This window comes from Ranitomeya imitator, chromosome 1, assembly GCF_032444005.1.
Source record: "Ranitomeya imitator isolate aRanImi1 chromosome 1, aRanImi1.pri, whole genome shotgun sequence".
NCBI lineage: Eukaryota > Metazoa > Chordata > Amphibia > Anura > Dendrobatidae > Ranitomeya > Ranitomeya imitator.
In genome coordinates, this window is record NC_091282.1 from 857,242,731 (window position 1) to 857,314,819 (window position 72,089).

The window sequence follows — 72,089 nt, forward strand, 5'->3', positions numbered from 1 at the left end:
CTTCTAGCTGACTCTCAGTCTCTCCGGACGGTTGAGGATTTTTTCAGGTGCTTTTTCATATATATGAACTGCATCTCTCTGGTCGAGTCCACATTACATAGGCTTCAGCAGGCAGACCAGCCAGCAGGGGAGTATTGCTCTGAGATTCAGAGGAGGTCCACAGATCCAAAATGAAATGACCCCGCACTCAGTAGAAAGCTCTGTCAAAGGCTATCTGTCAGGGTGGTCATGTCTCTGGCTATCCAGGTGGATCATCATCTTTGTCAGAGACATATATAGACACTCCAAATTGAGGTGTCTGGGGTCAAGGGAAACTTTGTCTGAGTCAACTAAGAAACCCATGCAGTTGGGCGGGGCAACTCATTTTATTGGTCCAGCTGTGGTTCGGCATAAAGGGGAGTGTGTTTTTACTGTGGTGGAACAGGTTATTTTGTGGATGCTTGTCTTTCCCTACCACACCACAAACAACTGTTGGAAAACTAAGGAGCCTGGGTTGCGGGGAAGTTAGCAACCTGGAGTACATATCTCCACCCTGAGTAAATGACAATTTTTACTACCAGTTGAGATCCATCTGGACAAAAATAAGGTGGATATCTCTGGACACTGGATTGGATTTAACTTGATTGACACTATGTTCATCCAGGTCCAGAGTCTCAAACCATATACACTGTCTAGTGTAACAACCCTGCATGGCCTCCCATCCCTCACCTGCCTTACACACCAACTTACTAACTATCCTGGGCCATGCTGTGAGTTCTGTCTTCTGCCGGCTCCATGCTGAGTGCCTCTTGTCTCCTGCCTGCTCTCTGCATACTTCCTGGCTGTGGGGGGGGGGCAGCGCCGGCACTCCCTGGCTCTTATTGAGTCAGTGTGCATCTCCCTAAGGTATCCCCAGCCAATTGTCAAGAGGTCTCAGGTACTTAAGGCATCCCCGCCCATAGGAGGATGCCTGAGCATCTTACTCCCTCAGTTAGTGTCTTGCTGCTGAGGTGCCAGGTCCTGTCTTGCTATTTCTCTTGTGTCAGTCACCCAGAGGGGCATCGTACCCTGGCCTGTACCTGTGTCTCTTGTTTCTGCCACCCAGTGGGGCTTCATGCCCTGGTCTGAGTCCTTGTTTCTGTGCCTTGACCCGTTCCTTACCCTGTCTGAGCCTAGTCCTATACCTGTGTTCGTTTGTATCCCTGTCTGTAGCCTTTCCTATTGTGCTGTGTGTTTCCTTATGTTCGCTCCTTCTCTTTGCTCTGCTTCCTTCGGCTCTGCTATTTTGCTCCGCCTCCTTTGGTTCTGCTCTTTGCTCCGCCTCCTGTGGCTCTGGTCTTTGCTCCGCCTCCTGCGGTTCTGGTCTTTGCTCCACCTCTTGCGGTTCTGCCTTGCTCTGCTCCTTGCGGTTTTGCTTTGCTCTGATCCTTGCAGTTCTGCCTTGCTCCGCTCCTTGCAGTTCAGCTCACTGAACTGCAACCAGTGTCCCTGTTATGCTTTCCGCTCCGCAACCTTGCGGTCCTGCTCTACTTCTGTTCTGCAACCTGCGGGTCAGGTCCCCATCTATTCCCATATACCTCCCAGTCTGAACAGGTCCCTACCTGTTCCCATATACCCTCCAGTCTGTACAGGCCCCTACCTGTACCCATATACCATCCAGTCTGAACAGGCCCTTACCTAAGTCAGTACCTGTCCCGCCAGAGTACCAGCCGTGCCTGCCTTTCCTGCTAGTGTCTCAGCTGTGCCTGCCTGCCAGTGTCTCAGCCGTGCCCACCTGCCGGTGTCTCAGCCGTGCCCACCTGCCAGTGTCTCAACCGTGTCTGCCAGTCGAGCCCATTACCTGCTCCTGTCCTAGCACTCCGTCCCCCAGTGGGATCAGCAGCCACAGCCAGACACCACCCTGGAGTGGTACCTGGCAGATACCTGCCTCACAAGCCTGACCTCACCATCAGAGGCTCCAGTGAACACCAAGGTAGCTGATTAGTCACACCCCGTCCAGGGTAATCTGGTTTGTGGCACAGTGGGGCCACAGCCTCCACGCTCGAGCCAACATGTCAGGGTGCGAGCGTAACATTTAGACACACACCCATTCGAATAAGAAGGGAGGAGGGAGAGGGACAAAGGAGCTTACCACGCTAGAAGTATGCCGATAAGGATTGATCAAGAGTTCTCCATTGACTCCGCACCCCTTGAGCCAGGGGTATATTACTCAAGTCATTTGAGGGATACATCTACAGGTAGGGGCCTTGTACTCTGAATGTATTGACTGTTTTGTGCTAGAGGGTCTACCGTCTCCTGTGCTTCTTGGACTACCTTGGCTTACACCGCATAACCATGTGGTAGATTGGCAGACTCCGGAGGTGGTAAAGTGGAGCAAGTATTGTTAGGGACACTATTTGGGCCCCAGGCTAGACCGGGTGGATATGCAATCTGTGGCTGAAAACCTGTCTGACTTTGCGGATGTGTTTTTGGAGCAGGAATGCCTTGAACTTCCTCCCCATCGTCTTTATGATTGCGCCGTTAATCTAGTTTCTGGGCCAAGCTGCCAAAGAGTAGGCTATATAATATCTCTGGTCAATAGAGGCAGGCCATGAAGGACTACAATGCAAATTCTCTGGCAAAGGGTCATAGCAGATCATCTTCATCCCCAGTTGATGGGGGTTTTTTTCTTTGCAAGAAACAAAAATGGGGGATTAGGCCCCTGGCTAGATTTCCATTAACTCAATCAGATCACGGTCTGGGATTTGTATCCTCCCCCTCTCATCCCCGACCACATTATACAGGTCATAGTTGCAAAATAGTTTTCTAAGCTGGATCTCGGGGGCGTATAATCTCATTTGTATTAAGGATAGCGATGAGCAGAAAACAGCCTTCAATACACCTGAGGGACACTATTGAAACCTTGATTGCTGCCATTTGGGTTGATTAATGCTCCCGTTGTCTTCCAGCACTTTGTAAATTACATTTTTAGTCACCTGGTAGGTAGATTCATTGTGATCTATCTTGATGACATATTATTTATTCACATGACCTTGAGTCACATCAGGTACATGTCATGCAGGTCTTACAGATACTCAGAGACAATAAATTGTTTGTCAAACCAGAGAAAATATGTTCTTTGTTGAGGAGATCCATATTCTAGGTTATGTCTTATCGTCCTCAGGTTTTTGGATGTATCCAGCAAAAGTCCAGGCATTACTGGATTCAGATCATCCTGAGGACCTAAAGGCGTTACAAAGGTTCTTGGGTATCACCAACTACTGTTGTAACTTCATCAAAATCTTTTCAGTGGTGGCCAAACCTCTGACGGCTATGACCAGGAAAGGGACAGACTTTTTCAAATGGTACAGCCTGGTCAGGGAGGCATTTGATACCTTGAAAGATTGTTATGCATCTGCGCTGATTCTCATACAGCCTGATGTCACTCAGCCATTTATTGTAGACGTTGACGCATCTGAAGTAGATGTGGGGGCTGTATTGTCGCATTGTGCTCCTGGTAAATGGCGTCCAAGTACATTTTTTTTTTTTTTAAAAACTGTCATCCGCTAAGAAAAACTATGATATTAGCAATAGAACTGTGTTCCATATGACACCTGATCACGGAGGAGTAGAGGGGGATAATTGCACCAAATTTATACATAGGGTACATACAGCAAAATACAGGTGCTTCTCACAAAATTAGAATATCATCAAAAAGTTAATTTATTTCAGTTCTTCAATACAAAAAGTGAAACTCATATATTAGAGTCATTACAAACAGAGTGATCTATTTCAAGTGTTTATTTCTGTTAATCGTCCATGCAAACGAAAAAGAAAAATGGTGGCACTCACCATTCCTTACAATCCTGTCTTTATTAACAAATGTTAAAACAGCTTTGGCAAGGGGGTGAGAACAAGTGGAATGAACAGACGACGGCCGTTTTGCGCTCCTGCGTTTCCACGGCCGTCGACCTTTCATTCCACTTGTTCTCACCCCCCTGCCGAAGCTGTTTTAACATTTGTTAATAAAGACTGTATTTTATGGAACGGTGAGTGCCACCATTTTTCTTTTTCGTTTGCATGGACGATTGACACTATTTTCATTGGATGGGCACCCGAGAGTTCCGGTATATGTGCCTGCAGCAAGGTCGTCCCTGAGGATGGACTTTCAGGGTCTGGTTTAACAGTGGTGCGGATTCTTTTCCTATTGTTTTGATTTTATTTCTGTTAATGTTGATGATTATGGCTTACAGCCATTGAAAACACAAAAGTCATTCTAATTTTGTGAGAAGCACCTGTATATATGGTGTAATTTATAGGATATCGAACTATCCATTACATCGCTGTTTAACATGTATGCCAAAAATAGGTGATAGTCAATAATAAATAAAGAATTAGCATTGTGACTTGGGACATTAGCATACAAATTTGCTGCATCTTTATTTCAGATCTTCAATTATGTGTCTTAGATCATGAATACACAGGCAGTCCCAAAAATTACAAGTATTCAACTTACAACTGACCCCTTGTTATTAACATTGGATGTTCAAAAAAAATTTGTACTGTATGGTCCTCTTCTTTACGCCATCACATGCCGCATCTACGGCCTATTTACTATAGGCCAGGACTTCTACACGCATTCAGACCAAAGCTCACTGCGCGTTATAAGGATGCGTCTTCAAGCCCGAAGATAGAAAGAAGAGGACTGAATGGCAAGCAACGTGGCATCCAGAAAGCTAAGTTTTGACTTTGCGACCTTATGACTCACATTAACCCAAGGTCTGGATGCAGCCTGAAGTCCTGGTCGATAGTGAAGAGGCCAGAGATAAGGCACGCAACGGTGGAAAGAAGGAGACCGGATGGCAGGTGAAAAGCAGTGGGGCGACCTAAACAGTGATGAGGTGAATTTAAAGAGATTATCCACTACCCTAACTGATTTTTTTTCAATAACAATGCTCTTATGTACCTCTAATTACATCTATAATCTTATTTTAGCAGTATTTGCCTTTTATCACGCTTTTCCTCTTTGCTGGCTGCAGTTTTGAGGCACACATACATAACTTCCTTTTCCTCAACTTCCTGTGATCTATTACTACAAGTTCCATCATGCATTGCACTGGTCTGTAAGCCAGCACCTATCACACCCACTCAAAACCCAACCCAAACCGTTCCATCCTCTTATCTACAATCTGAATCTGCAGCTTAATATTACCAGTGACACATATAAGTAATTACTATTGATGAGGAGAGATCACATGAATGTCACCAGAACCAAGCAATGCACACAGTCATGGTATTAAAGCTTGTAATCTGGTCCCCTTACTTACAAAGTACAGTATATACTAACTGTGTATAGTGAAATATGTCATACAGTATGTGAATTAGATCATATTATCAATGAAGGTAATACACTGCTCAAAAAAATAAAGGGAACACTAAAATCACACATCCTAGATATCACTGAATGAAATATTCCAGTTGTAAATCTTTATTCATTATATAATGGAATGCGCTGAGAACAGTAAAATCTAAAAATGATCAATGTAAATCACAACTAATATCCCATGGAGGTCTGGAGTTGGAATGATGCTCAAAATCAAAGTGGAAAATCAAATTGCAGGCTGATCCAACTACAGTGGAAATGCATCAAGACAAGGAAATGATGCTCAGTAGTGTGTGTGGCCTCCACGTGCCTGTATGACCTCCCTACAATGCTAGGACATGCTCCTGATGAGGTGGCGGATGGTCTCCTGAGGTATCTCCTCCCAGACCTGCACTAAAGCATCTGCCAACTCCTGGACAGTCTGTGGTGCAACATCACGTTGGTGGATGGAGTGAGACATGATGTCCCAGATGTGTTCAATCGGATTCAGGTCTGGGGAATGGGCAGACCAGTCCATAGCTTCAATGCCTTCATCTTGCAGGAACTGCTGACACACTCCAGCCACATGAGATCTGGCATTGTCCTGCATTAGGAGGAACCCAGGGCCAATCGCACCAGCATATGGTCTAACAAAGGGGTCTGAGGATCTCATCTCGGTACCTAATGGCAGTTACACTACCTCTGGTGAGCACATGGAGGGCTGTGCGGCCCTCCAAAGAAATGCCACCCCACACCATTACTGACCCACTGCCAAACTGGTCATGCTGAAGGATGTTTCAGGCAGCAGATCGCTCTCCACTGCGTCTCCAAACTCTATCACATCTGTCACATGTGCTCAGTGTGAACCTGCTTTCATCTGTGAAGAGCACAATGCGCCAGTGGCAAATTTGCCAATCCTGGTGTTCTGGGGCAAATGCCAAGCATCCTGCACGATCTTGGCCTGTGAGCACAACCCCCATCTGTGGACATCGGGCAGTCAGACCATCCTCATGGAGTCAGTTTCTAACAGTTTGTGCAGACACATTCACATTTGTGGCCTGCTGGAGGTAATTTTGCAGGGGTCTGGCAGTGCTCCTCCTGTTCCTCCTTGCACAAACGCTGAGGTAGTGGTCCTGCTACTGGGTTGTTGCCCTCCTACAGCCCCCTCCACATTTCCTAGTGTACTGGCCTGTCTCCTGGTAGCGCCACCAGCCTCTGAACACTACGCTGACAGACACAGCAAACCTTCTCGTATTGATGTGCCATCCTTTATGAGCTGCACTACCTGAGCCACTTGTGTGGGTTGTAGAGCCCGTCCCATGCTACCACGAGTGTGAAAACACAACGAACATTCAAAAGTGACCAAAACATCAGCCAGAAAGCATTGGTACTGAGATGTGGTCTGTGGTCCCCACTTGCAGAACCACTCCTTTATTGAGTGTGTCTTGATAATTGCCAATAATTTCCATCTGTTGTCTATTCCATTTGCACAACAGCATTTGAAATTGATTGTCACAAGCGGAACACAGACTGGGAGACAGGAAGCAAGGAGTGACGACCTAAGAAAAAACAGACTAACATCCAAAGGCTGGTAACGGAGGAGGTACTCTCAGAAGGGACTGAAGAAGCTGAAAGATAAACATGCAGACTGGGATGAACGGCACTAGGAGAGAACACAGTGAGTACACAAGGAAGGATGGCCCGGGATGCAAGACAGAGTACTAGGCAGGTCAGATAGACCAAAAGACAGAAGAGCTCAGGGTAGAGTGGAGCCTGGATCAAGCGTGGAACACAATTGACTCTTCAGATGTTGTCTTATTCTATGCCTGATGAAGAAACCTTGGTACTTTTAAAAGATTGCAATTTGTTACCATCTTTTCAGTTAGCTATTAAAAGGTATTAAGTGCTGAGAAGTCTCGAATTGTAATATTTTTCTATCTACTGGCTAACACAGTACAAAGATTGGTAGTTTGATGAGCGCAATCATCAGTGGAAGGAGGAAGACGTTCACTGAACATCTCCACAGCGATACTCCTGGATGATAAGGGGCGGTGACATTTAGGTCACATGGCCTCAGTCAGAGGTAGTCTGGGTAAAGTTACGTCAACATCCAGTGCCCGAAACAAGGCTCGACTTGACGTGACATCACAGGAAGTGAGAGCAATCTCAGTCCAGCATCAGATGACGGGGAAAGCTATCACCCCTCAGAGGATCTTTTATGGACTCTACATGCATGGTTCCCACCGTGAAGCATGGAGGAGGAGGTGTGATGGTGTGAGGGTGCTTTGATGGTGACACTGTTGGGGATTTATTCAAAATTGAAGGCATACTGAACCAGCATGGCCACAACAATATCTTGCAGCGGCATGCTATTCCATCCGGTTTGCGTTTAGTTGGACCATCATTTATTTTTCAACAGGACAATGACCCCAAACACACCTCCAGGCTGTGTAAGGGCTATTTGACCAAGAAGGAGAGTGATGGGCTGCTATGACAGATGACCTCGACCTGAACCCATTCGAGATGGTTTGGGGTGAGCTGGACCGCAGAGTGAAGGCAAAAGGGCCAATAAGTGATAAGCATCTCTGGGCACTCCTTCAAGATTGTTGGAAGACCATTCCCGGTGACTACCTCTTGAAGCTCATCAAGAGAATGCCAAGAGTGTGCAAAACAGTCATCAAAGCAAAAGGTGGCTACTTTGAAGAACCTAGAATATAAGACATATTTTCAGTTGTTTCACACTTTTTTGTTAAGTATATAATTCCACATGTGATAATTCATAGTTTTGATGCCTTCAGTTTTAATTATACAATTTTCATAAGTCATGAAAATACAGAAAAATCTTTAAATGAGAAGGTGTGTCCAATCTTTTGGTCTGTACTGCATATACGTCTTGATTTGGCCTCCCATCGAATATAATAGCGTTTGTGTACGTTCGTCGAATATGTTCATCAAATGTGAAATCAAACCGATCCGAACCTTGAAAGGTTCGCTCATCTTTAGTGCTGAGGTAAGAAGAGGTTGCTAATACAGATCGGCCACTCTTTGTTTCTAAGGCTACGTTCACACTAGCGTTATGCTAGTTTGCGTCGGGTTTGCGTCGGGCAATATTTAACATGGGGGATGCATGCGTTTTTGTTTGTTGCGTTGTGCGACGCATGCGTCTTTTTTGCCGCAAGCGTCGGACCAAGAAAACGCAACAAGTTGCATTTTTCTTGCGTCCAAATTTCGGCAAAAAACGACGCATGCGTCGCAAAACGCAGCGTTTTTGCGTGCGTTTTGGCGCGTTTTTGCGTGCATTGTGCGTTGCGTCGCCGACGCAGCGGCGCACAACGCTAATGTGAACGTAGCCTAAATGACAGTACATGAAATAGGTGAACTCCAGGTCACAGTAGTGGAGCTTCTTACTGCAAATGCTCTCAGGCACCAGTTTTAACATTCGAAGTTTCTCTCAGTTTAACAAGGTGGCATTCATTATAAATCTAAAGTGATTACCTCTCAAGACAATTGTGATTTGCTAATTAAAAGAATTTAGGAATTTATTTATAATGACATTTACTTTTATTGTATTCTATTCCTGGGAAAACCCCTATAGCTGATACCTTGCTGTATCGATCTTAGTTGGATTTGGAACCCATCAGGGTCAATTAACCCCTTAAATACTGCTGACAATTACAACAGAGGTGTCTAAGTGGTTAAAAAGGGGTTAAAAGAGCCCCTATGGCACGATCGACCAGTGTTTGTAATCTCGGGTGTTGATCATTATTATGACCACAGAGTATGGTGGCCTGTGAGATCCAACTATAAGCAGGTTCTTAAAGGCTGTGTCAGCAAGTCACTGACAGGTCTCAGGCACTGCAATACATGAGAATTTCAGCGTATGAGATCAACAATCAAAGCAAAAATGATACATGTTCCACAATGATACTTAGTGAAAAGAGAAAAAGTAAAATAAAATGTGTAAAAAAAACACAAAAAAGTGCACAAAAATCTGTTTTGCCACCAAAACGCAGCACCAAGACCACTAATAATAATAATAATAATAATCTTTATTTATATAGCGCCAACATATTCCGCAGCGCTTTACAGTTTAACAGTTTCAAACACAAAAGTCATAAGTAACAACGTTAACAATACAATAATTAAAGCAAAATAAGACGACCCTGCTCGTGAGAGCTTACAATCTACAATGAGGTGGGGGAGATACAAAGTACAGGTGTGTATTTACAATGATGTATTTACAATCATGGTCCAGCCATCTTCAGGGGTTGGGGAATAGATGGGGATAGTGAATGGGCTACACACAAACATAACATAACTTTGATTAGTGAACGTGATAGGCCGCTCTGAACAAATGTGTTTTGAGCGAGCGCCTAAAACTATGCAAATTATGGATGGTCCTAATATCTTGGGGTAGAGCATTCCAGAGGATTGGCGCAGCACGGGAGAAGTCTTGGAGTCGGGAGTGGGAGGTACGGATTAGTGCAGAGGTTAGCCGAAAGTCATTTGCAGAGCGCAGTGGTCTGTTAGGCTGATAGACAGAAATGAGGGAGGAGATGTAAGGGGGTGCCGCACTGTGGAGAGCTTTGTGGGTGAGAACAAGTACTTTGAATTGTATCCTGTAATGAATGGGCAGCCAGTGTAACGACTGGCGAAGAGCGGACGCGTCCGAGTAACGATTAGCCAGATGGACGACCCTGGCTGCTGCATTAAGGATGGACTGGAGAGGGGAAAGTCGAGTGAGGGGGAGGCCAATTAATAGAGCGTTACAGTAATCCAGGCGGGAGTGGATCAGGGCGACCGTGAGGGTTTTAGCTGTCTCCATGGTGAGAAAAGGGCGGATTCTAGAGATGTTCTTTAGGTGTAAGCGGCACGAGCGGGCAAGAGATTGTATATGGGAGGTGAAGGAGAGATCGGAGTCAAACATAACACCCAGACAGCGCGCCTGCTGCCGGGGTGTTATTATGGTGCCACCCACGGAGAGGGAAATGTCAGATTTAGGGAGGTTAGTAGATGGTGGGAGCAGAAGAAGTTCAGTTTTGGAGAGGTTGAGTTTCAGATAGAGAGCGGACATGATGTTGGAGACTGCGGACAGACAGTCAGTGGCATTCTGTAGTACAGCGGGGGTAAGGTCAGGGGATGACGTATATAGTTGTGTGTCGTCGGCATAAAGATGGTACTGAAAGCCAAATCTGCTGATGGTCTGTCCAATTGGGGCCGTGTAGAGAGAGAACAGAAGGGGGCCAAGGACTGAGCCCTGAGGTACCCCAACAGTGAGAGGAAGAGGAGATGAAGTGGAGCCAGAGAACAGAACACTGAAGGAGCGGTCGGAAAGATAGGAGGAGAACCAGGAGAGAGCAGTGTCCTTAATGCCTAGTGACTGGAGCCTAGAGAGCAGGAGAGGGTGGTTAACAGTGTCAAAAGCTGCAGAAAGGTCGAGAAGAATGAGCAGAGAGTGGTCACCATTACGTTTTGCTGTCAGAAGGTCATTGGTCACTTTGATGAGTGCAGTTTCTGTCGAATGTAGGGGGCGGAAACCGGACTGTGAAGGGTCTAGGAGGGAGTGAGTGGAGAGGTAACGGGTAAGGCGGGAGTATATCAGGCGCTCCAAGAGTTTAGAGATGAAGGGGAGATTGGAGACCGGTCTGTAGTTGTTTGTGCAGGATGGGTCGAGGGTGGGTTTCTTTAGTAATGGAGTAATGATAGAGTGTTTGAAGGAGGAGGGGAAAATGCCAGAGGAGAGGGAGAGATTAAAGATTGTAGTTAGGTGACTTGTGACAACAATACATGCATGCACTGCCAGAACCCCGTCAGTATATGAATGCAGTGGCAGAGCCACCATCAGTACATGAATAAATCACCAATCTTAGCCCCAAGTACAATTGTATCGCATGAACCTACAACTCCCTGTATCTCTTTAACAATGGGAAAGAGATACTGGGAGTTGTTAAATGTCATCATCAGACTGCGGACCATACATGAACCACAAAACTGATGAGACGCAGTATCACAAATAAACTTTTCCATCCAGATACCTTATAGGTGACATCTTCTCTAATTTGTCGTTCCCTTCCCTTTTGTCTCCATGAAGTATAGCCACCATGATGAGATTTCACACTTTATTTCTCCATCTTCAGCAGCACTTCCTGACATGGAGCCTTTAAAAATAAAAGCATCATTATGCTGCCCCATAAATAGAAATATGTCCCATGCTGCACCCAGAATACATAATTGCTGAGCTTCCTTCATAAAATATCCCCACACACGCACTGACCTTCTTCAAAATATCCCCCATACTGCCCCTCTGCAAAATATCCCCCCACACTGCCCTTCTCTTTAAGTTTTCCCCTACACTGCCCCTCTCCATATTTCTCCTATGCTGCGTCTCTCCATAATGTCCTCTATTCTGCCCCTCTGAGAAATATCCCCTCACACCCTTTCGCTAATATTCCCCCACGCTGCCCCTCTCCATAATGTTCCTACAATTGTGCCTCTATTATGTCCCCCCACTGCCCTTCTCCATAATATTCCCTCCATACTGCCCCTCTGCAAAATATTGTCCCACAATGCCCCTCTCCAAAATATCCCCTTCACACTGCACCTCTAAATAAAGTACCCCCGTGCCCCCTTTCACAATTGTTCCCCCATTATATGCCCTAACCTCCTTACCCACTCATCCACATTTATAAAATATTTAATCTTCATCTCTTTGATGGAGAGCTTACAGGTGCCCGATGTGCCTCTGTGGTGCCAACAGCATTGTGATGATGTCAGCAATGTGCTGACTTCATCACCATGCTGCATGTCGAGGGCAGGGCTGACTAGCTCTCAACTTCACCTGTCCCAGTGCCACACTGTTCAAAGATGGGAATACATTTGATTATAGGAAGGATCGAGCAGCATCTCCTGGACATCTCTGCGGGCACGATATAGAGGCTCGATCTATCGTCATCTCCATTCTCTCTTCAGCTGCATGCACACCAGGGAGGATTAGCTTGCTTTGCACACACGATCGCGATGCACAACTGAAATCAGCAGGGCCAAGGTGTGGCACAGAACAGCACAGTGTGCCGCCCCCTGATTCTGCTGGTTTCAGTTGTGCAAGGCATGCATGCTCCTGACGAGAAAGTGTAGGTGATCAAGTGGCCCACTACAGGGAAGTGACACTGGTCATATTTAAAATTTTGGCTTGGTCATTAAGGCTAAAATTGGCTCGGTCACTAAGGGATTAAACTCACCATATCATGGAACATAAACAGGCAGCAACATACTGAAGAAAAAAAACACCCCCCCCACAATAGCTTAGAGCAGATTTCTCAGTGTGAAACGTGTAATGAAGGACAGTCTGCTCTACTTATTGGTCTCACTGTAGAGTGGTATGTTATTACAAGTGCCAAGTGTAGAGCAGAGACGAGTGTGATTGCATACACCTATTAGCTTTCATCTCAGGACAGTCAATGTGGTGGGAGGGGTAGTACAGCAGAGCTGAGCTTTGCCTTATTACAAACTTGTCTGCAGTTGCAGCTCTCCTCTCACAGTGTTGTCAGCTCTCTTGTATTCTCCTTCACTTGACTGTGGTGAGATAAAAGCTGAAAGGTATTACTTATCTCTGCTTTACTCCTGGCACTTGTCTCATACTGACAAACCCACTCTAAGCTATTATGGGCACGTGTTCTTTTTTCCTTGTATGTTGCTGTCCTCTTATGATTGGTCAACCTTATGCCAGGTAAGGCTAAGTACACACTTGCATTTGGCAGGTCTGCGTATGGCTACTCTGCCTACTTCCGCATGTGTCCTGCGTCATCCTGCGTACCTATCTTTAACATTGGGTTGCGTTCCCGTGCGGTCGGTGGGCACATGAAAATGCCGCATGCAGACGCATCCGCATACAACACGTGTCCCTGCATACCCAATGTTAAAGATAGGTACACAGGACAACGCAGGACGCATGCGGAAGTAGGCGGAGCTTAACGGAGGATGTACGTAGCCATACGCAGACCAGCCAAACGCAAGTGTGAAACCAGCCTAAGTGCATGCTCTTAGATAACAAATTCAGCTACTGCCACTTGGACTTAAATATATTATAACCTAAATTCTAGCAGCTAATATCTCTGCATTGGAGAGGAGAAATTTAAAAAAAAAACTGCATTTTACTAATTTCAGGAGCCACAATACTCCATCATGTGGCTATGTTAACATGCTAAAACTGGTGAAAAGTCCTCTTTATCAATTCCACCTGCAGTATTTGTAGTACACTCAATTTCTAAGAACTGAACAAATAAAGAAACATTAGACGCTAAATGTACTTTTTTTATTGACATATCCTTCTCCCAAAATTTACATTTTAGTTTGACTATTAAAATATTCACATATTGCATCCCTTATGCTTGCAGCTTGAAGATCGGTAGGACATGATTGACAAAGAAAATTAGGCAAAACAGGCACGTCCATAGTTTGTACTCCTTCTAACCAACGAGAATCAAATCTCTGTTCCAGTGTTTCACACATGTTATGGAGCACACAACAGGCTAAGGCTACGGTGGGCACTATCTTACAGCCAGAAGGTGCTAGTAAGCACTGCCATCGTGCACGCAACCGCAAGAGAGCAATTTCTGCCACACTTAGCGCACGCTCAAGGTGAAGATTATACTGTTTCTCTCGCTGACTCAGTTTAGCCATTTTTGTGTATGGAGTTAGTAGCCAGCTCTGTAATGGATAGTTAGAATTAGCTAACAAAAAGTAATTATGAGCTTTGCCTAAGAAATAATCTTTTGGTGAAGTTTGGAGCCTTCTTTCCTGAGCTAGTTCCCAGAGAGCAGAATTTTCTAAGATTGCAGCACTGCTCATATTTTCTGGATAGCAGGCACAAGCTTCCCAAAGTAACCCTTGTCCATCTACTACTGCATGCAAAACCAAAGCATGAGTGCCATCCTTTGTTGAATTGGAAGACAGAGGAATAGGAAAAGAGCCTAGTGCGCCAACACAATGTGGGAATCCCCAGCGAGCATTAAAAATTCGAGCTGTGTCCTTTAGGGACTGGTAGTCTGGTGGATGAAGATATATGGGCTTCAGAATGGTTATAATGGCTTGACATACCTTAAGAGAAAACATAAATACATGTAACTTAATATTTAAAAGAAACATTGATTAATAACACAGTACAAAAATGATGCAAAGAGTATTGAATAAGATGAGCCACATCAGCTTACCTCCTTTAAACACCTGTTTACAACATTTCGACCCACTCTAAACTTTTGGTGCAATAATGGGCATCGTTTTTTGCTTGATAGCCTCCATAATGCTATGCCCACTTTATCCTCCGGAGAGAGACCAGGACGATTAAGATTGTTTCTTAGGTGGTCACACAAATAAATAAAAGTATTTTTGGACATTCGGAATCTTTCCAGCCAATCACACAACTCAAATTTTCTCACAAAAGTAGAATGGCTGGAATGGATGTTTTTTTGTCCGTATTGTCTCATGCATCTTTCTCTCAGCAACAAGAGCTAGAATAACAAAAGAGGAGAAGTCATTCTACATAATGGGGAAAATATACATTTACACATACATGAATAGTTAGACCATCATCCTGAGGTAAGAAAGGAGCTGCCTGGCAGACCTTCTTCGGAGCACAGCACTTAAAGGATAATTAGGACATCCTTGAGGGTTTTCTGTAAAAGCTGATATTGTTTTTGCAGACTTCAGTCACACGTTCTGTATTTCTGGTTTGCAAAATGTATGGTCTATCATTGAATAGGCCATTAATATCAGATCAGTGGGGAGTGAGAGGGTCAACTCTCTGCATCCCCGCCAATCAGCTATTTATACGGGCAACAGCTGACACCTCTTTACATTGTACTGTCTATCTTAATACTGTCAGGCTAGTAGTGGGAATGAAGGGTATTCAAGCATTATCCCAATTAAGTGAATGGCTTAATATCAGTTGTTGACAACAAGGGTGTGATGTAATGAGGCGACAGTTTTAAGGTAACGTCATACTCAGCAACTTTGCAACGAGAACGACAACGATCCGTGACGTTGCAGCGTCCTGGATAGCGATCTCGTTGTGTTTGACACGCAGCAGCGATCTGGATACCACTGTGCCATCGCTGGTCGGAGCGAGAAGTTCAGAACTTTATTTGGTCGTCAGGTCGGCGTGTATCGTCATGTTTGACATCAAAAGCAACGATGCCAGCAAAGTTTTACATGAAGCTAACAACCAGCGAGAACGATAAGTGAGTCGCCGTTACGTCACTGGATCGCTCCTGCATCGTTCTGGAGTTGCTGTGTTTGACGTCTCTACGGCGACCGAAACAGCGACGCTCCAGCGATCGGCTCGTTGTCTATATCGCTGCAGCGTCGCTGAGTGTGACGGTACCTTTAGTGTGGCTTTAAAACATCTGACTTGCATCATTAAATGACCACCGATCAGCTACTTGTTTCCTAATTGTCAGTCACTTAATAGCCTATTTAGTCTGACAGACTGCATTTACTATGTGCACAGAATGATCAGTAATATATCAGTAATAGATTTTTCTGTGCGAATAAGCTGCTATTGCTCTCGCCAGTACATGTCCCTTTACATAGAACAATGCTGAGAATCTTGGCCATGACCTACAAATGTGCTCACATTTCTGAGACCGGCAGGACCGGCTCCAGGTTTTCATGGGCCCTGGGCGAAAGAGTCCCGGTGGGCCCCTTTAACACATACCACAATTCATAATGCACGGATACGGCAGAGAAGTATAGGTATCGTACAATGCCAAAGTTTTCACATACTTCTTACATTACGTGAGTGATATCTATTGTGCATTCTACATTAGCTCAGAAACCGGACAGTATAGTCCTCTATGCAGAATAATGAGCCCCATATATTGCTCCAAACAGAATAATGAGCCCCATATATTGCCCCATACAATATAATGGCCCCATATAGTGCTCCATACAGTATAATTGGCACCACACAGTCCTCTATACAGAATAATTGTCAGCTCTTTTGGAACTCCTAAAGTGAACCCGCAGAACCACGACAACGAACCTTCCAAGGGCGAGCTGGCCAGGTGGACCACCCCCAATACAGGGAGTGTTAGGGGTAGGCTCAAGGGAGACTATTGCCGCAGAAGCTGATACCCGGGGACAGGAAGTAGGAGCGGAAAAGAAGCAGAACTGGCTATAACGGAGACACAGGACTGACTGGCAATGACTGAGACTAAGAATAGGTGGGATATGGCGGATGGCCAGGACAGACTGGATATGTGGGAACACAGGAAAGGCTGGGTGTGGCAGAAACACAAGACAGGCAGGTTATGGCGGAAACACATGACCGCGTATAGCCAATAAAGGATCCTTTCCGTAAAGCATCCCCCACCCCCAACTACCTTGCCCCTCTTAACCCCTCCATCTATTACCCAAGAAAACACACCACCACGTTAATTTCTTTTTTGGATAATTTGGCCACAGCGGCCATTTTATTAACAAACAAATACATAAATAACAACATGTAAACAGTAAATATAAAACCTCGAGGGGGGGGCTCTTGGAGCTAAAAAATCTGGCTCATAATAGGCAGAGAGCCTACCCAAAATTTTGACCAAAAAACACGTATTTACCCTCAGCCGTAACCACCAGCTCGAGGGCACCATGTAACCCATTTCGGGCAAACCAACCACAAAGCTCCCGAGGTAAACACCCCGTCCAGAGCCCGTACCAAAAGCCAGATCAACCCTATCAGCATCATCACCAACTCCAAGAACCCCACCCCCCGCCAACGCCACTGTGACAATAATACAAAATTCTTGCCTTCAATAAATCAAACAGAAAAGAAAATATTTTTAAAGACCCCCTCTTATTTTTTTTTTTTTTTTTTTTTACATTAAGAATTGACGAACGCGCCGATCTTGACTAAAATTACGTTGCCTCATAGTACCCCTAAAAACAGGGAGGGTGGGAGGGACTCACTTCGCCCGTCTAAGGTGACTGATCTCCCTTTTCCCGCACTTTCCCAAGCCCCCACCTCCCTTTTTGCATAAATCCCCACCCCCAATCCTACTCTTCCAATCCCCGGGCCCCTTTTCTCATAACTTCTTTATTTTTAAAAACCTACTGCACTGCTCCCATGGCAACGTAGTCATGTGGGGGCCTCCTTTTAGCTGCGCCCCATACAGCCCCCCCTCTGGACAGGCAGGGTATGGTGAAAACATAGGACAGGCAGGGTATGGCGGAAACTCAGCACAGGCAGGGTATGACGGACGCACAGGACAGAGCAAGGAATGGCGAATGCACAGGACAGAGCAAGGTATGGTGAACGCACAGGACAGAGCAAGGTACAGAGGGACCTGGGTCAAATGAGGACAAATGACAATCAGGCATGGAGCAGAGGAAGGAGTTACCTTAAATAGGAGAGACGCAGAAGGACTTCCGACGGGGTCCTCCAGGGTCAAAGAAAGAAGGAAGGGAGTGCACGTGCGCAGAAGGAGATGGAGAGAGGAGTGCGCACACACACACCATGGGAGCCAGGGACCGTCGGCGAGACTGGAGGAGAAAAGACCGGAAGGCGCGCGCATATCGCAGGAGCGCGCTGGGTCGGGTAAGTATGCCGGCGAACAGGGGGCAGAGCGGCAGGCAGGGCAGCAGGAGCGGCGGCGCTGAGTGGCGAATAATGAGCCTCATATATTGCTCCATACAGTATAATGGGCACCACAGAGTGCTCCATACAGAATGAGCCGCATATATTGCTCCATATTGAATTGACCCCATATAATGCTCCATACAGTATAGTGAGCCACATATAATTCTCCATACGGTATATGATGGGCCCCATCTATTGGTCCATATATAATGGGCCTCATATACAGTAATGCTCCATACAGTATATAATAATAATAATAATAATCTTTATTTTTATATAGCGCTAACATATTCCGCAGCGCTTTACATTTTTTCACACATTATCATCACTGTCCCCGATGGGGCTCACAATCTAAATTCCCTATCAGTATGTCTTTGGAATGTGGGAGGAAACCGGAGTGCCCGGAGGAAACCCACGCAAACACGGAGAGAACATACAAACTCTTTGCAGATGTTGTCCTTGGTGGGATACGAACCCAGGACTCCAGCGCTGCAAGGCTGCAGTGCTAACCACTAAGCCACCGTGCCGCCCTATATGATCGGCCCCATACAGTATACCGAGTCCCATATATTGCTCCATACAGAATGGGCCCATATAATGCTCCAAAAATAATTGGCCCCATTAGATGCTCCATGTATAATGGGTCACATATAATGCTCCATATATAATTGGCCATATAAAATTCTCCATATATAATTAGTCCCATAAGATGCTTCATATATTATTGGCCCCATATACTGCTCCATATGTAATTGGCCCCATATACTGCTCCATATTGAATTTGCCCCATAAGCTGCTCCATATTAAATTGGCCCCATATAATGCTCCCTATAGAATTGGCTTCATAAGATGCTCCCTATATTATTGGCCCCATAAGATACTCCATATAGAATTAGCCCCATATAATGCTCCATATATGGGCCCCTTCTGATGATCCCCATATATTGCTCCAAATATAAAAAAAAAAAAGAAAAATTAAATACTCACCTCTCGTTGCTTGACGCTGCTCTGCTCTGGACTCCTCACCGTCGACGTCTTCCTGCTCTGTGCTGCGACTGCTCAGGCAGAGGGCGCGCACTGGTGACGTCATCGCGCTCTCTGACCTGAACGTCACAGTCAGAGGATGGAAGACGCTGCAGTGCTGGAACCGGGAGAGGTAAGTATCGCAAGTGTCGGGGCCCGAAGCAGGCGGGGGGTCTACTCGTGGGGGCCAGCACTATAGCGCGCCAGTGTCCCCGATGGCAGGTGAGCCCCCTGCCTGCTCAGGGCCACGGTACTTGCCCGGGTGCGCCGGGTGCTGACGCCGGCCCTGCAGACAGGCACAAATTTTGTTTCTCACAAAGTTTGATGCTTCAGTGGTTTTAGACCTATTAGTCAGATGTCATGCAATGCCTTGGGACTGTGGGCGCTAACGAGGTTCTCAGAACTAGGAGCGCCCTAGTCTATCCCTGTTCCCTGGATTACTCCTGAAGGTGGAGATGTGTCTTGCTATGCTCCTATATCAACCCTTATCTGTCCTCTCCCCCAGCCAGGGTGGTGAGAAGCCGAAGTGTAGAGGAATACACTAACCAATTAATCAAGGGAAGACGGACAGGGGAAATTAAAATAACAATCATACAAAATATACGTATCAAACAACAGAGTGGAACACAGGAGAGTTAAAGGAGAGAAAAACCAAATCGGAGAGGATGAGGATGTGCATGCAAACAAAACTCCAAGCAACAATTTCCTGAACAAATCTCCTAACGCCAACTCCAACCACGAATTCCAACTCCAAACCAAGCAGTAAAAACTAACACTGGCAAATTATAAGTGCCAGTGGTGAACACATATAGCAGAGGGGGAGTGGACAATACTGAACACTTCAGAAAATCCAAGCAGGAAAGCTCCAGGAACTTTAACTGAACAGATTAACCATAAAGAAAAAACCTACACTGTTTGATAAGATGGTGAAGTACTTCTAACCAGTGCAAGAGTTGTGAAACCAGATACCACAAACTTCTGGCCCCTCTCTGTCGCAGTATCCTCATGACACATTTCATAAGTTTCTACAATTTTATAGACAAATACATCAAGTTTATGAAAAGACCCACATTTTTTAGTTTAGAGCCTTATTTTTCAAGATTTTTGCATTTCGTCCAGACATGCTGGATATCGGCTTTGTGGACAAATGCTGATTGATGACAAACCATTCTTTTCTAATCAATACTTGGAATTGATCACAATTTTTGTGTTTTGGTTTTTCCACCCACTTTTTGAGGATTAGCCACAGGTTCTCAATGTGAGTTTCCTGGCCAGGCACCCAAAATGTCAATGTTTTGTTCAGTGAGCTAATGCCTTGTGACATGCTCCATCATCCTGGGAAAAAGTACTAAATTGCTCCTGGATCGTTGCGGAAAGTTGCTCTTGGAGGATGTTTAGACACCAAACGGAGAGACTTGGGAGAGACGGAACACTATTTTCCTCCTGGAGTGCAGATTTTTCTAGAATAGTTTGCGGATTCCATATACAGAGCCTCTACGTGATAGAAAAGCAGAATCCCCCCTCAAGTGACCCCATTTTGGAAATTATACCCCTTTGGGAATCTGTCTGTAGTGACGATTTTGACTCCATGGGTGTTTTCCAGAAACAAGCAGCAGTGGATGTTGCTGAGTGGAAATTGCAAACTGCCGCTGTAGTGACCAGTACATTATGCCTAGCCCATGCTTCTGGAGACATGCACCTGTAAACTAGGCGGACTCTCATCACTACAGAAATGGAAAACATGTGGGCGCTAAATGTGCTTTAGGGACCATGGGTCTCAGAAGGGAGGGAGGCATTAGGATTTGAGAGCGAAGAATTTGCTGAATTTCTTTTGGGGAGCCATTTCGCTTTTCCAGTGCCTTTGGGCTACCAGTAATGTGGAAGCCCCTATAATTCCATTAACAGATGACGAACCTGAGTGAGGGCTTGCTTTTTTGTGGATTGAGTTAAAGCTTTATTGGGAACACTTTACATAACATTTATGATCACATTTATCCGCAAATTGCCTCTTCAGAGAATAAAAAGGACTTGAACTCTATAGCACTACCTGTTGGAAGTGGCGATCCTACAAGTCACAATCAACCCTTTAATGAGTTTTGCAATATGACTTAGGATAAAAGCCAAATCAGTATCTCAATTCGCAGACACAGTGTTTCGGGCTGTTGGCCCTCGTCAGTGCGAAGCATGAGAACTGATTTGGCTAGGTGAGAGGCTCTGGACTGGGTTCTAAGGGGTAAGGTTTCTCCTTGTGGAGAGTGACATACCAGATCAGGCTTGTCAGGGTAAGGAGGCGTGCAATGCTCCTCTGGGAAAATTAACCCCTTTCTGACATTAGAAGTACTATCCCGTCGGGGTGGTATGGGCCCATATGACCACCGACGGGATAGTACGTATAATGCGATCAGCCACGCTCACGGGGGGAGAGCAGCCGATCGCGGCCAGGTGTCAGCTGACTATAGCAGCTGACATCCGGCACTATGTGCCAGGAGCAGTCACGGACCGCTCCTGGCACATTAACCCCCGGAACACTGCGATCAAAGATGATCGCAGCGTTCAGGCGGGATAGGGAAGCATCGTGCAGGGAGGGGGCTCCCTGTGTGCTTCCTTGAGACCCTCGGAGCAACGCGATGTGATCACGTTGCTCCGAGGGTCTCCTACATCCTCCTCCCTGCAGGCCCCGGATCCAAAATGGCCACGGGGCTCCTTCCGAGTCCTGCAGGGAGGTGGCTTTCAAGCGCCTGCTCAGAGCAGGCGCCGGGAAGCCTCCCCGCACTGCCTGTCAGATCTCTGACCTGGCACAGTGCATTGCAAAGTGTCAGATCAGCGATCTGTCACTATACTGTGATGTCCCCACCTGGGGCAATGTAAAAACATAATATTTGCATGTGTAAAAAAATCCTAAATAAAAAAAAATATATATATTGTTTCAATAAATACATTTCTTTACTAAATTAAAAAAAAAATAAAAGTACACATATTTAGTATCGCCGCGTTCGGAACGACCCGACCTATAAAACTGTCCCACTAGTTAACCCCTTCAGTGAACACCGTAGGAAAAAAAACGAGGCCCCACATATGGGGTATCGGCGTACTCGGGACAAATTGGACAACAACTTTTGGGGTCCAATTTCTCCTGTTATCCTTGGGAAAATACAAAACTGGGGGCTAAAAAATAATTTGTGTGAAAAAAATTTTTTTTTATTTTCACGGCTCTGCATTATAAACTGTAGTGAAACACTTGGGGGTTCAAAGTTCTCACAACACATCTACATAAGTCCCTAGGGGGTCTTCTTTCCAAAATGGTGTCAATGTTGAGGCACATCAGGGCTCTGCAAACGTGACATGGTGTCCTATCTCAATTCCAGTCAATTTTGCATTGAAAAGTCAAACGGCGCTCCTTCCCTTCCGAGCTCTGCCATGCGCCCAAACAGTAGCTTACCCCCACGTATGGGGTATCAGCGTACTCAGGAAAAAATTGCACAACAACTTTTGGGGTCCAATCTTGTCTGTTACCCTTGGGAAAATAAAAAATTGGGGGCAAAAAGATCATTTTTGTGAAAAAATATGATTTTTTATTTTTACGGCTCTACATTATAAACTTCTGCGAAGCACTTGGTGGGTCAAAGTGCTCACCACACAGCTAGATAAGTTCCTTAGGGGGTCTACTTTCCAAAATGGTGTCACTTGTGGGGGGTTTCAATGTTTAGGCACATCAGGGGCTCTCCAAACTCGACATGGCATCCTATCTCAATTCCAGTAAATTTTGCATTGAAAACTTAAATGGCGCTCCTTCCCTTCCGAGCTCTGCCATGCGCCCAAACAGTGGTTTACCCCCACATATGGGGTATCAGCGTACTCAGGACAAATTTTGCAATAACTTTAGGGGTCCAATTTCTCCTGTTACCCTTGGTAAAAAAAAAAAACAAATTGGAGTTGAAGTAAATTTTTTGTGAAAAAAAAGTTAAATGTTCATTTTTTTTAAACATTTCAAAAATTCCTGTGAAACACCTGAAGGGTTAATAAACTTCTTGAATGTGTTTATGAGCACCTTGGGATGTGCAGTTTTTAGAATGGTGTCACACTTGGGTTTTTTCTCTCCTATAGACACCTCAAAGTGACTTCACATGTGATGTGGTCCCTAAAAAAAATGGTGTTGTAAAAATGAGAAATTGCTGATCAACTTTAACCCTTATAACTCCCTAACAAAACAAAAATTTTGATTCCAAAATTGAGCTGACGTAAAGTAGACATGTTGGAAATGTTACCTATTACGGTAAGTATTTTGTGCAATATATCTCTGATTTAAGGGCAAAAAAATTGCAAAATTTTCAAAATTTTCGCCAAATTTCCATTTTTTCACAAATAAAAGCAGGTAATATCAAAGAAATTTTACCATTACCATGAAGTACAATATATCATGAGAAAACAGTCTTAGAATCATCAAGATCCATTGAAGCGTTCCAGAGTTATAACTTTATAAAGGGACAGTGGTCAGAATTGTAAAAATTTGCCCGGTCATTAATGTGCAAACCACCCTTGGGATAAAGGGATTAATATGCAAATTGCCTCTTCAGAGAAAAAGAGGACTTGAACTCTATAGTGCCACCTGTTGGAAGTAGCAATCCTACAAGTCACAATCACATTTATCCGCCACGCTACGCTGAGCACTTACATCAGGGTTTCCATCTAAATCTCTGAGTGAAGTGACAGATGAAACCCCTGATGTATTATGTATAATAAGGCAGCAGAGTTACTCTGGACTCCGTCTGGCCTCTGCTCAGTGGTGTCCTTCTTTTCAGAAGTGCAAAAAACCGTGGCCGACGGCACTTTGATGCAATCCTAAGAATACTGACCCCGCCAGATCACAAGTCCTATGGCGTCCACAGTGCCTCCATCAGCCTAGTTATAGGGAATCTTCCGCCTGAATCACATATTTAAGAGATTTACATGGAAACCCTGGTGTAAGTGCTCAGCACAGAGCACAGGATAAATGTGCGCGGATTTATAATTGGATTTTTATGTTTGACTGCTGTGACACACTAAAAGACGCATTTGATTGCGAAAACTAGTTTTTGCATCACATTTTGAGAGCTATAATTTTTCCATATTTTGGCCGACAGAGTCATGTTATGGCTTGTTTTTTTTGCGGGATGAGCTGACATTTTTATTGGACCATTTTCGGGCACATGACATTTTTTGATCGCTTTCTATTCCGATTTTTGGGAGACAGAATGAACAAAAAACAGCAATTCAGGAATTGCTTTTTGTTTTTTTTTGTTTTTTTACACCGTTCTGCGTGTGGTAAAATTGGTAGGGAAGCTTTATTCTTCGGGTTGGTATGATTACCAAGATACCCAATTTATATAGTTTTTTTATGTTTTGGCACTTTTACACAATTAAAACTGTTTTATAGAAAAAAGAATTATTTTTGCATTGCTCTATTCTGAGAGCTATAACTTTTTTATTTTTCTGCTGATGGAGCTGTGTGATGGCTTGTTTTTTGCGTCACAAGATAACGTTTTCAGCGGTACTGTTTTATTTACATTCGTCTTTTTTATCACGTTTATTGCACTTTTTGTTTGGCGGTATGATGATAAAGAATTGTTTTTTGCCTCGTTTTTTATTATTTTTTACGGTGTTCACTGAAGGGGTTAACTAGTGGGACAGTTTTATAGAGCGAGTTGTTATGGATGCAGTGATACCAAATATGTGTACCTTTATTGTTTTGTTTTTTTACATAAATAAATGTATTTATTGGACAAATATTTGATTCTTTTTTTTTTCTTTGGGGATTTAAAAAAAATAGTTTTATGCTTTTTAATATTTTTTTTTATTTTTTCCTTTGTCCCACCCTGGGAAATCACTGCATGGTGTAAGATCGCTCCTATATAAACTGGAATCTGGCAATCCGGCATTGCCAGTGCTAGCTTCATTGCTGTTTTTTGTGTTGTGTAGCATTTCGCCTACTACGTGTCTTGGGGGACACTCGCTTGGCATGGGATTCAAGCACTTAGGCACGGTTTCCTCATATAAATCAGTCTCTTAGTTTTATCAATCATCATAAACCACATAGCGCAAAGTTCATTTCAATACATCTACGAACATGTCATGACCCCCAGTGTGTTCATCTAGCAGATAAACTTCTCTTAAGGTACCGTCACACTAGACGATATAGTTAGCGATCCGTGACGTTGCAGCGTCCTGGCTAGCGATATCGTCCAGTGTGACAGGCAGCAGCGATCAGGCCCCTGCTGTGATATCGCTGGTCGGGGAAGAAAGTCCAGAACTTTGTTTCGTCGCTGGATCTCCCGCTGACATCGCTGAATCGGCGTGTGTGACACCGATTCAGCGATGTCTTCGCTGGTAACCAGGGTAAACATCGGGTTACTAAGCGCAGGGCCGCGCTTAGTAACCCGATGTTTACCCTGTTTACCATCGTTAAAGTGAAAAAAACAACCACTACATACTTACCTACCGCTGTCTGTCCCCGGTGCTGTGCTTCTCTGCTCTGGCTGTGAGCACAGCGGCCGGAAAGCAGAGCGGTGACGTCACCGCTGTGCTTTCCGGCTGCCCGGCGCTCACAGCCAGAGCAGAGAAGCACAGCGCCGGGGACAGACAGCGGTAGGTAAGTATGTTGTAGTTGTTTTTTTTTTTTACTTTAACGATGGTAACCAGGGTAAACATTGGGTTACTAAGCGCGGCCCTGCGCTTAGTAACCCGATGTTTACCCTGGTTACCGGCATCGTTGGTCGCTGGAGAGCGGTCTGTGTGACAGCTCTCCAGCGACCAAACAGCCACGCTGCAGCGATCCGGATCGTTGTCGGTATCGCTGCAGCGTCGCTAAGTGTGACGGTACCTTTAGATATATCACAATCTCCTTGTCCAGGGTTACCTTCCAGGAGCTCCTGCTCCACAGGCTGACTCCTCGTCAGTCCAAGGTCCTCAACACAGGTGACCTGTCCGGGTGTCATTCAGGACGTGCGTCCCCGGCTGGGGCCGTCCAACACCCAGGCCACCAGTACCAGAGTCCCACCATGTGCTCTTCAGGCAGACAGCACTCCCAACACCTAGGCTTCCAGGACCTTCCAGTACAGAACCATTCAGGTCCACACTCAGAGACCATGTGACCCATACCCTGGTCACATTACATACTTGTAAACACATCTGTTTGGAACGTCCTATAACGTTCCCTAATTGAAGTCCTTTTATATATAGTCCATTCACTATTTCTCTGAACATAACTCTCCATCAAACTGAACCACATCCAAAAGCACTACAAATACTGAATGGTGACTAGCTCACGCAGCCTTTATCTATCTCCCATTTCTTCAAGACGGCTGGATTATCATCTATATATATAACTAGATTGTGGCCCGATTCTAACGCATCGGGTATTCTAGAATATGCATGTCCCCGTAGTATATGGACAATGATGATTCCAGAATTCGCGGCAGACTGTGCCCGTCGCTGATTGGTCGAGGCAACCTTTATGACATCATCGTCGCCATGGCAACCATTATGACATCATCGTCGCTGTGCCCGTTGCTGATTGGTCGAGGCCTGGCGGCCTCGACCAATCAGAGACGCGGGATGTCTACGTCCTTTATGACATCATCGTCGCTGTGCCCATTGCTGATTGGTCGAGGCCTGGCGGCCTCGACCAATCAGAGACGCGGGATTTCTACGTCGATGCTGTGCCAGTCTCTGATTGGTCGAGGCCTGGTGGCCTCGACCAATCAGAGACGCGGGATTTCCAGGACAGACAGACAGACAGACAGAAAGACAGACAGACAGACAGACGGAAAAACCCTTAGACAATTATATATATAGATTGCCTAAGGGTTTTTCCGTCTGTCTGTCTTTCTGTCTGTCTGTCTGTCCTGGAAATCCCGCGTCTCTGATTGGGCGGCCTCGACCAATCAGCGACGAGCACAGCGACGATGATGTCATAAAGGACGTAGATATCCCGCGTCTCTGATTCAGCGACGGGCACAGTATCGATGTAGATGTCATAATGGTTGCCATGGTGACGATGATGTCATAAAGGTTGCCTCGACCAATCAGCGACGGGCACAGTCTGCCGCGAATTCTGGAATCATCATTGTCCATATACTACGGGGACATGCATATTCTAGAATACCCGATGCGTTAGAATCGGGCCACAATCTAGTTGTTAATAAGCACCTGTGCTTTGTGTTACCCCCACCTCATTGTAGATTGTAAACTCTTACGATCAGGGTCGTCATTATTTTGCTTTTATTATTGTATTATCTTTAACGTTGTTACCTATGACTGTTGTATATGAACTATTGAATTGTAAAGCGATGCTGAATAAGTTGGCACTATATAAACAAAGATTATTATTATCACAAAGGAGGAAACATAGCGTTGGGTGATGTTCATGGCTTCCACCCCTCAAGCAGTCATTGCCTGCATATTATTTTCTACCAAGTATTGAAAATGAACATTTTATGGGGGGTTTGGCTGGAAGTCAAGAGAGCCAGACGTGCCTAGATGATCTCTGAAAAAATCCTTACTAATCTAGGGATATAAAGAATAATTTCCTGCCCAGATCTCCTCTCTTCACCTCTGGTCACTACTGTGCCCCCTTTGTGCCCACTCAAGCCTGCTTTAGTTGCTCCGTAGCACCGCTGTATGCTGAGGCCCACCAGAGGGCCTAAAGCTCCAGCCTTTCCTGCTTACCCCAATCCAGTGGCTACCTCCGCCGCTTGCAAAGGGACTGTGATCAGCGGTCCGAGGCATCGGAGGTGAAAGAACCCCTGGTTTTCCTGTCAGAGGATTCCCTCACAGCTTGGCAACTCCGCGAGGTGGGTTCAGGTGCAGTGTGTGGCCTGTCAGATCCCTAGCCACGTGTCTCCCACAGTCACCCACCTCCAGCCTCTCAACATCAGGAGGCCCAACAGCTCAACAACCCTGCAGCTTTCCAGGAAGGTCCCCTCTGGTGGGAGGACCTAGGAGCTCTTCAGTCTCTTTTTGCAAGCCAGACTGCTCCTCATTAAAATTGTTATGAGGTGGGACCATATGGCACTGTAAGTGTATGTTTCCATGTTCAGGAAACCTTGCAGCCACACTACACCGCATCAATCACTGCAGGTAATGGCCGTATACTCGTCATGACAATCCATGCATGAGGTTTTTTGTTTTTTTTTTCCCTCTGGGCGTGGGGCAGGACATAGCTTCGTCTTAAAGCTGCACTACACCGCTTCAATCACTGCAGGTAATGGCCGTATGTTAGTCATGACAATCCATGCATGGGTTTTTTGTTTCCCTTTATCATTATGTGCTGATGGTAATTAATGTGTTGAGGACATGTTAGTAGGGCTATCTTTCATATTGTCCATGGGCTTCTAATCTGGGACAAGTGGGCTCTTTAATTTTGCACTACTTTTTGGCATATATGAATATCTCTTTTTTTTAGGTCTTTTACTTGAAATCCAGTTAGTTAAATTTCCATGTGCTTTATAAGTCCTTCCGGTGCTTACTTGTTTATATGATTATTTACACACTGCTTTTCATGCTCCTCTAATACTTATAACATCATTACCTAGTGCAGGTATTTGTGACTTTCAGTTATTTCCTCCCCACCATTTTTTGGAGGTATTCGCCTTTTTTCCCCTGTCTTTTTAGCATTACCTTTTATCGTTGTAATAAATAAAGATATTGTTTTAATTTACTTATTTTCTGGTCACTTCTTACTGTTATGTGTTATGATCTGGTGGCCTAGGAGCAGCATGTGACGTACTCTGGAGAAGGTGGTACCTGTACTGACCGCAGACCCTGAACTTAGCAGCGCAACTAGAAATAGCCGTGGGATGTACCTAACACTCCCTAGACACCTCGACACAGCCTAAGGACTAACTTCCCCTAAAGATAGAAACGGAAAACTATCTTGCCTCAGAGAAAATCCGCAAAGGATAGACAGCCCCCCACAAATATTGACTGTGAGAGGAGAGGGAAATGACAAACGCAGACTGAAATCAGGATTAGCAAAGGAGGCCTTACTAGCTAAAAAGAAAGAATAGGACAGAGAACTATGCGGTCAGTATTAAAACACTAGAAAATATCCACCACAGAAAATACAAAACTCCACATCTGACTAAAGACATGGAGGGTATATCTGCATCTCCAGAGATACCGCTTGGCTGCAAAAAATCCTTTCACAGACAAGCTGGACAAGACAAAACATGAAAATGCACTGAACTATAAGGCCCACAGCATGAGGACAGCAGAAACAAAGCCAAGACTTATCTTTGTTGAAAAGCACAGCAAACAGGAGAGACCAGAAAGGGATGTGAATCCTCCAAAAACAATGGGCAACTGGCACTGACTAAAGGATCAAGCAGGACTAAATAGCTGAGTCCAAATTGCAAAAAGTGAACACACCTGATAAATGCTGCGATCCACAGACAGCAGCACTACCACTCATAACCACCGGAGGGAGCCCAAGAGCAGAATTCCCAACAGTAACCCCCCCCCCTTGAGGAGGGGTCACCGAACCCTCACCAGAGCCCCCAGGCCGATCAGGATGAGCCAAATGAAAGGCACGAACCAAATCGTCAGCATGAACATCGGAGGCAACAACCCAAGAATTATCCTCCTGGCCATAACCCTTCCATTTGACCAGATACTGAAGCTTCCGCCTCGAAAAACGAGAATCCAAAATCTTCTCAACCACATACTCCAACTCCCCATCAATCAACACCGGAGCCGGAGGATCAACAGAGGGAACAACGGGCACCACATACTTCCGCAACAAAGATCTATGGAAAACATTATGGATGGAAAAAGAGGCTGGAAGGGCCAAACGAAAAGACACTGGATTGATAATCTCAGAAATCCTATAAGGACCAATAAACCGAGGCTTGAACTTAGGGGAAGAAACCTTCATAGGAACATGACGGGAAGACAACCAGACCAAATCCCCAACCCGAAGCCGGGAACCAACACACCGACGACGGTTAGCAAAACGCTGAGCCTCCTCCTGAGACAACACCAAATTGTCCACCACATGAGCCCAAATCTGCTGCAGCCTGTCAACCACAGAATCCACACCAGGACAATCAGAAGGCTCAACCTGCCCTGAAGAAAAACGAGGATGAAAACCAAAATTACAAAAAAAAGGCGAAACCAAGGTAGCAGAACTAGCCTGATTATTAAGGGCAAACTCGGCCAATGGCAAGAAAGCCACCCAATCATCCTGATCAGCAGACACAAAGCATCTCAAATAAGTTTCCAAAGTCTGATTAGTTCGCTCGGTTTGGCCATTTGTCTGAGGATGAAATGCGGAAGAAAAAGACAAATCAATGCCCAGCCTAGCACAAAAGGCCCGCCAAAACCTAGAAACAAACTGGGAACCTCTATCGGACACAATATTCTCCGGAATGCCATGCAAACGAACCACATGCTGAAAAAACAACGGAACCAAATCAGAAGAGGAAGGCAATTTAGGCAAAGGTACCAAATGAACCATCTTAGAAAACCGGTCACAAACCACCCAGATAACAGACATCCTCTGGGAAACCGGAAGCTCTGAAATAAAATCCATAGAAATATGCGTCCAAGGTCTCTCAGGGACCGGCAAAGGCAGAAGCAACCCACTAGCACGGGAACAGCAAGGCTTAGCCCGCGCACAAATCCCACAGGACTGCACAAAAGAACGCACATCCCGCGACAAAGAAGGCCACCAAAAGGACCTACCAACCAAATCTCTGGTACCAAAAATCCCAGGATGGCCAGCCAACACAGAACAATGAACCTCAGAAATCATCTATCAGGAACAAACAGTTTCCCCACTGGACAGCGGTCAGGTTTATTAGCCTGAAATTCCTGAAGAACCCGTCGTAAATCAGGGGAGATGGCAGAAATAATCACCCCTTTCTTCAGAATTCCGACCGGCTCAAGAACCCCAGGGGAATCAGGAAAAAAACTCCTAGAGAGGGCATCCGCCTTAACATTCTTAGTACCAGGAATGAACGAGACCACAAAATCAAAACTGGAGAAAAACAGGGACCATCGAGCCTATCTAGGATTCAGCCGTTTGACAGACTCGAGGTAAATCAGATTCTTATGATCGGTCAGGACCACAATACGGTGCTTGGCCCCCTCAAGCCAATGTCGCCACTCCTCAAATGCCCACTTCATAGCCAAAAACTCCCGATTGCCGACATCATAATTGCGTTCCGCAGGCGAAAACTTCCGAGAAAAGAAGGCACACGGTTTCATCAAGGAACCATCAGAATTCCTCTGAGACAAAACGGCCCCTGCCCCAATCTCAGACGCGTCAACCTCAACCTGAAATGGAAGAGAAACATCCGGCTGACGCAACACAGGGGCAGAAGTAAATCGGCGTTTAAGCTCCTGAAAGGCAGAAACAGCCGCGGAGGACCAATTCGTCACATCAGCGCCTTTGTTCGTCAAATCGGTCAGAGGTTTAACCACACTGGAGAAGTTGGCAATGAAACGGCGATAAAAATTAGCAAAGCCCAAGAATTTCTGTAGGCTCTTCACAGATGTGGGCTGAATCCAATCATGAATGGCCTGAACCTTAACCAGATCCATTTCTGTAGATGAGGGAGAAAAAATGAAGCCCAAAAAATAAACTTTCTGCACTCCAAAGAGGCACTTTGACCCCTTCACAAATAAAGCATTATTACGGAGGATCTGAAATACCATCCTGACCTGTTTCACATGAGACTCCCAATCATCGGAAAAAATCAAAACATCATCCAAATATACAACCATGAATTTATCAAGATAACTCCGAAAGATATCATGCATGAAGGATTGGAACACAGATGGGGCATTAGAGAGTCCGAATGGCATCACAAGGTATTCAAAATGGCCTTTGGGCGTATTAAATGCAGTTTTCCATTCGTCACCCTGCTTAATACGAATAAGATTATATGCCCCTCGAAGGTCAATCTTAGTAAACCAGCTAGCCCCCGTAATCCTAGCAAACAAATCAGTAAGCAAAGGCAAAGGGTATTGAAATTTGACCGTGATCTTATTCAAGAGGCGATAATCAATACAGGGTCTCAAGGAGCCATCCTTCTTGGCAACAAAAAAAAACCTGCTCCCAATGGTGAAGAAGATGGCCGAATATGCCCCTTCTCCAAAGACTCCTTAATATAGCTCCGCATAGCAGCATGTTCTGGCAAAGACAGGTTGAAAAGTCGGCCCTTGGGGAACTTACAACCTGGAATCAAGACAATAGCACAATCAAAGTCCCTATGCGGTGAAAGGGAACTGGATTTCGGCTCATCGAATACATCTAGGAAATCTGACAAAAACTCAGGAATTTCAGAAGAGAGGGAAGAGGAAATTGACATCAAAGGAACGTGACCATGAACCCCCTGACAACCCCAACTAGTCACAGACATAGATCTCCAATCTAACACCGGATTATGTACCTGTAACCATGGAAAACCCAGCACAATATCATCTTATGCAACACCAGAAAACAACAATCTTCCTGATGGGCTGGCGCCATGCGCATGGTCAGCTGTGTCCAAAACTGAGGTTTATTTATAGCCAACGGTGTAGCATCAATGCCCCTTAAAGGAATAGGGTTCTGCAAAGGTTGCAAGGGGAAACCACAACGTCTGGCAAATTCTAGGTCCATTAAGTTCAGAGCGGCGCCTGAATCCACAAATGCCATGACAGAAAATGACGATAATGAGCAGATCAAGGTCACAGATAATAGAAATTTAGGTTGTACAGTACTGATGGTAACAGAACTAGCGATTCTCTTTGTATGCTTAGGGCAATCAGAAATAACATGAGCAGAATCGCCGCAGTAAAAACACAACCTATTCTGACGCCTGAATCCTTGACGTTCAGCTCTAGACAAAATCCTATCACACTGCATAGGCTCAGGGCTCCGCTCAGAGGACAACGCCACAGTGTGCACAACTCTGCGCTCGCACAAGCGCCGATCAATCTGAATGGCCAGAGACATAGAATCACTCAGACCAGCAGGCGTGGGGAACCCCACCATAACATCTTTAACAGATTCAGAAAGACCCTTTCTGAAAATTGCCGCCAAGGCATCCTCATTCCATTTAGTCAGTACAGACCATTTTCTAAATTTCTGGCAATACGATTCTGCCGCTTCTTGACCCTGACACAGGGCCAACAAGATCTTCTCAGCTTGATCCACAGAATTAGGCTCATCATACAATAACCCCAATGCTTGAAAGAAAGAATCAACATTAAGCAAAGCTGGATTGCCAGTTTCCAGGGAAAATGCCCAATCCTGTGGGTCACCACGCAGCAGGGATATGATGATTTTTAACCTGCTGAATGGGATCACCAGAGGACCGGGGTCTCAATGCAAAAAAACTGTTTACAGTTATTTTTGAAACTCAAAAATTTGGATCTGTCATCAAAGAATAAATCAGGAGTGTGAATCTTAGGTTCTAAGGCAGAAGTCTGAACAATATAATCTGAAATACCCTGTACCCTAGCAGCAAGCTGATCCACATGAGAAACTAACTCCTGAACATTCATGTTATTACTAGGTTCCGCAGCCACCCAGAGATTAAGAGGGAGGAAAAGACAAAACAGGCTAAGGAAAAAAAATGGCTCAAAACCTTTCCTCCCTTCTTTTGAGATGCAATTAACTCATTGTTGGCCAGTTGTACTGTTATGATCTGGTGGCCTAGGAGCAGCATGTGACGTACTCTGGAGAAGGTGGTACCTGTACTGACCGCAGACCCTGAACTTAGCAGCGCAACTAGAAATAGCCGTGGGATGTACCTAACACTCCCTAGACACCTCGACACAGCCTAAGGACTAACTTCCCCTAAAGATAGAAACGGAAAACTATCTTGCCTCAGAGAAAATCCCCAAAGGATAGACAGCCCCCCACAAATATTGACTGTGAGAGGAGAGGGAAATGACAAACGCAGACTGAAATCAGGATTAGCAAAGGAGGCCTTACTAGCTAAAAAGAAAGAATAGGACAGAGAACTATGCGGTCAGTATTAAAACACTAGAAAATATCCACCACAGAAAATACAAAACTCCACATCTGACTAAAGACATGGAGGGTATATCTGCATCTCCAGAGATACCGCTTGGCTGCAAAAAATCCTTTCACAGACAAGCTGGACAAGACAAAACATGAAAATGCACTGAACTATAAGGCCCACAGCATGAGGACAGCAGAAACAAAGCCAAGATTTATCTTTGTTGAAAAGCACAGCAAACAGGAGAGACCAGAAAGGGATGTGAATCCTCCAAAAACAATGGACAACTGGCACTGACTAAAGGATCAAGCAGGACTAAATAGCTGAGTCCAAATTGCAAAAAGTGAACACACCTGATAAATGCTGCGATCCACAGACAGCAGCACTACCGAGTGGAGCCCAAGAGCAGAATTCACAACAGTTATGGTACTTTCATATCAGTATGGTATATATCAAGTATGTTGAAGTTCTTTCAGCCAGTTTACAACTAAGGACCATGGGATTTATTAAAGCCACACACCTGTCTATATAAGACCTTACAGCTCACAGTGCATTTTAGACCAAATGAGAATCATGAGGTCAAAGGAACTGGCCAAAGAGCTCAGAGACAGAATTGTGGCAAGGCACAGATCTGGCCATGGTTACAACAGAATTTCTGGAGTACTCAAGGTTCCTAACAGCACAGTGGCCTCCATAATCCTTAAATGGAAGAAGTTTGGGACCACCAGAAGTCTTCCCAGACCTGGCAGTCAAGCCAAACTGAGCAATCGTGGGAGAAGATCACTGTGGCTGAGCTCCAGAGATGCAGTAGGGAGATGGGAGAAAGTTCCACAAAGTCTACTATCACTGCAGCCCTCCACCAGTCGGGCCTTTGTGGCAGATTGGCCTCTCCTCAGTGCAAGACATATGAAAGCCCGCATAGAGTTTTCTAAAAAACACATGAAGGACTCCCAGACTATGAGAAATAAGATTCTCTGGTCTGGTGAGCCGAATATAGACCTTTTTGGTGGATAAAACAAGGCACTGCTCATAACCTGCCCAATACAATCCCAACAGTGAAACTTGGTGGCAGCATTATGCTATGGGGTGTTTTACAGCTGCAGGGATGGGACGACTGGTTGCAATTGAAGGAAACATGAATGCGGCCAAGTACAGATATCCTACATGAAAACCTCTTCCAGAGTGCTCTGGTCCTCAGACTTGGCCGAAGGTTCACCTTCCAACAAGACATTGACCCTAAGCACACAGCTAAAATAACAAAGGAGTGGCCTCAGAACAACTGTGTGACCATTCTTGACTGGCCCAGCCAGAGCCCTGACCTAAACCCAAATGAGCATCTCTGAAGCGATCTGAAAATGGCTGTCCACCAACGTTCACTATCCAACCTGACAGAACTGGAGAGGATCTGCAAGGAAGAATGGCAGGGGATCCCCAAATCCAAGTGTGAAAAACTTGTTGCATCATTCCCAAGAAGACTCATGGCTGTACTAGCTCACAAGGGTGCTTCAACTCAATACTGAGCAAAGGGTCTGAATACTTATGACCATGTGATATTTCAGTTTTTCTTTATTAATAAATTTGCAAAAATTACTACATTTCTGTTTTTTTCTGTCAAGATGGGGTGCAGAGTCTACATTAATGAGGAAAAAATTAACTTTTTTGAATTTACCAAATGGCTGCAATGAAACAAAGAGTGAAAAATTTAATTTAAAGGGTTCTGAATACTTTCCATACTCACTGAATGTACTCATATTGCAATAATGCATTATATGGAGTATTATAATATACAGTAGTAACTGTAGACTTGTGTTTAATATATTTCCTTTATCTATACACGGTTTCATCTCAGTTAGTTGTTTGTTCATATATTATATAGCAAAGGAACCATAGAACATTAAGGTGTGAGGTATTAGCCGAATATTGGTTATTGATAGTCAAGCCTGACATTAATAAGTAATATATGGAATACCTCCTGTAACACAGATCATAATATTAAAAAGAACCCCTGGAGAACCCTGCTCAACAGCCAAATTCCTAACATCCCCACACACTCATACACCGTTATTTCATTTATTTTCTTAGCAAATAAATAACCTATAGCCTCAACATGGAAAAAATCAGGTCTAGATCTTGTTGAAGGCAAAATACATCTTTTTTGGTATATGATAAATGAAAAGTTTCAGATATACTCACAGACAAAGTGAATAGATTTGAAAAAGAAATTGGCTACCCTGGGTGGAATACACCAATGTATTAATGAAAACAATGAATAAACAATGTCCCCTTTGCCACACTTCCACTACTACTGCCCCCAATTCTACATGAAGTACTTTCATCTAGCATAATCATTTTGCTTCTCAGACCCCACTCAATTCCACTCCCACTTTCCTCATCTTACCATGCATTTGTCCCCCCCTACAGTTCTTTCTATTATTTGTTTGCATAATCACATTTCGTTATGTACTATGTTTGTAATGTACTTACAACTTTCAATAAAAATGTATTGTTTAAGAAAAAAATAACATTTTATTTATGGTAAAGTTAACTTGTCCAATTACTTTTGAGCCCCCGAAATGAGGAGGCTTTGCTGAAAAATGATTGCAATTCCTAAACTTTTCATAGGATATTTTTGTTCAATCCCATTAATTAAACCTGTTGTCACGGTTCCACCCCTCAGTGTGTCTGGGATGCAGTTACTGACAGCTCAGTCATCCAGTCTGTTGCAGGGACGTACTGAGCTGTCAGTGTGTTGAGTAACAGCTCGGCCGTCCAACCTGAGACTGGGAGGCACTGGCTGTCTCAGTTGTTCATTGTCCCAAGTGACATTAAAAACGCATTTTTCCGCTCATCACCCTTCCGGATGCGTATAAAATTGTAAACCCCTATAAGATCAAGTTTAGAAAACACCCTGGCCCCCAGAAGCTGATTATACACAGTAGGCCGGGGTGAGTGGAAGTGGGCAACTATTTTTAACCGTGATCTTGTTTAGTTCTCGGAAATCGAGGCAAAGACAGAGACGTCCAAGACAGAGACGTCCATCGTTCTTTTTTACAAAGAAAAATCCAGCAGCTAGGTGGCTCTGTGGTTGGGCAGCACGGTGGCTCAGTGGTTAGCACTGCAGCCTTGCAGCGCTGGAATCCTGGGTTCAAATCCCACCAAGGACAAGATCTGCAAGGAGTTTGTATGTTCTCCGTGGGTTTCCTCCGGGTTCTCCGGTTTCCTCCCACATTCCAAAAAAACATACTGATAGGGAATTTAGATTGTGAGTCCCATCGGGGACAGCGATGATAGTGTGTGCAACCTGTAAAGTGCTGCGGAATATGTTAGCGCTATATAAAGATTATTATTATTACAGGGGAGGAGGAAGGGCGGATATCACCCTTCCATAAACTTTTGTTAAGATATTCTTTCATGGCAGTCCGTTCAGGCCCAGACAATTTGCAAAGGTGAGCTTTGGGCAATTTGGTGATTGAATAAGATCAATAGCACAATCATAGGGACGATGGAGAGGTAGTGTCTCCATCTCTTTTTCTGAGAACACATCTCCAAAGTTCTCCAGGTACCCCGACAGAGCCTTCATACTAGCGGAGCATATTTGTACAGTTTTTAGACATTTCATGCAACAATTGGGGCTGCATTTAAAGGGAACCTGTCACCCCCAAAATGGAAGTTGAGCTAAGTCCACCGGCATCAGGGGCTTATCTAAAGCATTCTGGAATGCTTTAGATAAGCCCCTGATGTAACTTGAAAGATGAGAAAAAGAGGTTAGATTATACTCACCTGGGTGGGCGGTCCGATCCGATGGGCGTCGCGGTCCGGTCCGTAGCCTCCCATCTTCTTACGATCACGTCCTCTTCTTGTCTTCACACCGCAGCTTTGGCGCAGGCGTACTTTATCTGCCCTGTTGAGGGTAGAGCAAAGTACTGCAGTGCGCAGGCGCCGGGAAAGGTCAGAGAGGCCCAGCACCTGCGTATTGCAGTACTTTGCTCTGGCCTCAACAGGGCAGACAAAGTACGCCTGCGCCGGAGCCGCAGCGTGAAGACAAGAAGAGGACATCATCGTAAGAAGATTGGAGGCCCCGAACCGGACTGCGACGCCCATCGGACCGAACCGCAGCGGGACCGCCCCTGGGTAATCTAACCTCTTTTTCTCATCTTTCAGGATACATCGGGGGCTTATCTACAGCATTACAGAATGCTGTAGATAAGCCTCTGATGCCGGTGGGCTTAGCTCAGCTTCCATTTCCATTTTGGGGGTGACAAGTTCCCTTTAAAAATCTCCTTCTGTCACTAATACATAACAGGATTGTGAATCTGCAACCATGGAAACCGTGAGAAGTGACTCAGCATCACACCTGAAAGCCTACACTTCAATTGCACCTCAGTTGTTTCCTTTTAAACAAAAACTAGTGGAAGCAGAGCCCAAATCACGAAGATTCGGTCACTTTGCAAATATTTTAGGACTTAACTGTAGGAACACCAGTGGCCTCTGAGTTTTTATGTCATTGACTTGATTTATGATGAGCTCACAGATCTGGCAATGCAGCAGAAACACTCATTCCTGTGGTAAAACAAGCAGGGAAATGTGTTACTTCACACAAAGTAGCAGCTGGGAGTCCCTACTGTAGGGTCTGTATACACACTTATCATAAGTGACTTTTACTTATCCACCTGGCCACGTGCTGTGGTATGTGCCTCTCTTGAACTAGAGCATCTCTGCATGATAAGACACGGCCATTACACAGTACATAGCAGTGGCACATTTATATAATTATCTCAGCACCGGAATATTTTTTAACACATCCAGTTATGGAACTTATTTCATTTCAAGGTCTATTAATTAAAATGTACTTTGTTTGTGGGACAAACCTATAATCATTTACTCTCAAACCTAATGCTCCTTGTTTTTTGTAATGTCATCTTATTACACCATGTCTCTGCTCTTGTTGTGTGTGTGTATATACGGTATATTGTAAGCAAGCAGCTGGACAAGTCCAGAACGGAGTGTATGTATCCCGAAGGTGTTACAAAACATAGAAAGAAGGCCTCCAGCACTGAGGTTTGCTAAATGGAGCAGCATGGGTCTAGATTTTAGGAATGGCTGGTAAGAGATGGGCAGGACAGGTCATTCCCATCGTCCAATCAGGTGCAGCTGGGTTAAAGTGGCAGCTGACCATACAAGTGTGGTAACATCTCTGGTGTGTGGGTCTATGAATGGGAGGTGATTGACCTCTTCGACCTGGTCTCCTTGATGAGAGTAAGGAGACTGCTGGACATTTAAATGTGTTTGTTCTCCTTTTGTTTTGTGGCTGAAGAACAGCTTAGCTCGGCTATGTCTGAGTGTCCACCTCCAGCAGGCATACACGCCCTAAAACGATGCACAGCAGAGTGCACTTAACATTTGCGGTGGCGTTCGGACGTAAGACCCAACGGGACCAACAAACGTGAAGATAAGTGCAATGTGAAAGCGCCCTTATGGTTAATTGCCGATGATATCCCAATAGAAAACGTCAGTCATCTTTATAGTAAGTTAGAAGGGGTACCGAGCTTAAATAAAGGAGAATTGAGGATTCCGTATCTAATGTAATTAGAGCACATGATGCATTTATGGTGCAGATTTCCATTTAGAAAGAAAACACATTGTGTGCCTTTATGCCTATCTTACCTGTACACCTAGTAAAGCTGATAAATTCAGCAGTATTTGCCCAGACGTCTCCTGCTCTGGCTGCGTTTACACATTGAAGTAACATTGCCCTTTTTTTGGGCAGCAACTGCGGTAGAGATGCAAAATATTTTTGGAAAAAAAGCTATAAAAAAAACAAACAAAAAATCGCGGCGGCAACATGTGAACGCAGCCAGTTAGTTTGGAGCAAGAAGCATGTACTCTTGCTCGTACTCCAAGAAGTGGATTGAAGCAATGTGGCTAATCATTGTCGGTGAGTGCCATGACATGCTGGGTATTGTAGTTGTATAAAGTGGCAATTGTTAGAAACAGCCATTCCATTCTCCACATAGATGTGACGCCTCAGTGCGATTTATAGTACGAGACTGCGGTACTCACATTAGGAGTGATAATGGGTCTGGTAATGACAGATTACAGTTGCTGTGGATTTTTTACACTCTACAGGTAGAGATAGGACTTCTTGGCCAATGTAAAGCATGCACACAGTATCGGAGGTGACATGCTCATTGTTGTATAGTTACCATCATGATTTGCTGCTGGCTGTGTAGCTGGTGTGTCCGGAGCCTATGCCTTCTTCTCCTGCGACTCTCAGATTTGATTTGCTCCATAGCATTTTGCAGCCCTTTCCTCCGCGTCCTTTTCATAAAGGAATGCATGAGTAGCAGGAGATGATCGTCTCTATTTACAGCCATGTGATTTCTGCTTTCAGCAGCCTTCCTCATCACACAATTGTCCTCCTATGACCTTTCCTCTGTCATTCTCCACCTACTCAGCCTTTCCAATGGCTGCAATATGACAGGAGACAAAGGCCTTGATAGATGAGATGTGCTGCCCTCTACTGGTCTCCTGATGTATATGTTCAGATAGGGGACCAGTGGATATACAGTAGTTATCCTGTTATTTAGGCAGCTTAACCCCTTCCCGACATAGTCAATTTCTGTTTTTTTCCTCCCCTTCTTCTAAGAGTCATACCTTTTTTTATTTTCCTGTCCACATAAATATATGAAGGCTCAGTTTTTTTAAAACTTTTTTTCACTTTTTGCTGCATTTCTTAGACCCTTTAGGAGACTTGAACCTGTGATCATGTTTTAGGGTAGCCAAGGAATGACGCACTCCCACTCTCTTAACAGCACCATTGGTGATTGACAGCAACATTTAAAGGGAACCTGTCACCAGGTTTGACGAATATGAGATACAGCCATCATCTTTCAGGGTTGATATACAGCATTCTATAATGCAACACAAAAATAGATCTTTTATTATACTCACCTGTGGGGCAATCCGGTCGTGTGCAGCAGTTACCGGTAAAGTATAGGGGAAAGGGATGTCGGCAAGGGGTTAAAAGGGTTTTCTAGCTAGGAGCTGCTCAGTGTTAGGAATTGCTCAGTGTTAGGAACTGCTCAGTGCTAGGAGCTGCTCAATGTTAGGAACTGCTCACTGCTAGGAACTGCTCAGTGCTAGGAACTGCTCAGTGCTAGGAACTGCTCACTGCTAGGAACTGCTCAGTGCTAGGAACTGCTCAGTGCTAGGAACTGCTCAGTGCTAGGAACTGCTCAGTGCTAGGAACTGTTCACTGCTAGGAACTGCTCACTGCTAGGAACTGCTCACTGCTAGGAACTGCTCAGTGCTAGGAACTGCTCACTGCTAGGAACTGCTCGCTGCTAAGAACTGTTCACTGCTAGGAACTGCTCAGTGCTAGGAACTGCTCACTGCTAGGAGCTGCTCAGTGCTAGGAACTGCTCACTGCTAGGAACTGCTCACTGCTAGGAACTGCTCACTGCTAGGAACTGCTCAGTGCTAGGAACTGCTCACTGCTAGGAACTGCTCAGTGCTAGGAACTGCTCACTGCTAGGAACTGCTCAGTGCTAGGAACTGCTCACTGCTAGGAACTGCTCAGTGCTAGGAACTGCTCACTGCTAAGAACTGTTCACTGCTAGGAACTGCTCACTGCTAGGAACTGCTCACTGCTAGGAACTGCTCAGTGCTAGGAACTGCTCACTGCTAGGAACTGCTCACTGATAGGAACTGCTCACTGCTAGGAACTGCTCACTACTAGGAGCTGCTCACTGCTAGGAACTGCTCACTGCTAGGAACTGCTCACTACTAGGAGCTGCTCACTGCTAGGAACTGCTCACTGCTAGGAACTGCTCAGTGCTAGGAACTGCTCAGTGCTAGGAACTGCTCAGTGCTAGGAACTGCTCAGTGCTAGGAACTGCTCACTGCTAGGAACTACTCAGTGCTAGGAACTGCTCACTGCTAAGAACTGTTCACTGCTCGGAACTGCTCACTGTCAGGAGCTGCTCACTGCTAGGAACTGCTCTGTGCTAGGAGCTGCTCACTGCTAGGAACTGCTCAGTGCTAGGAACTGCTCAGTGCTAGGAACTGCTCACTGCTAGGAGCTGCTCAGTGCTAGGAACTGCTCACTGCTAAGAACTGTTCACTGCTAGGAACTGCTCACTGCTAGGAACTGCTCACTGCTAGGAACTGCTCAGTGCTAGGAACTGCTCACTGCTAGGAACTGCTCGCTGCTAAGAACTGTTCACTGCTAGGAACTGCTCAGTGCTAGGAACTGCTCACTGCTAGGAGCTGCTCAGTGCTAGGAACTGCTCACTGCTAGGAACTGCTCACTGCTAGGAACTGCTCACTGCTAGGAACTGCTCAGTGCTAGGAACTGCTCACTGCTAGGAACTGCTCAGTGCTAGGAACTGCTCACTGCTAGGAACTGCTCAGTGCTAGGAACTGCTCACTGCTAGGAACTGCTCAGTGCTAGGAACTGCTCACTGCTAAGAACTGTTCACTGCTAGGAACTGCTCACTGCTAGGAACTGCTCACTGCTAGGAACTGCTCAGTGCTAGGAACTGCTCACTGCTAGGAACTGCTCACTGATAGGAACTGCTCACTGCTAGGAACTGCTCACTACTAGGAGCTGCTCACTGCTAGGAACTGCTCACTGCTAGGAACTGCTCACTACTAGGAGCTGCTCACTGCTAGGAACTGCTCAGTGCTAGGAACTGCTCAGTGCTAGGAACTGCTCAGTGCTAGGAGCTGCTCAGTGCTAGGAACTGCTCAGTGCTAGGAACTGCTCACTGCTAGGAACTACTCAGTGCTAGGAACTGCTCACTGCTAAGAACTGTTCACTGCTCGGAACTGCTCACTGTCAGGAGCTGCTCACTGCTAGGAACTGCTCTGTGCTAGGAGCTGCTCACTGCTAGGAACTGCTCAGTGCTAGGAACTGCTCAGTGCTAGGAACTGCTCAGTGCTAGGAGCTGCTCAGTGCTAGGAACTGCTCAGTGCTAGTAACTGCTCACTGCTAGGAACTACTCAGTGCTAGGAACTGCTCACTGCTAAGAACTGTTCACTGCTCGGAACTGCTCACTGTCAGGAGCTGCTCACTGCTAGGAACTGCTCTGTGCTAGGAACTGCTCAGTGCTAGGAGCTGCTCAGTGTTAGGAACTGCTCAGTGCTAGGAACTGCTCAGTGCTAGGAACTGCTCAGTGCTAGGAGCTGCTCACTGCTAGGAACTGCTCAGTGCTAGGAACTGCTCAGTGCTAGGAGCTGCTCAGTGTTAGGAACTGCTCAGTGCTAGGAACTGCTCAGTGCTAGGAACTGCTCAGTGCTAGGAGCTGCTCACTGCTAGGAACTGCTCTGTGCTAGGAACTGCTCAGTGCTAGGAGCTGCTCAGTGTTAGGAACTGCTCAGTGCTAGGAACTGCTCAGTGCTAGGAACTGCTCAGTGTTAGGAGCTGCTCAGTGCTAGGAACTGCTCACTGCTAGGAACTGCTCAGTGCTAGGTGCTGCTCACTGCTAGGAACTGCTCAATGCTAAGAGCTGCTCACTGCTAGGAACTGCTCAGTGCTAGGGGCTGCTCAGTGCTGGAAGCTGCTCACTGCTAGGAGCTGCTCACTGCTAGGAACTGCTCACTGCTAGGAACCGTTCAGTGCTAGGAGCTGCTCAGTGTTAGGAGCTGCTCAGTGCTAGGACCTGCTCAGTGCTAGGAGCTGCTCAGTGTAAGGCTACGTTCACATTTGCGTTGTGCGCCGCTGCATCGGCGACGCAACGCACAACGCAAATGAAAACGCATGCAAAAACGCTGCGTCTTGCGATGCATGCATCGTTTTTTGCCGAAATTTGGACGCAAGAAAAATGCAACTTGTTGCAATTTCTTGGCCCGATGCTTGCGGCAAAAAAACCCCATGCGTCGCACAACGCATCACACAAAAACGTATGCGTCCCCCATGTTAAATATAGGGGCGCATGACGCATGCGTCGCCGCTGCGTCGCCCGACGCAAAACCGACGCAAACACGCAAAACGCTAATGTGAACGTAGCCTTAGGAGCTGCTCACTGCTAGGAACTGCTCACTTCCAAGAACTGCTCAGTGCTAAGAACTGCTCAGTGCTAAGAACTGCTCAGTGCTAGGAGCTGCTCAGTGCTAGGAACTGCTCAGTGCTAGGAACTGCTCAGTGCTAGGAACTGCTCAGTGCTAGGAGCTGCTCAGTGCAAGGAACTGCTCAGTGCTAGGAACTGCTCACTGCTAGGAAGTACTCAGTGCTAGGAGCTGCTCAGTGCTAGGAACTGCTCACTGCTAGGAGCTGCTCACTGCTAGGAACTGCTCAATGCTAGGAACTGCTCAGTGCTAGGGGCTGCTCACTGCTAGGAACTGCTCAGTGCTAGGAACTGCTCAGTTCTAGGAGCTGCTCACTGCTAGGAGCTGCTCACTGCTAGGAACTGCTCAGTTCTAGGAGCTGCTCACTGCTAGGAACTGCTCAGTGCTAGGAACTGCTCAGTGCTAGGGGCTGCTCACTGCTAGGAGCTGCTCAGTTCTAGGAGCTGCTCAGTGCTAGGAACTGCTCAGTTCTAGGAGCTGCTCAGTGCTAGGAGCTGCTCACTGATAGGTACTGCTCAATGCTAGGAACTGCTCAGTGCTAGGAACTGCTCACTGCAAGGAACTGCTCACTGCTAGGAGCTGCTCACTGCTAGGAAATGCTCAGTGTTAGGAGCTGCTCCGTGCTATGAACTGCTCAATGCTAAGAGCTGCTCACTGCTAGGAACTGCTCACTGCTAGGAACTGCTCACTGCTAGGAACTGTTCAGTGCTAGGAACTGCTCAGTGCTAGGAGCTGCTCACTGCTAGGAACTGCTCAATGCTAAGAGCTGCTCACTGCTAGGAACTGCTCACTGCTAGGAGCTGCTCACTGCTAGGAACTGCTCAGTGCTAGGAGCTCCTCACTGCTAGGAACTGCTCAGTGCTAGGAACTGCTCAGTGCTCGGAGCTGCTCACTGCTAGGAGCTGCTCACTGCTAGGAACTGTTCAGTGCTAGGAGCTGCTCACTGCTAGGAACTGTAAAGTGCAAAGAACTGCTCAGTGCTAGGAGCTGCTCACTGCTAAGAACTGCTCACTGCTAGGAACTGCTCACTGTTAGGAGCTGCTCACTGCTAGGAACTGCTCAGTGCTAGGAGCTGCTCACTGCTAGGAGCTGCTCTGTGCTAGGAACTGCTCTGTGCTAGGAGCTGCTCACTGCTAGGAACTGCTCGCTGTTAGGAACTGCTCAGTGCTAGGAGCTGCTCAGTGCTAGGAACTGCTCAGTGCTAGGAACTGCTCAATACTAAGAGCTGGTCAGTGATAGGAACTACTCAGTGCTAGGAGCTGCTCACTGCTAGGAACTGCTCAGTGCTAGGAACTGCTCAGTGCTAGGAGCTGCTCACTGCTAGGAACTGCTCAGTGCTAGGAGCTGCTCACTGCTAGGAACTGCTCACTGCTAGGAGCTGCTCACTGCTAGGAACTGCTCTGTGCTAGGAGCTGCTCACTGCTAGGAGCTGCTCACTGCTAGGAACTGCTCGCTGTTAGGAACTGCTCAGTGCTAGGAACTGCTCAGTGCTAGGAGCTGCTCAGTGCTAGGAACTGCTCAGTGCTAGGAACTGCTCAATACTAAGAGCTGGTCAGTGATAGGAACTACTCAGTGCTAGGAGCTGCTCACTGCTAGGAACTGCTCAGTGCTAGGAACTGCTCACTGCTAGGAACTGCTCAGTGCTAGGAGCTGCTCAGTGTTAGGAGCTGTTCACTGCTAGGAACTGCTCACTGCTAGGAACTGCTCAGTGCTAGGAGCTGCTCAGTGGTAGGAGCTGCTCACTGCTAGGAACTGCTCACTTCTAGGAACTGCTCAGTGCTAGGAACTGCTCACTGCTAGGAACTGCTCGCTGTTAGGAGCTGCTCAGTGCTAGGAACTGCTCAGTGTTAGGAGCTGCTCAGTGTTAGGAGCTGCTCAATGCTAGGAGCTGCTCACTGCTAGGAACTGCTCAGTGCTAGGAACTGCTCACTGCTAGGAGCTGCTCAGTGCTAGGAGCTGCTCAGTGCTAGGAGCTGCTCAGTGCTAGGAGCTGCTCACTGCTAGGAACTGCTCAGTGCTAGGTGCTGCTCAGTGCTAGGAACTGCTCAGTGTTAGGAGCTGCTAGGAACTGCTCACTGCTAGGAGCTGCTCAGTGCTAGGAGCTGCTCACTGCTAGGAACTGCTCAGTGCTAGGTGCTGCTCACTGCTAGGAACTGCTCAATGCTAAGAGCTGCTCACTGCTAGGAACTGCTCAATGCTAAGAGCTGCTCACTGCTAGGAACTGCTCAGTGTTAGGAGCTGCTCACTGCTAGGAGCTGCTCACTGCTAGGAACTGCTCAGTGCTAGGAGCTGCTCACTGCTAGGAGCTGCTCACTGCTAGGAACTGCTCACTGCTAGGAACCGTTCAGTGCTTGGAGCTGCTCAGTGTTAGGAGCTGCTCAGTGCTAGGACCTGCTCAGTGCTAGGAGCTGCTCAGTGTAAGGCTACGTTCACATTTGCGTTGTGTGCCGCTGCCTCGGCGACGCAACGCACAACGCAAATGAAAACGCATGCAAAAACGCTGCGTCTTGCGATGCATGCATCGTTTTTTGCCGAAATTTGGACGCAAGAAAAATGCAACTTGTTGCATTTTCTTGGCCCGACGCTTGCGGCAAAAAAACCGCATGCGTCGCACAACGCATCACACAAAAACGTATGCGTCCCCCATGTTAAATATAGGGGCGCATGACGCATGCGTCGCCGCTGCGTCGTCCGACGCAAAACCGACGCAAACATGCAAAACGCTAATGTGAACGTAGCCTTAGGAGCTGCTCACTGCTAGGAACTGCTCACTTCCAAGAACTGCTCAGTGCTAAGAACTGCTCAGTGCTAAGAACTGCTCAGTGCTAAGAACTGCTCACTGCTAGGAACTGCTCACTGCTAGGAACTGCTCAGTGCTAGGAGCTGCTCAGTGCAAGGAACTGCTCAGTGCTATGAGCTGCTCACTGCTAGGAACTACTCAGTGCTAGGAGCTGCTCAGTGCTAGGAACTGCTCAGTGCTAGGAGCTGGTCAGTGCTAGGAACTGCTCACTGCTAGGAGCTGCTCACTGCTAGGAACTGCTCAATGCTAGGAACTGCTCAGTGCTAGGAGCTGCTCAGTGCTAGGAACTGCTCAGTGCTAGGAGCTGCTCACTGCTAGGAACTGCTCAGTTCTAGGAGCTGCTCAGTGCTAGGAACTGCTCAGTGCTAGGAACTGCTCACTGCAAGGAACTGCTCACTGCTAGGAGCTGCTCACTGCTAGGAACTGCTCACTGCTAGGAAATGCTCAGTGCTAGGAGCTGCTCAGGGTTAGGAGCTGCTCAGTGCTATGAACTGCTCAATGCTAAGAGCTGCTCACTGCTAGGAACTGCTCACTGCTAGGAACTGCTCACTGCTAGGAACTGTTCATTGCTAGGAACTGCTCAGTGCTAGGAGCTGCTCACTGCTAGGAACTGCTCAATGCTAAGAGCTGCTCACTGCTAGGAACTGCTCACTGCTAGGAGCTGCTCACTGCTAGGAACTGCTCAGTGCTAGGAGCTGCTCACTGCTAGGAACTGCTCAGTGCTAGGAACTGCTCAGTGCTCGGAGCTGCTCACTGCTAGGAGCTGCTCACTGCTAGGAACTGCTCAGTGCTAGGAGCTGCTCACTGCTAGGAACTGCTCAGTGCTAGGAACTGCTCAGTGCTCGGAGCTGCTCAATGCTAGGAGCTGCTCACTGCTAGGAACTGCTCAGTGCTAGGAAATGCTCAGTGCTCGGAGCTGCTCACTGCTAAGAACTGCTCACTGCTAGGAACTGCTCACTGCTAGGAACTGCTCAGTGCTAGGAGCTGCTCACTGCTAGGAGCTGCTCACTGCTAGGAACTGCTCACTGCTAGGAACCGTTCAGTGCTTGGAGCTGCTCAGTGTTAGGAGCTGCTCAGTGCTAGGACCTGCTCAGTGCTAGGAGCTGCTCAGTGTTAGGCTACGTTCACATTTGCGTTGTGTGCCGCTGCCTCGGCGACGCAACGCACAACGCAAATGAAAACGCATGCAAAAACGCTGCGTCTTGCGATGCATGCATCGTTTTTTGCCGAAATTTGGACGCAAGAAAAATGCAACTTGTTGCATTTTCTTGGCCCGACGCTTGCGGCAAAAAAACCGCATGCGTCGCACAACGCATCACACAAAAACGTATGCGTCCCCCATGTTAAATATAGGGGCGCATGACGCATGCGTCGCCGCTGCGTCGTCCGACGCAAAACCGACGCAAACATGCAAAACGCTAATGTGAACGTAGCCTTAGGAGCTGCTCACTGCTAGGAACTGCTCACTTCCAAGAACTGCTCAGTGCTAAGAACTGCTCAGTGCTAAGAACTGTTCAGTGCTAGGAGCTGCTCAGTGCTAAGAACTGCTCACTGCTAGGAACTGCTCACTGCTAGGAACTGCTCAGTGCTAGGAGCTGCTCAGTGCAAGGAACTGCTCAGTGCTATGAGCTGCTCACTGCTAGGAACTACTCAGTGCTAGGAGCTGCTCAGTGCTAGGAACTGCTCACTGCTAGGAACTGCTCAATGCTAGGAACTGCTCAGTGCTAGGGGCTGCTCACTGCTAGGAACTGCTCACTGCTAGGAACTGCTCAGTGCTAGGAACTGCTCAGTGCTAGGAGCTGCTCACTGCTAGGAGCTGCTCACTGCTAGGAACTGCTCAGTTCTAGGAGCTGCTCAGTGCTAGGAACTGCTCAGTGCTAGGAGCTGCTCACTGCTAGGAGCTGCTCACTGCTAGGAACTGCTCAGTGCTAGGAACTGCTCACTGCAAGGAACTGCTCACTGCTAGGAGCTGCTCACTGCTAGGAACTGCTCACTGCTAGGAAATGCTCAGTGCTAGGAGCTGCTCAGGGTTAGGAGCTGCTCAGTGCTATGAACTGCTCAATGCTAAGAGCTGCTCACTGCTAGGAACTGCTCACTGCTAGGAACTGCTCACTGCTAGGAACTGTTCATTGCTAGGAACTGCTCAGTGCTAGGAGCTGCTCACTGCTAGGAACTGCTCAATGCTAAGAGCTGCTCACTGCTAGGAACTGCTCACTGCTAGGAGCTGCTCACTGCTAGGAACTGCTCAGTGCTAGGAGCTGCTCACTGCTAGGAACTGCTCAGTGCTAGGAACTGCTCAGTGCTCGGAGCTGCTCAGTGCTAGGAGCTGCTCACTGCTAGGAACTGCTCTGTGCTAGGAACTGCTCAGTGCTAGGAACTGCTCAGTGCTAGGAACTGCTCAATGCTAAGAGCTGCTCAGTGATAGGAACTACTCAGTGATAGGAGCTGCTCACTGCTAGGAACTGCTCAGTGCTAGGAGCTGCTCAGTGTTAGGAGCTGCTCAGTGCTAGGAACTGCTCAGTGCTAGGAGCTGCTCACTGCTAGGAACTGCTCAGTGCTAGGAACTGCTCAATGCTAAGAGCTGCTCAGTGCTAGGAACTGCTCAGTGATAGGAGCTGCTCACTGCTAGGAACTGCTCAGTGCTAGGAGCTGCTCAGTGTTAGGAGCTGTTCACTGCTAGGAACTGCTCACTGCTAGGAACTGCTCAGTGCTAGGAGCTGCTCAGTGGTAGGAGCTGCTCACTGCTAGGAACTGCTCACTTCTAGGAACTGCTCAGTGCTAGGAACTGCTCACTGCTAGGAACTGCTCGCTGTTAGGAGCTGCTCAGTGCTAGGAACTGCTCAGTGTTAGGAGCTGCTCAGTGTTAGGAGCTGCTCAATGCTAGGAGCTGCTCACTGCTAGGAACTGCTCAGTGCTAGGAACTGCTCACTGCTAGGAGCTGCTCAGTGCTAGGAGCTGCTCAGTGCTAGGAGCTGCTCAGTGCTAGGAGCTGCTCACTGCTAGGAGCTGCTCACTGCTAGGAACTGCTCAGTGCTAAGGGCTGCTCAGTGCTAGGAACTGCTCAGTGCTAGGAACTGCTCAGTGCTAGGAACTGCTCACTGCTAGGAACTACTCAGTGCTAGGAACTGCTCACTGCTAAGAACTGTTCACTGCTCGGAACTGCTCACTGTTAGGAGCTGCTCACTGCTAGGAACTGCTCTGTGCTAGGAGCTGCTCACTGCTAGGAGCTGCTCGCTGCTAGGAACTGCTCGCTGTTAGGAACTGCTCGGTGCTAGGAACTGCTCAGTGCTAGGAGCTGCTCAGTGTTAGGAACTGCTCAATGCTAGGAGCTACTCACTGCTAGGAACTGCTCACTGCTAGGAGCTGCTCAGTGCTAGGAACTGCTCAGTGCTAGGAACTGCTCACTGCTAGGAACTACTCAGTGCTAGGAACTGCTCACTGCTAAGAACTGTTCACTGCTCGGAACTGCTCACTGTTAGGAGCTGCTCACTGCTAGGAACTGCTCTGTGCTAGGAGCTGCTCACTGCTAGGAGCTGCTCGCTGCTAGGAACTGCTCGCTGTTAGGAACTGCTCAGTGCTAGGAACTGCTCAGTGCTAGGAGCTGCTCAGTGTTAGGAGCTGCTCAATGCTAGGAGCTGCTCACTGCTAGGAACTGCTCAGTGCTAGGAACTGCTCAGTGCTAGGAGCTGCTCACTGCTAGGAACTGCTCAGTGCTTAGGGCTGCTCAGTGCTAGGAACTGCTCAGTGTTAGGAGCTGCTCAGTGCTAGGAACTGCTCACTGCTAGGAACTGCTCAGTGCTAGGTGCTGCTCACTGCTAGGAACTGCTCAATGCTAAGAGCTGCTCACTGCTAGGAACTGCTCAGTGCTAGGGGCTGCTCAGTGCTGGAAGCTGCTCACTGCTAGGAGCTGCTCACTGCTAGGAACTGCTCACTGCTAGGAACCGTTCAGTGCTAGGAGCTGCTCAGTGTTAGGAGCTGCTCAGTGCTAGGACCTGCTCAGTGCTAGGAGCTGCTCAGTGCTAGGACCTGCTCAGTGCTAGGAGCTGCTCAGTGCTAGGACCTGCTCAGTGTTAGGAGCTGCTCAGTGCTAGGACCTGCTCAGTGCTAGGAGCTGCTCAGTGTAAGGCTACGTTCACATTTGCGTTGTGCGCCGCTGCATCGGCGACGCAACGCACAACGCAAATGAAAACGCATGCAAAAACGCTGCGTCTTGCGATGCATGCATCGTTTTTTGCCGAAATTTGGACGCAAGAAAAATGCAACTTGTTGCATTTTCTTGGCCCGACGCTTGCGGCAAAAAAACCGCATGCGTCGCACAACGCATCACACAAAAACGTATGCGTCCCCCATGTTAAATATAGGGGCGCATGACGCATGCGTCGCCGCTGCGTCGCCCGACGCAAAACCGACGCAAACACGCAAAACGCTAATGTGAACGTAGCCTTAGGAGCTGCTCACTGCTAGGAACTGCTCACTTCCAAGAACTGCTCAGTGCTAAGTCCAAAGGTAGTGATGGCTAGCACTCGACTAGAGTAGAGGTCACGGTGCTAGTGAAGGGAACTAGAAGTTCCGAAGTCACTGAATATGAAAGATCACTGCACACGCTCAAAACGAAAATATGCTCTCAAGTGGAAGTTTATTTGATAGTTGATGCAGGAACAAGCGACTAGTCAATTTTTTGACGTTTCGGCTAAAGCATAGCCTTGGTCACAACATCGCTGCAATAAATACAGAAATACAAATATTTACAAACACTATATACAATGAAATTGTGTTATGTACACTATATACAAACAATCTACATCAAGGAAAATTGTGCTGAACATGTACAGAGAAATGGCTCTGTAAGACAATGTAACGAGATGTATTTAAGATGGGATGATGTACTGTAGAGGGATATCTATAAAAAGAGAAACTGGAAACAAGGAACTGAGTTCAATTGGGTCTAAGTGTAAGGGGAAAAGAGACCCTAGCAAAGTGCATGCAATCTGACACCCGTGGATGAAAAGAGCAAAGTTTAGAAAGGCAAGAGGTGGCCCATGTGCTTCTATTGTGTCAGAAGATGGTGTCTAACTGAATTGGGGCACCAAGAGGAGTAGCCCACCTAGAATGCAGAGTCCGTCTTGGATTCAGGGTAGTGCGGATGTAGCACTGGTATAAGGTAACGGCCTAATAGGGATGAATGGTAGAAATGAAAACCACTATGTACTGTAGGTTATGATAAAATACGTGGAGAAGAATAAAGACCTACCCTATGGAAGGCTTGGATTAAGGGCTGAGCAATGTCTCTTTGCAAGAATCATAGACTGGGTAAAGATTCAGGTACAGTGCCCAAGGTCTGTAGAGAGGCATGATAATAAATACATATGTACATATAATCATAACTAAGTGCTATGGTAATTACAGGAAAGAGGGCACCTGACCTGTAGTTATGTTAAACTGCAAAGGTACTTTGCTAAGTGGTGTGCCCAGAATATCATAGGTAGAGGTATTTATCAGATGATTCTTGGGGTACCGCACCCAAGTATACAGCACTGGCAAGAAAAAAGATGTATGGCGTTAAATAAGGGGGTAGAAAGAGGGAGATTGAAAAAAGACAATACTCATCTGCTGGCTTTGACATACGTCCATGAAAGTTGTATAGGTGTGGAACTGACGAAGCCGTGTCAGATTAGGAGACAAAGGTTGTCCTGGTTGTCCAATCAAGTGGGCAGCGGTTGGCGCTGTGAGGCAGAAGGCGTTGCTAGAGACACAGCCGTGTCTTAATCGGTGCTAGCGCTGGGACTTCCCAAGGAGGGCCGGTGGATGTACGATGATGCCACAGGATCAACAATCCTGTCTAAAATAAGAACAAAAACAGACTTCCTACACATACCGAATAGGGATATTAAAACGAGAGATTGGGAGAAGGAGAGAAAAAGACTTGTAGCCTACGATCTACATTGCGCCACCCTTGGGGAATACCATCGGCAAGGGAAGATTCCACGGGGCCTACGTTGTAACCTCCGACCAACTCTATTCTCTGACAACGAGAAATACTGCACCACCTTTCAAAAAATACTCAACAAGTGTTCTTTTGATATCATTTTATTAACCATTGAATATTTACAGGAAGCAATCAAAGAAACTGAAGAAAAAATCGTAACCATCGAGACGCAACTTACCTCCACCCTCACCAACTCCGAATTTAATACCCTAAAGAGCAAGGTTGACTCCATCCTATCATCACACCAAAAAACCTTGGAGGAAAGAAAACGGACTAAATTTCAAAGGGACACCGAAGATTATCTAACAAACAGAGTATACCGATGGGAAGAAACTTCTCACAGGCGACCATATCCAAGATCACGCCGCCCGGCAGGAAGATATGCAGCCTCCGGGGACTCCACACCAGCTGGGGGATCCTCCCCAGGTTCCGGGAGCGATATCGGCGGAGCTACATCTACCACGAAAACGCCTTTTTTAGGACCAAGCGGTCGCCTTCCAGGAGGTCGAGAAGGAAAGGATCGAGAACGACAGATGACTCTTCGGTCACAGGTAGGGGTCCAAACCTAGTAGTGAACATCTCTGACTACTCTCTTTCCCCCCTTGAACTTAGGGTATTGAACAAGGGGTTGTCATTTTGCCCGACTCCCAGATGGGATTCTTTTCAGTTAGAAAAAGACTTACAAAGCTTTTACCGTAACTTGAGACTTAAAGTACACTTTGAGGATAATCCCCACGTCACCAGTAACACACTAGGGACAGTACCAGACAGAGGCATAGGGCCACTGATCACATTGGACCAATTAGGTCTAAGGAACCCCAGCAAGTTCATGCCTCCCAAGACCAACCATGCAGTAGAGACCTTTATCACTCTCCTTGACAGAGACATCAAAGAAACTATCCGTGACCAACGACTAGGTTTCCTTCCGGTCCGACACAATCTAACACCGCTAGAAAAACAAGCACTCACCTCACTTAAGGACAACAACCACATCGTAATCAAACCGGCAGACAAAGGTGGGGCCACCGTAGTGATGAATAAAAATCAATACATAGCCGAAATTAAACGACAACTGGCCGACACTACCACATATAAGAAAATTCAATCCGACCCAGTCTACAACATTCGGAGAAAGATTGACACCATTCTGACCAAACACACACAACTACAAACTATTGACGCCAAAACCAAAGTTTTTCTGACAAATGATCATCCGGTTACTCCAGTTCTTTACATTCTCCCTAAAATCCACAAAAACCTACTGAACCCCCCTGGACGCCCTATCGTGGCGTCCACGGATTCCATTCTCAATCCTGTATCCATTTATTTAGAAAAATTACTCACGCCTTACACTCACCAAACTAAATCCTTCATCCTTGACACAGGCGATTTTCTGAAAAAAATTAGGGATATCAACACTATCCCAGCTAACAGTATCCTATGTACCTTTGATGTCAACAGTCTATACACCTCGATTACGCATGACACAGGTATCAAGGCAGTTTCTCTTACCTTATCAGAAGCAGGTGTAGATACACGCTCACAAGATCTCTGTCTCGAACTGCTCAATCTGGTACTCAGAGAAAATTATTTTCTATTTGAGGATGACTTTTATGTCCAAATATGCGGAACCGCTATGGGTTCGAATGTAGCGCCTGCGTATGCGAATCTATATATGGATCGGTTTGAAAGAGACTTTGTCTATCCCGACACGTTGTTTCAACAACATGCTCTTCTATGGTACCGTTACATAGACGATATTTTCTGTATCTGGCAAGGTGACCACACCTCCTTAACCAGATTCTACAACGCCATCAATGACATACGAACCGAGCTCAAATTCTCCATTTCATATCACATGGAGACTATCACATTTCTTGACACTAAAGTGTGCAAGGACATTCATGGTTCCCTTACAACTGACATCTATTCCAAACCGACCGACCGTAATAATCTTCTACTATACAATAGCTGTCATCCGAAATCCACAAGAAATAGCCTTCCCCGATCCCAATTTAAAAGAGTCTCGAGAATTGTATCCAACCACACGATTAGACAAACCAGACTACAAGAAATGTCCAAAAAGTTCGAGGACAGAGCATACCCATACACACTTCTCAACACTGAGATGACCAAAGTCTTGTCCGAAACGGACCCCACTTCTATCACCTCACCCAAACCACCCAGATTACCTTTCGTCCACAGTCACCATCCATCCATGCAAAGAGTTCACAACCTGATTCACAAACAATGGCCTTTACTTACTAAAGCATACCCCGGTATTACGGTCTTCAAAAATCCCCCTCTAATGTGTTTACGTAGACCACCTAACATCAAGGATAGACTGGTTAGGGCCGACGTGGGCTCCCCTAAACTAACGACTACCCGGACTCTTAGTGGACTTTCCAGAAGGGGCACATTCCCATGTTTAAATTGCACATGCTGTTCGAACATCATTAAAGGGAGCGAAGTGGTGCATCCTCGCACAGGTAAATCATACCCAATCAGGGACTATCACACCTGTGAATCCAACTTTGTGGTATATATTATCAAATGCCCTTGTGGCCTACTTTATGTGGGCGAAACCATCCAGGCAATCAGGGATAGGATCATTAGCCATAAATCTACTATTAGATGTGAAAAAACATGGCTGCCTCTGCCTGCACACTTCAAAGAAGCCAGACACAACGTATCCCAATTACGATTCCAGGTTCTAGAGAAAGTCCACAGACCAAGACGGGGTGGTAACCATATCCAACTACTAAAAGAACGTGAAACATACTGGATTTACACGTTAGACACACTTAGTCCGAGAGGACTCAATCGTGAAATAGACTGGCTAACTAAATGAATGTTTTCTTCCCCTAGACCCACTGAATAGTCGCACGCAACCACTCGGCAATCTTCTTTGTGGAGTTGGTAAGATCTCCTTCCCTAGTGCAGTTTTTGTCTAAGTTTCCTTCTAATTTCTTACTTAACTCTTTTCCCTAAGTTTCCGTTTTACCTAGTTTTTCTAATTCCACGGTTTGGACTCCTACTCAGTTAAGATTGCATTTTAACATACTGTACTTATACACAATTGAGTCATCTATGCCATTCTATCTTCGGACGTACCATGTTCATTCATGCCAGAGCATTTATTTGAGTTGCTCTATGACTCTTATCGTAACCCTTGATAGACTATATAAGAAGTATAATTGTCCTATCGTATAGCGTTCATTTGGATTGTTTTGCATTTTTGTAATTGTAACTCTTGACACATCAGAGTATATATGTTATATACATGTATTACTATCTATCACTACAGTCTTTACTCTATGCATGTTAATCCGTCCTCATAACTCTACTCCAACGGGTAGAACATTTACATATTTACTGATCACATAGGCACATGTTTAGTACTATCATATGCGTCCTTCCCTACATTCTGCTCCAGCTTACAACACAGCTGCTCATTGTGTGGCCACACAGTATTTATCGCCACCTTTTTTACGTAGACATCACTATCTGCTAGCGTTCCATTGCGCACGCGCCCCCTCCCCCTGTACTTTCACTCTTCCCTCGGTCAGCTTGCTTTATGTGCGCAGGCGCCGGCGTCCACCACACTTCCGGCCACATCAGCCGACAGCGCTCTATATATGAGCGCATCGCCGTACTGGCGCTCACTTCCCCTCCATGCCGGGCACAGCTGAGACACGGGAGTGTCAGCACCGGCTCTCCTTGGGAAGTCCCAGCGCTAGCACCGATTAAGACACGGCTGTGTCTCTAGCAACGCCTTCTGCCTCACAGCGCCAACCGCTGCCCACTTGATTGGACAACCAGGACAACCTTTGTCTCCTAATCTGACACGGCTTCGTCAGTTCCACACCTATACAACTTTCATGGACGTATGTCAAAGCCAGCAGATGAGTATTGTCTTTTTTCAATCTCCCTCTTTCTACCCCCTTATTTAACGCCATACATCTTTTTTCTTGCCAGTGCTGTATACTTGGGTGCGGTACCCCAAGAATCATCTGATAAATACCTCTACCTATGATATTCTGGGCACACCACTTAGCAAAGTACCTTTGCAGTTTAACATAACTACAGGTCAGGTGCCCTCTTTCCTGTAATTACCATAGCACTTAGTTATGATTATATGTACATATGTATTTATTATCATGCCTCTCTACAGACCTTGGGCACTGTACCTGAATCTTTACCCAGTCTATGATTCTTGCAAAGAGACATTGCTCAGCCCTTAATCCAAGCCTTCCATAGGGTAGGTCTTTATTCTTCTCCACGTATTTTATCATAACCTACAGTACATAGTGGTTTTCATTTCTACCATTCATCCCTATTAGGCCGTTACCTTATACCAGTGCTACATCCGCACTACCCTGAATCCAAGACGGACTCTGCATTCTAGGTGGGCTACTCCTCTTGGTGCCCCAATTCAGTTAGACACCATCTTCTGACACAATAGAAGCACATGGGCCACCTCTTGCCTTTCTAAACTTTGCTCTTTTCATCCACGGGTGTCAGATTGCATGCACTTTGCTAGGGTCTCTTTTCCCCTTACACTTAGACCCAATTGAACTCAGTTCCTTGTTTCCAGTTTCTCTTTTTATAGATATCCCTCTACAGTACATCATCCCATCTTAAATACATCTCGTTACATTGTCTTACAGAGCCATTTCTCTGTACATGTTCAGCACAATTTTCCTTGATGTAGATTGTTTGTATATAGTGTACATAACACAATTTCATTGTATATAGTGTTTGTAAATATTTGTATTTCTGTATTTATTGCAGCGACGTTGTGACCAAGGCTATGCTTTAGCCGAAACGTCAAAAAATTGACTAGTCGCTTGTTCCTGCATCAACTATCAAATAAACTTCCACTTGAGAGCATATTTTCGTTTTGAGCGTGTGCAGTGATCTTTCATATTCAGTGCTAAGAACTGCTCAGTGCTAAGAACTGCTCAGTGCTAGGAGCTGCTCAGTGCTAGAAACTGCTCACTGCTAGGAACTGCTCACTGCTAGGAACTGCTCAGTGCTAGGAGCTGCTCAGTGCAAGGAACTGCTCAGTGCTAGGAGCTGCTCACTGCTAGGAACTACTCAGTGCTAGGAGCTGCTCAGTGCTAGGAACTGCTCAGTGCTAGGAGCTGCTCAGTGCTAGGAACTGCTCACTGCTAGGAGCTGCTCACTGCTAGGAACTGCTCAATGCTAGGAACTGCTCAGTGCTAGGGGCTGCTCACTGCTAGGAACTGCTCAGTGCTAGGAGCTGCTCAGTGCTAGGAGCTGCTCACTGCTAGGAGCTGCTCACTGCTAGGAACTGCTCAGTGCTAGGGGCTGCTCACTGCTAGGAACTGCTCAGTGCTAGGAGCTGCTCACTGCTAGGAGCTGCTCACTGATAGGAAATGTTCAGTGCTAGGAGCTGCTCAGGGTTAGGAGCTGCTCAGTGCTATGAACTGCTCAATGCTAAGAGCTGCTCACTGCTAGGAACTGCTCACTGCTAGAAACTGTTCAGTGCTAGGAACTGCTCAGTGCTAGGAGCTGCTCACTGCTAGGAACTGCTCACTGCTAGGAGCTGCTCACTGCTAGGAACTGCTCAGTGCTAGGAGCTGCTCACTGCTAGGAACTGTAAAGTGCAAAGAACTGCTCAGTGCTAGGAGCTCCTCACTGCTAGGAACTGCTCAGTGCTAGGAACTGCTCAGTGCTCGGAGCTGCTCACTGCTAGGAGCTGCTCACTGCTAGGAACTGTTCAGTGCTAGGAACTGTTCAGTGCTAGGAACTGCTCAGTGCTCGGAGCTGCTCACTGCTAGGAACTGCTCACTGCTAAGAACTGCTCACTGCTAGGAACTGCTCACTGTTAGGAGCTGCTCACTGCTAGGAACTGCTCAGTGCTAGGAGCTGCTCACTGCTAGGAACTGCTCTGTGCTAGGAGCTGCTCACTGCTAGGAACTGCTCAGTGCTAGGAGCTGTTCAGTGCTAGGAACTGCTCAGTGCTAGGAGCTGCTCACTGCTAGGAACTGCTCTGTGCTAGGAGCTGCTCACTGCTAGGAACTGCTCAATACTAAGAGCTGGTCAGTGATAGGAACTACTCAGTGCTAGGAGCTGCTCACTGCTAGGAACTGCTCAGTGTTAGGAACTGCTCAGTGCTAGGAGCTGCTCACTGCTAGGAACTGCTCAGTGCTAGGAGCTGCTCACTGCTAGGAACTGCTCAGTGCTAGGAGCTGCTCACTGCTAGGAGCTGCTCACTGCTAGGAACTGCTCTGTGCTAGGAGCTGCTCACTGCTAGGAACTGCTCAGTGCTAGGAACTGCTCAATACTAAGAGCTGGTCAGTGATAGGAACTACTCAGTGCTAGGAACTGCTCAGTGCTAGGAGCTGCTCAGTGTTAGGAGCTGCTCAATGCTAGGAGCTGCTCACTGCTAGGAACTGCTCAGTGCTAGGAACTGCTCAGTGCTAGGAGCTGCTCAGTGCTAGGAACTGCTCAGTGCTAGGAGCTGCTCACTGCTAGGAACTGTAAAGTGCAAAGAACTGCTCAGTGCTAGGAGCTCCTCACTGCTAGGAACTGCTCAGTGCTAGGAACTGCTCAGTGCTCGGAGCTGCTCACTGCTAGGAGCTGCTCACTGCTAGGAACTGCTCACTGCTAGGAGCTGCTCAGTGCTAGGAGCTGCTCAGTGCTAGGAGCTGCTCAGTGCTAGGAGCTGCTCACTGCTAGGAACTGCTCAGTGCTAGGTGCTGCTCAGTGCTAGGAACTGCTCAGTGTTAGGAGCTGCTCAGTGCTAGGAACTGCTCACTGCTAGGAGCTGCTCAGTGCTAGGAGCTGCTCACTGCTAGGAGCTGTTCAGTGCTAGGAACTGCTCAGTGCTAGGAACTGCTCAATACTAAGAGCTGGTCAGTGATAGGAACTACTCAGTGCTAGGAGCTGCTCACTGCTAGGAACTGCTCAGTGCTAGGAACTGCTCAGTGCTAGGAGCTGCTCACTGCTAGGAACTGCTCAGTGCGAGGAGCTGCTCACTGCTAGGAGCTGCTCACTGCTAGGAACTGCTCAGTGCTAGGAGCTGCTCACTGCTAGGAGCTGCTCACTGCTAGGAACTGCTCTGTGCTAGGAGCTGCTCACTGCTAGGAGCTGCTCACTGCTAGGAACTGCTCGTTGTTAGGAACTGCTCAGTGCTAGGAACTGCTCAGTGCTAGGAGCTGCTCAGTGCTAGGAACTGCTCAGTGCTAGGAACTGCTCAATACTAAGAGCTGGTCAGTGATAGGAACTACTCAGTGCTAGGAACTGCTCAGTGCTAGGAGCTGCTCAGTGTTAGGAGCTGCTCAATGCTAGGAGCTGCTCACTGCTAGGAACTGCTCAGTGCTAGGAACTGCTCAGTGCTAGGAACTGCTCAGTGCTAGGAGCTGCTCACTGCTAGGAACTGCTCAGTGCTAGGAGCTGCTCAGTGTTAGGAGCTGTTCACTGCTAGGAACTGCTCACTGCTAGGAACTGCTCAGTGCTAGGAGCTGCTCAGTGGTAGGAGCTGCTCACTGCTAGGAACTGCTCACTTCTAGGAACTGCTCAGTGCTAGGAACTGCTCACTGCTAGGAACTGCTCGCTGTTAGGAGCTGCTCAGTGCTAGGAACTGCTCAGTGTTAGGAGCTGCTCAGTGTTAGGAGCTGCTCAATGCTAGGAGCTGCTCACTGCTAGGAACTGCTCAGTGCTAGGAACTGCTCACTGCTAGGAGCTGCTCAGTGCTAGGAGCTGCTCAGTGCTAGGAGCTGCTCAGTGCTAGGAGCTGCTCACTGCTAGGAACTGCTCAGTGCTAGGTGCTGCTCAGTGCTAGGAACTGCTCAGTGTTAGGAGCTGCTCAGTGCTAGGAACTGCTCACTGCTAGGAGCTGCTCAGTGCTAGGAGCTGCTCACTGCTAGGAACTGCTCAATGCTAAGAGCTGCTCACTGCTAGGAACTGCTCAATGCTAAGAGCTGCTCACTGCTAGGAACTGCTCAGTGTTAGGAGCTGCTCACTGCTAGGAGCTGCTCACTGCTAGGAACTGCTCAGTGCTAGGAGCTGCTCACTGCTAGGAGCTGCTCACTGCTAGGAACTGCTCACTGCTAGGAACCGTTCAGTGCTTGGAGCTGCTCAGTGTTAGGAGCTGCTCAGTGCTAGGACCTGCTCAGTACTAGGAGCTGCTCAGTGTAAGGCTACGTTCACATTTGCGTTGTGTGCCGCTGCATCGGCGACGCAACGCACAACGCAAATGAAAACGCATGCAAAAACGCTGCGTCTTGCGATGCATGCATCGTTTTTTGCCGAAATTTGGACGCAAGAAAAATGCAACTTGTTGCATTTTCTTGGCCCGACGCTTGCGGCAAAAAAACCGCATGCGTCGCACAACGCATCACACAAAAACGTATGCGTCCCCCATGTTAAATATAGGGGCGCATGACGCATGCTAGGAGCTGCTCACTGCTAGGAACTGTTCAGTGCTAGGAACTGTTCAGTGCTAGGAACTGCTCAGTGCTCGGAGCTGCTCACTGCTAGGAACTGCTCACTGCTAAGAACTGCTCACTGCTAGGAACTGCTCACTGTTAGGAGCTGCTCACTGCTAGGAACTGCTCAGTGCTAGGAGCTGCTCACTGCTAGGAACTGCTCTGTGCTAGGAGCTGCTCACTGCTAGGAACTGCTCAGTGCTAGGAGCTGTTCAGTGCTAGGAACTGCTCAGTGCTAGGAGCTGCTCACTGCTAGGAACTGCTCTGTGCTAGGAGCTGCTCACTGCTAGGAACTGCTCAATACTAAGAGCTGGTCAGTGATAGGAACTACTCAGTGCTAGGAGCTGCTCACTGCTAGGAACTGCTCAGTGTTAGGAACTGCTCAGTGCTAGGAGCTGCTCACTGCTAGGAACTGCTCAGTGCTAGGAGCTGCTCACTGCTAGGAACTGCTCAGTGCTAGGAGCTGCTCACTGCTAGGAGCTGCTCACTGCTAGGAACTGCTCTGTGCTAGGAGCTGCTCACTGCTAGGAACTGCTCAGTGCTAGGAACTGCTCAATACTAAGAGCTGGTCAGTGATAGGAACTACTCAGTGCTAGGAACTGCTCAGTGCTAGGAGCTGCTCAGTGTTAGGAGCTGCTCAATGCTAGGAGCTGCTCACTGCTAGGAACTGCTCAGTGCTAGGAACTGCTCAGTGCTAGGAGCTGCTCAGTGCTAGGAACTGCTCAGTGCTAGGAGCTGCTCACTGCTAGGAACTGTAAAGTGCAAAGAACTGCTCAGTGCTAGGAGCTCCTCACTGCTAGGAACTGCTCAGTGCTAGGAACTGCTCAGTGCTCGGAGCTGCTCACTGCTAGGAGCTGCTCACTGCTAGGAACTGTTCAGTGCTAGGAACTGTTCAGTGCTAGGAACTGCTCAGTGCTCGGAGCTGCTCACTGCTAAGAACTGCTCACTGCTAGGAACTGCTCACTGTTAGGAGCTGCTCACTGCTAGGAACTGCTCAGTGCTAGGAGCTGCTCACTGCTAGGAACTGCTCTGTGCTAGGAGCTGCTCACTGCTAGGAACTGCTCAGTGCTAGGAGCTGTTCAGTGCTAGGAACTGCTCAGTGCTAGGAACTGCTCAATACTAAGAGCTGGTCAGTGATAGGAACTACTCAGTGCTAGGAGCTGCTCACTGCTAGGAACTGCTCAGTGCTAGGAACTGCTCAGTGCTAGGAGCTGCTCACTGCTAGGAACTGCTCAGTGCGAGGAGCTGCTCACTGCTAGGAGCTGCTCACTGCTAGGAACTGCTCAGTGCTAGGAGCTGCTCACTGCTAGGAGCTGCTCACTGCTAGGAACTGCTCTGTGCTAGGAGCTGCTCACTGCTAGGAGCTGCTCACTGCTAGGAACTGCTCGTTGTTAGGAACTGCTCAGTGCTAGGAACTGCTCAGTGCTAGGAGCTGCTCAGTGCTAGGAACTGCTCAGTGCTAGGAACTGCTCAATACTAAGAGCTGGTCAGTGATAGGAACTACTCAGTGCTAGGAACTGCTCAGTGCTAGGAGCTGCTCAGTGTTAGGAGCTGCTCAATGCTAGGAGCTGCTCACTGCTAGGAACTGCTCAGTGCTAGGAACTGCTCAGTGCTAGGAACTGCTCAGTGCTAGGAGCTGCTCACTGCTAGGAACTGCTCAGTGCTAGGAGCTGCTCAGTGTTAGGAGCTGTTCACTGCTAGGAACTGCTCACTGCTAGGAACTGCTCAGTGCTAGGAGCTGCTCAGTGGTAGGAGCTGCTCACTGCTAGGAACTGCTCACTTCTAGGAACTGCTCAGTGCTAGGAACTGCTCACTGCTAGGAACTGCTCGCTGTTAGGAGCTGCTCAGTGCTAGGAACTGCTCAGTGTTAGGAGCTGCTCAGTGTTAGGAGCTGCTCAATGCTAGGAGCTGCTCACTGCTAGGAACTGCTCAGTGCTAGGAACTGCTCACTGCTAGGAGCTGCTCAGTGCTAGGAGCTGCTCAGTGCTAGGAGCTGCTCAGTGCTAGGAGCTGCTCACTGCTAGGAACTGCTCAGTGCTAGGTGCTGCTCAGTGCTAGGAACTGCTCAGTGTTAGGAGCTGCTCAGTGCTAGGAACTGCTCACTGCTAGGAGCTGCTCAGTGCTAGGAGCTGCTCACTGCTAGGAACTGCTCAATGCTAAGAGCTGCTCACTGCTAGGAACTGCTCAATGCTAAGAGCTGCTCACTGCTAGGAGCTGCTCACTGCTAGGAACTGCTCACTGCTAGGAACCGTTCAGTGCTTGGAGCTGCTCAGTGTTAGGAGCTGCTCAGTGCTAGGACCTGCTCAGTACTAGGAGCTGCTCAGTGTAAGGCTACGTTCACATTTGCGTTGTGTGCCGCTGCATCGGCGACGCAACGCACAACGCAAATGAAAACGCATGCAAAAACGCTGCGTCTTGCGATGCATGCATCGTTTTTTGCCGAAATTTGGACGCAAGAAAAATGCAACTTGTTGCATTTTCTTGGCCCGACGCTTGCGGCAAAAAAACCGCATGCGTCGCACAACGCATCACACAAAAACGTATGCGTCCCCCATGTTAAATATAGGGGCGCATGACGCATGCGTCGCCGCTGCGTCGTCCGACGCAAAACCGACGCAAACATGCAAAACGCTAATGTGAACGTAGCCTTAGGAGCTGCTCACTGCTAGGAACTGCTCACTTCCAAGAACTGCTCAGTGCTAAGAACTGCTCAGTGCTAAGAACTGCTCAGTGCTAGGAGCTGCTCAGTGCTAAGAACTGCTCACTGCTAGGAACTGCTCACTGCTAGGAACTACTCAGTGCTAGGAGCTGCTCACTGCTAGGAACTACTCAGTGCTAGGAGCTGCTCAGTGCTAGGAACTGCTCAGTGCTAGGAGCTGCTCAGTGCTAGGAACTGCTCACTGCTAGGAGCTGCTCACTGCTAGGAACTGCTCAATGCTAGGAACTGCTCAGTGCTAGGGGCTGCTCACTGCTAGGAACTGCTCAGTGCTAGGAACTGCTCAGTGCTAGGAGCTGCTCACTGCTAGGAGCTGCTCACTGCTAGGAACTGCTCAGTTCTAGGAGCTGCTCAGTGCTAGGAACTGCTCAGTGCTAGGAACTGCTCACTGCTAGGAGCTGCTCACTGCTAGGAACTGCTCACTGCTAGGAAATGCTCAGTGCTAGGAGCTGCTCAGGGTTAGGAGCTGCTCAGTGCTATGAACTGCTCAATGCTAAGAGCTGCTCACTGCTAGGAACTGCTCACTGCTAGGAACTGCTCAGTGCTAGGAGCTGCTCACTGCTAGGAACTGCTCAATGCTAAGAGCTGCTCACTGCTAGGAACTGCTCACTGCTAGGAGCTGCTCACTGCTAGGAACTGCTCAGTGCTCGGAGCTGCTCACTGCTAGGAGCTGCTCACTGCTAGGAACTGCTCAGTGCTAGGAGCTGCTCACTGCTAGGAACTGCTCAGTGCTCGGAGCTGCTCACTGCTAAGAACTGCTCACTGCTAGGAACTGCTCACTGTTAGGAGCTGCTCACTGCTAGGAATTGCTCAGTGCTAGGAGCTGCTCACTGCTAGGAACTGCTCTGTGCTAGGAACTGCTCAGTGCTAGGAGCTGCTCAGTGCTAGGAACTGCTCAGTGCTAGGAACTGCTCAATGCTAAGAGCTGCTCAGTGATAGGAACTACTCAGTGCTAGGAGCTGCTCACTGCTAGGAACTGCTCAGTGCTAGGAACTGCTCAGTGCTAGGAGCTGCTCACTGCTAGGAACTGCTCAGTGCTAGGAACTGCTCAATGCTAAGAGCTGCTCAGTGCTAGGAACTGCTCAGTGCTAGGAGCTGCTCACTGCTAGGAACTGCTCAGTGCTAGGAGCTGCTCAGTGTTAGGAGCTGTTCACTGCTAGGAACTGCTCACTGCTAGGAACTGCTCAGTGCTAGGAGCTGCTCAGTGGTAGGAGCTGCTCACTGCTAGGAACTGCTCAGTGCTAGGAGCTGCTCAGTGGTAGGAGCTGCTCACTGCTAGGAACTGCTCAGTGCTAGGAGCTGCTCAGTGTTAGGAGCTGTTCACTGCTAGGAACTGCTCACTGCTAGGAACTGCTCAGTGCTAGGAGCTGCTCAGTGGTAGGAGCTGCTCACTGCTAGGAACTGCTCACTTCTAGGAACTGCTCAGTGCTAGGAACTGCTCACTGCTAGGAACTGCTCGCTGTTAGGAGCTGCTCAGTGCTAGGAGCTGCTCAATGCTAGGAGCTGCTCACTGCTAGGAACTGCTCAGTGCTAGGAACTGCTCAGTGTTAGGAGCTGCTCAGTGTTAGGATCTGCTCAATGCTAGGAGCTGCTCACTGCTAGGAACTGCTCAGTGCTAGGAACTGCTCACTGCTAGGAGCTGCTCAGTGCTAGGAGCTGCTCAGTGCTAGGAACTGCTCAGTGCTAGGAGCTGCTCAGTGCTAGGAGCTGCTCACTGCTAGGAGCTGCTCACTGCTAGGAGCTGCTCACTGCTAGGAACTGCTCAGTGCTAAGGGCTGCTCAGTGCTAGGAACTGCTCAGTGTTAGGAGCTGCTCACTGCTAGGAGCTGCTCACTGCTAGGAGCTGCTCAGTGCTAGGAACTGCTCACTGCTAGGAGCTGCTCAGTGCTAGGAGCTGCTCACTGCTAGGAACTGCTCAGTGCTAGGTGCTGCTCACTGCTAGGAACTGCTCAATGCTAAGAGCTGCTCACTGCTAGGAACTGCTCAATGCTAAGAGCTGCTCACTGCTAGGAACTGCTCAGTGTTAGGAGCTGCTCACTGCTAGGAGCTGCTCACTGCTAGGAACTGCTCAGTGCTAGGAGCTGCTCACTGCTAGGAGCTGCTCACTACTAGGAACTGCTCACTGCTAGGAACCGTTCAGTGCTAGGAGCTGCTCAGTGTTAGGAGCTGCTCAGTGCTAGGACCTGCTCAGTGCTAGGAGCTGCTCAGTGTAAGGCTACGTTCACATTTGCGGTGTGCGCCGCTGCATCGGCGACGCAACGCACAACGCAAATGAAAACGCATGCAAAAACGCTGCGTCTTGCGATGCATGCATCGTTTTTTGCCGAAATTTGGACGCAAGAAAAATGCAACTTGTCGCATTTTCTTGGCCCGACGCTTGCGGCAAAAAAACCGCATGCGTCGCACAACGCATCACACAAAAACGTATGCGTCCCCCATGTTAAATATAGGGGCGCATGACGCATGCGTCGCCGCTGCGTCGCCCGACGCAAAACCGACGCAAACACGCAAAACGCTAATGTGAACGTAACCTTAGGAGCTGCTCACTGCTAGGAACTGCTCACTTCCAAGAACTGCTCAGTGCTAAGAACTGCTCAGTGCTAAGAACTGCTCAGTGCTAGGAGCTGCTCAGTGCTAGGAACTGCTCAATGCTAGGAACTGCTCACTGCTAGGAACTGCTCAGTGCTAGGAGCTGCTCAGTGCAAGGAACTGCTCAGTGCTAGGAACTGCTCAGTGCTATGAGCTGCTCACTGCTAGGAACTACTCAGTGCTAGGAGCTGCTCAGTGCTAGGAACTGCTCAGTGCTAGGAGCTGCTCAGTGCTAGGAACTGCTCACTGCTAGGAGCTGCTCACTGCTAGGAACTGCTCAATGCTAGGAACTGCTCAGTGCTAGGGGCTGCTCACTGCTAGGAACTGCTCAGTGCTAGGAAATGCTCAGTTCTAGGAGCTGCTCAGTGCTAGGAACTGCTCACTGCTAGGAGCTGCTCACTGATAGGTACTGCTCACTGCTAGGAACTGTTCAGTGCTAGGAGCTGCTCAGTGCTAGGAACTGCTCACTGCAAGGAACTGCTCACTGCTAGGAGCTGCTCACTGCTAGGAACTGTTCAGTGCTAGGAGCTGCTCAGGGTTAGGAGCTGCTCAGTGCTAGGAACTGCTCACTGCTAGGAGCTGCTCACTGCTAGGAGCTGCTCACTGCTAGGAACTGCTCAATGCTAAGAGCTGCTCACTGCTAGGAACTGCTCAATGCTAAGAGCTGCTCACTGCTAGGAACTGCTCACTGCTAGGAGCTGCTCACTGCTAGGAACTGCTCAGTGCTAGGAGCTGCTCACTGCTAGGAACGGCTCAGTGCTCGGAGCTGCTCACTGCTAGGAACTGTTCAGTGCTAGGAACTGTTCAGTGCTAGGAACTGCTCAGTGCTAGGAGCTGCTCACTGCTAGGAACTGCTCTGTGCTAGGAGCTGCTCACTGCTAGGAACTGCTCACTGCTAAGAACTGCTCAGTGCTAGGAACTGCTCAGTGCTAGGAGCTGCTCAGTGCTAGGAACTGCTCAGTGCTAGGAACTGCTCAATGCTAAGAGCTGCTCAGTGATAGGAACTGCTCAGTGTTAGGAGCTGCTCACTGCTAGGAGCTGCTCACTGCTAGGAACTGCTCATTGCTAGGAGCTGCTCAGTGCTAGGAGCTGCTCACTGCTAGGAACTGCTCACTGCTAGGAGCTGCTCAGTGCTAGGAGCTGCTCAGTGTTAGGAGCTGCTCAGTGCTAGGACCTGCTCAGTGCTAGGAGCTGCTCAGTGTAAGGCTACGTTCACATTTGCGTTGTGCGCCGCTGCATCGGCGACGCAACGCACAACGCAAATGAAAACGCATGCAAAAACGCTGCGTCTTGCGATGCATGCATCGTTTTTTGCCGAAATTTGGACGCAAGAAAAATGCAACTTGTTGCATTTTCTTGGCCCGACGCTTGCGGCAAAAAAACCGCATGCGTCGCACAACGCATCACACAAAAACGTATGCGTCCCCCATGTTAAATATAGGGGCGCATGACGCATTCGTCGCCGCTGCGTCGCCCGACGCAAACACGCAAAACGCTAATGTGAACGTAGCCTTAGGAGCTGCTCACTGCTAGGAACTGCTCACTTCCAAGAACTGCTCAGTGCTAAGAACTGCTCAGTGCTAAGAACTGCTCAGTGCTAGGAGCTGCTCAGTGCTAAGAACTGCTCACTGCTAGGAACTGCTCACTGCTAGGAACTGCTCAGTGCTAGGAGCTGCTCAGTGCAAGGAACTGCTCAGTGCTAGGAGCTGCTCACTGCTAGGAACTACTCAGTGCTAGGAGCTGCTCAGTGCTAGGAGCTGCTCACTGCTAGGAGCTGCTCAGTGCTAGGAACTGCTCACTGCTAGGAACTGCTCAGTGCTAGGAGCTGCTCAGTGCTAGGAACTGCTCACTGCTAGGAGCTGCTCACTGCTAGGAACTGCTCAATGCTAGGAACTGCTCAGTGCTAGGGGCTGCTCACTGCTAGGAACTGCTCAGTGCTAGGAACTGCTCAGTGCTAGGAGCTGCTCACTGCTAGGAGCTGCTCACTGCTAGGAACTGCTCAGTTCTAGGAGCTGCTCAGTGCTAGGAACTGCTCACTGCTAGGAGCTGCTCACTGATAGGTACTGCTCAATGCTAGGAACTGCTCAGTGCTAGGAACTGCTCACTGCAAGGAACTGCTCACTGCTAGGAGCTGCTCACTGCTAGGAATTGCTCACTGCTAGGAACTGCTCAGTGCTAGGAACTGCTCAATGCTAAGAGCTGCTCATTGCTAGGAACTGCTCACTGCTAGGAACTGTTCAGTGCTAGGAACTGCTCAGTGCTAGGAGCTGCTCACTGCTAGGAACTGCTCAATGCTAAGAGCTGCTCACTGCTAGGAACTGCTCACTGCTAGGAGCTGCTCACTGCTAGGAACTGCTCAGTGCTAGGAGCTGCTCACTGCTAGGAACTGTTCAGTGCAAGGAACTGCTCAGTGCTAGGAGCTGCTCAGTGTTAGGAACTGCTCAGTGCTAGGAACTGCTCAGTGCTCGGAGCTGCTCACTGCTAGGAGCTGCTCACTGCTAGGAACTGTTCAGTGCTAGGAACTGTTCAGTGCTAGGAACTGCTCAGTGCTAGGAACTGCTCAGTGCTAGGAACTGCTCAGTGCTCGGAGCTGCTCAGTGCTCGGAGCTGCTCACTGCTAAGAACTGCTCACTGCTAGGAACTGCTCACTGTTAGGAGCTGCTCACTGCTAGGAATTGCTCAGTGCTAGGAGCTGCTCACTGCTAGGAACTGCTCTGTGCTAGGAGCTGCTCACTGCTAGGAGCTGCTCACTGCTAGGAACTGCTCTGTGCTAGGAGCTGCTCACTGCTAGGAGATGCTCACTGCTAGGAACTGCTCATGTTAGGAACTGCTCAGTGGTAGGAACTGCTCAGTGCTAGGAGCTGCTCAGTGCTAGGAACTGCTCAGTGCTAGGAACTGCTCAATGCTAAGAGCTGCTCAGTGATAGGAACTGCTCAGTGCTAGGAGCTGCTCACTGCTAGGAACTGCTCAGTGCTAGGAACTGCTCAATGCTAAGAGCTGCTCACTGCTAGGAACTGCTCAGTGCTAGGAGCTGCTCAGTGTTAGGAGCTGTTCACTGCTAGGAACTGCTCACTGCTAGGAACTGCTCAGTGCTAGGAGCTGCTCAGTGCTAGGAGCTGCTCACTGCTAGGAACTGCTCAGTGCTAGGAACTGCTCAATGCTAAGAGCTGCTCAGTGCTAGGAACTGCTCAGTGCTAGGAGCTGCTCAGTGTTAGGAGCTGTTCACTGCTAGGAACTGCTCACTGCTAGGAACTGCTCACTTCTAGGAACTGCTCAGTGCTAGGAACTGCTCACTGCTAGGAACTGCTCGCTGTTAGGAGCTGCTCAGTGCTAGGAACTGCTCAGTGTTAGGAGCTGCTCAGTGTTAGGAGCTGCTCAATGCTAGGAGCTGCTCACTACTAGGAACTGCTCAGTGCTAGGAACTGCTCACTGCTAGGAGCTGCTCAGTGCTAGGAGCTGCTCAGTGCTAGGAGCTGCTCAGTGCTAGGAGCTGCTCAGTGCTAGGAACTGCTCAGTGCTAAGGGCTGCTCAGTGCTAGGAACTGCTCAGTGTTAGGAGCTGCTCAGTGCTAGGAACTGCTCAGTGCTAAGAACTGCTCAGTGCTAAGAACTGCTAGGAGCTGCTCAGTGTAAGGCTACGTTCACATTTGCGGTGTGCGCCGCTGCATCGGCGACGCAACGCACAACGCAAATGAAAACGCATGCAAAAACGCTGCGTCTTGCGATGCATGCATCGTTTTTTGCCGAAATTTGGACGCAAGAAAAATGCAACTTGTTGCATTTTCTTGGCCCGACGCTTGCGGCAAAAAAACCGCATGCGTCGCACAACGCATCACACAAAAACGTATGCGTCCCCCATGTTAAATATAGGGGCGCATGACGCATGCGTCGCTGCTGCGTCGCCCGACGCAAAACCGACGCAAACACGCAAAACGCTAATGTGAACGTAGCCTTAGGAGCTGCTCACTGCTAGGAACTGCTCACTTCCAAGAACTGCTCAGTGCTAAGAACTGCTCAGTGCTAAGAACTGCTCAGTGCTAGGAGCTGCTCAGTGCTAGGAACTGCTCAATGCTAGGAACTGCTCAGTGCTAGGAGCTGCTCACTGCTAGGAACTGCTCAATGCTAAGAGCTGCTCACTGCTAGGAACTGCTCAGTGTTAGGAGCTGCTCACTGCTAGGAGCTGCTCACTGCTAGGATCTGCTCAGTGCTAGGAGCTGCTCACTGCTAGGAACTGCTCACTGCTAGGAACTGCTCACTGCTAGGAGCTGCTCACTGCTAGGAACTGCTCACTGCTAGGAAATGCTCAGTGCTAAGAGCTGCTCACTGCTAGGAACTGCTCACTGCTAGGAACTGCTCACTGCTAGGAACTGTTCATTGCTAGGAACTGCTCAGTGCTAGGAGCTGCTCACTGCTAGGAACTGCTCAATGCTAAGAGCTGCTCACTGCTAGGAACTGCTCACTGCTAGGAGCTGCTCACTGCTAGGAACTGCTCAGTGCTAGGAGCTGCTCACTGCTAGGAACTGCTCAGTGCTAGGAACTGCTCAGTGGTCGGAGCTGCTCACTGCTAGGAGCTGCTCACTGCTAGGAACTGTTCAGTGCTAGGAGCTGCTCACTGCTAGGAACTGCTCAGTGCTAGGAGCTGCTCACTGCTAGGAACTGCTCAGTGCTCGGAGCTGCTCACTGCTAAGAACTGCTCACTGCTAGGAACTGCTCACTGTTAGGAGCTGCTCACTGCTAGGAATTGCTCAGTGCTAGGAGCTGCTCACTGCTAGGAACTGCTCTGTGCTAGGAACTGCTCAGTGCTAGGAGCTGCTCAGTGCTAGGAACTGCTCAGTGCTAGGAACTGCTCAATGCTAAGAGCTGCTCAGTGATAGGAACTACTCAGTGCTAGGAGCTGCTCACTGCTAGGAACTGCTCAGTGCTAGGAACTGCTCAGTGCTAGGAGCTGCTCACTGCTAGGAACTGCTCAGTGCTAGGAACTGCTCAATGCTAAGAGCTGCTCAGTGCTAGGAACTGCTCAGTGCTAGGAGCTGCTCAGTGTTAGGAGCTGTTCACTGCAAGGAACTGCTCACTGCTAGGAACTGCTCAGTGCTAGGAACTGCTCAGTGGTAGGAGCTGCTCACTGCTAGGAACTGCTCAGTGCTAGGAGCTGCTCAGTGGTAGGAGCTGCTCACTGCTAGGAACTGCTCAGTGCTAGGAGCTGCTCAGTGTTAGGAGCTGTTCACTGCAAGGAACTGCTCACTGCTAGGAACTGCTCAGTGCTAGGAACTGCTCAGTGGTAGGAGCTGCTCACTGCTAGGAACTGCTCAGTGCTAGGAGCTGCTCAGTGGTAGGAGCTGCTCACTGCTAGGAACTGCTCAGTGCTAGGAGCTGCTCAGTGTTAGGAGCTGTTCACTGCTAGGAACTGCTCACTGCTAGGAACTGCTCAGTGCTAGGAGCTGCTCAGTGGTAGGAGCTGCTCACTGCTAGGAACTGCTCACTTCTAGGAACTGCTCAGTGCTAGGAACTGCT

General features: G+C 47.6%; 1 protein-coding gene across 1 annotated transcript; it reads right to left on the reverse strand.

The window, feature by feature from the left end:
- Positions 1–13,609: 13,609 nt before the first annotated feature.
- LOC138651603 (uncharacterized) lies at positions 13,610–40,397 on the reverse strand. The gene is made up of 3 exons (XM_069741916.1): positions 40,165–40,397; positions 14,530–14,826; positions 13,610–14,416 (listed from the first exon to the last, which is right to left on the reverse strand). Exons 1-3 carry the CDS (start codon positions 40,363–40,365, stop codon positions 13,658–13,660), a joined length of 1,257 nt encoding a protein of 418 aa, XP_069598017.1. The 5' UTR covers positions 40,366–40,397; the 3' UTR covers positions 13,610–13,657.
- Positions 40,398–72,089: the final 31,692 nt, after the last annotated feature.

What these genes read in the sequence shown, in the direction of transcription:
- LOC138651603 (XM_069741916.1), bottom strand. Translation starts at nt 40,365, where the DNA reads ATGAGGAAGGCTGCTGAAAGCAGAAATCACATGGCTGTAAATAGAGAC. An exon ending in GCCAGCAGCAAATCATGATG is followed by an intron (nt 14,827 to 40,164) that starts GTAACTATACAA and finishes TTGTTATTCTAG; the next exon opens with CTCTTGTTGCTGAGAGAAAG. An exon ending in TAAACAGGTGTTTAAAGGAG is followed by an intron (nt 14,417 to 14,529) that starts GTAAGCTGATGT and finishes TTTTCTCTTAAG; the next exon opens with GTATGTCAAGCCATTATAAC.